We start from the raw sequence: 61559 nt of genomic DNA, 5'->3' as shown, positions 1-61559 counted from the left end.
GAAACAGAATGGGGAACAGCAGGGAAAACAGCAGGTAAACAGCAGGGGAAACAGCAGGGAAACAGCAGGGAAACAGCAGGGGAAACAGCAGGGAAACAGCAGGGGAAACAGCAGGGAAACAGCAGGGGAAACAGCAGGGGAAACAGCAGGTAAACAGCAGGGGAAACAGCAGGGAAACAGCAGGGAAACAGCAGGGGAAACAGCAGGGGAAACAGCAGGGAAACAGCAGGTAAATAGCAGGGGAAACAGCAGGGAAACAGCAGGTAAACAGCAGGGTAAACAGCAGGGGAAACAGCAGGTAAACAGCAGGGGAAACAGTAGGGAAACAGCAGGGAAACAGCAGGGGAAACAGCAGGTAAACAGCAGGGAAACAGCAGGGAAAACAGCAGGGAAACAGCAGGGGAAACAGCAGGGAAACAGCAGGGGAAACAGCAGGGAAACAGCAGGTAAACAGCAGGGGAAACAGCAGGGAAACAGCAGGGAAACAGCAGGGGAAACCGCAGGGAAACAGCAGGGGAAACAGCAGGGGAAACAGCAGGGAAACAGCAGGGGAAACAGCAGGTAAACAGCAGGGGAAACAGCAGGGGAACAGCAGGGGAAACAGCAGGGAAACAGCAGGTAAATAGCAGGGGAAACAGCAGGTAAACAGCAGGGTAAACAGCAGGGGAAACAGCAGGTAAACAGCAGGGGAAACAGTAGGGAAACAGCAGGGAAACAGCAGGGGAAACAGCAGGTAAACAGCAGGGAAACAGCAGGGGAAACAGCAGTGGAAACAGCAGAGGAAACAGCAAGTAAACAGCAGGGGAACAGCAGGGAAACAGCAGGGAAACAGCAGGGAAACAGCAGGGAAACAGCAGGGGAAACAGTAGGGAAACAGCAGGGGAAACAGCAGGGGAAACAGCAGGGAAACAGCAGGGAAACAGTAGGGGAAACAGCAGGGAAACAGCAAGTAAACAGCAGGGGAAACAGCAGGGAAACAGTAGGGAAACAGCAGGGGAAACAGCAGGGAAACAGCAAGTAAACAGCAGGGGAAACAGCAGGGAAACAGCAGGGAAACAGCAGGGAAACAGCAGGGGGACAGCAGGGAAAACAGCAGGGAAACAGCAGGGGAAACAGTAGGGAAACAGCAGGGGAAACAGCAGGTAAACAGCAGGGGAAACAGCAGGTAAACAGCAGGGGAAACAGCAGGGGAAACAGCAGGGAAACAGCAGGGGAAACAGCAGGGAAACAGCAAGTGAACAGCAGGGGAACAGCAGGGAAAACAGCAGGGAAACAGCAGGGGAAACAGCAGGGAAACAGCAGGGAAACAGCAGGTAAACAGCAGGGGAAACAGCAGGGGAAACAGCAGGGAAACAGCAGGGGAAACAGCCGGGAAACAGCAGGGGAAACAGCAGGGAAACAGCAGGGAAACAGCTGGGAAACAGCAGGGAAAACAGCAGGGAAACAGCAGGGGAAACAGTAGGGAAACAGCAGGGAAACAGCAGGGAAACAGCAAGTAAACAGCAGGGGAACAGCAGGGAAAACAGCAGGGAAACAGCAGGGGAAACAGTAGGGAAACAGCAGGGGAAACAGCAGGGAAACAGCAAGTAAACAGCAGGGGAAACAGCAGGGGAACAGCAGGGAAAACAGCAGGGAAACAGCAAGTAAACAGCATGTAAACAGCAGGGGAAACAGCAGGGAAACAGCAAGTGAACAGCAGGGGAACAGCAGGGAAAACAGCAGGTAAACAGCAGGGGAAACAGCAGGTAAACAGCAGGGAAACAGTAGGGGAAACAGCGGGGAAACAGCAGGGAAACAGCAAGTGAACAGCAGGGGAACAGCAGGGAAAACAGTAGGGAAACAGCAGGGGAAACAGCAGGGAAACAGCAGGGGAAACAGCAGGGAAACCGCAGGGGAAACAGTAGGGAAACAGCTGGGAAACAGCAGGGGAAACAGCAGGGAAAACAGCAGGGAAACAGCAGGGGAAACAGTAGGGAAACAGCAGGGGAAACAGCAGGGAAACAGCAGGGGAGACAGCAGGGAAACAGCAGGGGAAACAGCAGGTAAACAGCAGGGAAACAGCAGGTAAACAGCAGGTAAACAGCAGGGGAAACAGCAGAGGAAACAGCAGGTAAACAGCAGGGGAAACAGTAGGGAAACAGCAGGGAAACAGCAGGGGAAACAGCATGGGGAACAGCAGGGAAAACAGCAGGGAAACAGCAGGGGAAACAGCAGGGAAACAGCAGGTAAACAGCAGGTAAACAGCAGGGGAAACAGCAGGGGAAACAGTAGGGAAAACAGCAGGTAAACAGCAGGGGAAACAGCAGGGAAACAGCAGGTAAACAGCAGGTAAACAGCAGGGGAAACAGCAGGGGAAACAGCAGGGAAACAGCAGGGGAAACAGCAGGGAAACAGCAGGTAAACAGCAGGTAAACAGCAGGGGAAACAGCAGGGGAAACAGTAGGGAAACAGCAGGGGAAACAGCAGGGAAACAGCAGGGGAAACAGAATGGGGAACAGCAGGGAAAACAGCAGGGAAACAGCAGGGGAACAGCAGGGGAAACAGCAGGGAAACAGCAGGTAAATAGCAGGGGAAACAGCAGGTAAACAGCAGGGTAAACAGCAGGGGAAACAGCAGGTAAACAGCAGGGGAAACAGTAGGGAAACAGCAGGGAAACAGCAGGGGAAACAGCAGGTAAACAGCAGGGAAACAGCAGGGGAAACAGCAGTGGAAACAGCAGAGGAAACAGCAAGTAAACAGCAGGGGAACAGCAGGGAAACAGCAGGGAAACAGCAGGGAAACAGCAGGGAAACAGCAGGGGAAACAGTAGGGAAACAGCAGGGGAAACAGCAGGGGAAACAGCAGGGAAACAGCAGGGAAACAGTAGGGGAAACAGCAGGGAAACAGCAAGTAAACAGCAGGGGAAACAGCAGGGAAACAGTAGGGAAACAGCAGGGGAAACAGCAGGGAAACAGCAAGTAAACAGCAGGGGAAACAGCAGGGAAACAGCAGGGAAACAGCAGGGAAACAGCAGGGGGACAGCAGGGAAAACAGCAGGGAAACAGCAGGGGAAACAGTAGGGAAACAGCAGGGGAAACAGCAGGTAAACAGCAGGGGAAACAGCAGGTAAACAGCAGGGGAAACAGCAGGGGAAACAGCAGGGAAACAGCAGGGGAAACAGCAGGGAAACAGCAAGTGAACAGCAGGGGAACAGCAGGGAAAACAGCAGGGAAACAGCAGGGGAAACAGCAGGGAAACAGCAGGGAAACAGCAGGTAAACAGCAGGGGAAACAGCAGGGGAAACAGCAGGGAAACAGCAGGGGAAACAGCCGGGAAACAGCAGGGGAAACAGCAGGGAAACAGCAGGGAAACAGCTGGGAAACAGCAGGGAAAACAGCAGGGAAACAGCAGGGGAAACAGTAGGGAAACAGCAGGGAAACAGCAGGGAAACAGCAAGTAAACAGCAGGGGAACAGCAGGGAAAACAGCAGGGAAACAGCAGGGGAAACAGTAGGGAAACAGCAGGGGAAACAGCAGGGAAACAGCAAGTAAACAGCAGGGGAAACAGCAGGGGAACAGCAGGGAAAACAGCAGGGAAACAGCAAGTAAACAGCATGTAAACAGCAGGGGAAACAGCAGGGAAACAGCAAGTGAACAGCATGGGAACAGCAGGGAAAACAGCAGGTAAACAGCAGGGGAAACAGCAGGTAAACAGCAGGGAAACAGTAGGGGAAACAGCGGGGAAACAGCAGGGAAACAGCAAGTGAACAGCAGGGGAACAGCAGGGAAAACAGTAGGGAAACAGCAGGGGAAACAGCAGGGAAACAGCAGGGGAAACAGCAGGGAAACCGCAGGGGAAACAGTAGGGAAACAGCTGGGAAACAGCAGGGGAAACAGCAGGGAAAACAGCAGGGAAACAGCAGGGGAAACAGTAGGGAAACAGCAGGGGAAACAGCAGGGAAACAGCAGGGGAGACAGCAGGGAAACAGCAGGGGAAACAGCAGGTAAACAGCAGGGAAACAGCAGGTAAACAGCAGGTAAACAGCAGGGGAAACAGCAGAGGAAACAGCAGGTAAACAGCAGGGGAAACAGTAGGGAAACAGCAGGGAAACAGCAGGGGAAACAGCATGGGGAACAGCAGGGAAAACAGCAGGGAAACAGCAGGGGAAACAGCAGGGAAACAGCAGGTAAACAGCAGGTAAACAGCAGGGGAAACAGCAGGGGAAACAGTAGGGAAAACAGCAGGTAAACAGCAGGGGAAACAGCAGGGAAACAGCAGGTAAACAGCAGGTAAACAGCAGGGGAAACAGCAGGGGAAACAGCAGGTAAACAGCAGGGGAAACAGCAGGGAAACAGCAGGTAAACAGCAGGTAAACAGCAGGGGAAACAGCAGGGGAAACAGTAGGGAAACAGCAGGGGAAACAGCAGGGAAACAGCAGGGGAAACAGAATGGGGAACAGCAGGGAAAACAGCAGGGAAACAGCAGGGAAACAGCAAGTAAACAGCAGGTAAACAGCAGGGGAAACAGCAGGGGAAACAGTAGGGAAAACAGCAGGTAAACAGCAGGGGAAACAGCAGGGAAACAGCAGGTAAACAGCAGGTAAACAGCAGGGGAAACAGCAGGGGAAACAGAATGGGGAACAGCAGGGAAAACAGCAGGTAAACAGCAGGGTAAACAGCAGGGAAACAGCAGGTAAACAGCAGGTAAACAGCAGGGGAAACAGCAGGGGAAACAGTAGGGAAACAGCAGGGGAAACAGCAGGGAAACAGCAGGGGAAACAGCAGGTAAACAGCAGGGAAACAGCAGGGGAAACAGAATGGGGAACAGCAAGTGAACAGCAGGGAAACAGCAGGGGAAACAGCAGGGAAACAGCAGGGAAACAGCAGGGAAACAGCAGGGAAACAGCAGGGGAAACAGCAGGGAAACAGCAGGAAAACAGCAGGGAAACAGCAGGGAAACAGCAGGGAAACAGCAGGGAAACAGCAGGGGAAACAGCAGGTAAACAGCAGGGGAAACAGCAGGGAAACAGCAGGGGAAACAGCAGGGGAAACAGCAGGGGAAACAGCAGGGAAACAGCAGGTAAATAGCAGGGGAAACAGCAGGGAAACAGCAGGTAAACAGCAGGGGAAACAGCAGGGGAAACAGCAGGTAAACAGCAGGGGAAACAGTAGGGAAACAGCAGGGAAACAGCAGGGGAAACAGCAGGTAAACAGCAGGGAAACAGCAGGGAAAACAGCAGGGAAACAGCAGGGGAAACAGCAGGGAAACAGCAGGGGAAACAGCAGGGAAACAGCAAGTAAACAGCAGGGGAAACAGCAGGGAAACAGCAGGGAAACAGCAGGGGAAACAGCAGGGAAACAGCAGGGGAAACAGCAGGGGAAACAGCAGGGAAACAGCAGGGGAAACAGCAGGGGAAACAGCAGGGGAAACAGCAGGGGAACAGCAGGGGAAACAGCAGGGAAACAGCAGGTAAATAGCAGGGGAAACAGCAGGTAAACAGCAGGGTAAACAGCAGGGGAAACAGCAGGTAAACAGCAGGGGAAACAGTAGGGAAACAGCAGGGAAACAGCAGGGGAAACAGCAGGTAAACAGCAGGGAAACAGCAGGGGAAACAGCAGTGGAAACAGCAGAGGAAACAGCAAGTAAACAGCAGGGGAACAGCAGGGAAACAGCAGGGAAACAGCAGGGAAACAGCAGGGGAAACAGTAGGGAAACAGCAGGGGAAACAGCAGGGGAAACAGCAGGGGAAACAGCAGGGAAACAGCAGGGAAACAGTAGGGGAAACAGCAGGGAAACAGCAAGTAAACAGCAGGGGAAACAGCAGGGAAACAGTAGGGAAACAGCAGGGGAAACAGCAGGGAAACAGCAAGTAAACAGCAGGGGAAACAGCAGGGAAACAGCAGGGAAACAGCAGGGAAACAGCAGGGGGAACAGCAGGGAAAACAGCAGGGAAACAGCAGGGAAAACAGTAGGGAAACAGCAGGGGAAACAGCAGGGGAAACAGCAGGTAAACAGCAGGGGAAACAGCAGGTAAACAGCAGGGGAAACAGCAGGTAAACAGCAGGGGAAACAGCAGGGGAAACAGCAGGTAAACAGCAGGGGAAACAGCAGGGAAACAGCAAGTGAACAGCAGGGGAACAGCAGGGAAAACAGCAGGGAAACAGCAGGGGAAACAGTAGGGAAACAGCAGGGAAACAGCAGGTAAACAGCAGGGGAAACAGCAGGGGAAACAGCAGGGAAACAGCAGGGGAAACAGCCGGGAAACAGCAGGGGAAACAGCAGGGAAACAGCAGGGAAACAGCTGGGAAACAGCAGGGAAAACAGCAGGGAAACAGCAGGGAAACAGCTGGGAAACAGCAGGGAAAACAGCAGGGAAACAGCAGGGGAAACAGTAGGGAAACAGCAGGGGAAACAGCAGGGAAACAGCAAGTAAACAGCAGGGGAACAGCAGGGAAAACAGCAGGGAAACAGCAGGGGAAACAGTAGGGAAACAGCAGGGGAAACAGCAGGGAAACAGCAAGTAAACAGCAGGGGAAACAGCAGGGGAACAGCAGGGAAAACAGCAGGGAAACAGCAAGTAAACAGCAGGTAAACAGCAGGGGAAACAGCAGGGAAACAGCAAGTGAACAGCAGGGGAACAGCAGGGAAAACAGCAGGGAAACAGCAGGGGAAACAGTAGGGAAACCGCAGGGGAAACAGCAGGGAAACAGCAGGGGAAACAGCAGGGGAAACAGCAGGGAAACAGCAAGTGAACAGCAGGGGAACAGCAGGGGAAACAGCAGGGAAACAGCAGGGGAAACAGTAGGGAAACAGCAGGGGAAACAGCAGGGGAAACAGCAGGGAAACAGCAGGGGAAACAGCAGGGGAAACAGCAGGGGAAACAGCAGGGAAACAGCAAGTGAACAGCAGGGGAACAGCAGGGGAAACAGCAGGGAAACAGCAGGGGAAACAGTAGGGAAACAGCAGGGGAAACAGCAGGGGAAACAGCAGGGGAAACAGCAGGGAAACAGCAGGGAAACAGCAGGGGAAACAGCAGGGGAAACCGCAGGTAAACAGCAGGGGAAACAGCAGGGGAAACAGCAGGGAAACAGCAGGGGAAACAGCAGGGGAAACAGCAGGGAAACAGCAGCTAAATAGCAGGGGAAACAGCAGGGAAACAGCAGGGAAACAGCAGGTAAACAGCAGGGGAAACAGCAGGTAAACAGCAGGGAAAACAACAGGGAAACAGCAGGGGAAACAGTAGGGAAACAGCAGGGGAAACAGCAGGGAAACAGCAAGTGAACAGCAGGGGAACAGCAGGGAAACAGCAGGGAAACAGCAGTGGAAACAGCAGAGGAAACAGCAAGTAAACAGCAGGGGAAACAGCAGGGGAAACAGCAGGGGAAACAGCAGGGGAAACAGCAGGTAAACAGCAGGGAAACAGCAGGTAAACAGCAGGGGAAACAGCAGGTAAACAGCAGGGAAACAGCAGGGAAACAGCAGGGGAAACAGTAGGGAAACAGCAGGGGAAACAGCAGGGAAACAGCAGGGGAAACAGCAGGGAAACAGCAAGTAAACAGCAGGGGAAACATTAGGGGAACAGCAGGGAAAACAGCAGGGAAACAGCAAGTAAACAGCAGGTAAACAGCAGGGGAAACAGCAGGGAAACAGCAAGTGAACAGCAGGGGAACAGCAGGGAAAACAGCAGGGAAACAGCAGGGGAAACAGTAGGGAAACAGCAGGGGAAACAGCAGGGAAACAGCAGGGGAAACAGCAGGGGAAACAGCAGGGAAACAGCAAGTGAACAGCAGGGGAACAGCAGGGGAAACAGCAGGGAAACAGCAGGGGAAACAGCAGGGGAAACCGCAGGTAAACAGCAGGGGAAACAGCAGGGGAAACAGCAGGGAAACAGCAGGGGAAACAGCAGGGGAAACAGCAGGGAAACAGCAGCTAAATAGCAGGGGAAACAGCAGGGAAACAGCAGGTAAACAGCAGGTAAACAGCAGGGGAAACAGCAGGTAAACAGCAGGGGAAACAGCAGGGAAACAGCAGGGGAAACAGCAGAGGAAACAGCAAGTAAACAGCAGGGGAACAGCAGGGAAACAGCAGGGAAACAGCAGAGGAAACAGCAAGTAAACAGCAGGGGAACAGCAGGGAAACAGTAGGGAAACAGCAGGGAAACAGCAGGGGAAACAGCAGGGAAACAGCAGGTAAACAGCAGGGGAAACAGCAGGTAAACAGCAGGGGAAACAGCAGGGGAAACAGCAGGTAAACAGCAGGGGAAACAGCAGGGAAACAGCAAGTGAACAGCAGGGGAACAGCAGGGGAAACAGCAGGGAAACAGCAGGTAAACAGCAGGGAAACATCAGGGGAAACAGCAGGTAAACCGCAGGGGAAACAGCAGGGAAAACAGCAGGGAAACAGCAGGGGAAACAGTAGGGAAACAGCAGGGGAAACAGCAGGGAAACAGCAGGGGAAACAGCAGGTAAACAGCAGGGGAAACAGCAGGGAAACAGCAGGGAAACAGCAGGGGAAACAGCAGGGAAACAGCAGGGAAACAGCAGGGGAAACAGCAGGGAAACAGCAGGGGAAACAGCAGGTAAACAGCAGGGGAAACAGCAGGGAAACAGCAGGTAAACAGCAGGGGAAACAGTAGGGAAACAGCAGGGGAAACAGCAGGGAAACAGCAAGTGAACAGCAGGGGAACAGCAGGGGAAACAGCAGGGAAACAGCAGGTAAACAGCAGGGAAACATCAGGGGAAACAGCAGGTAAACCGCAGGGGAAACAGCAGGGAAAACAGCAGGGAAACAGCAGGGGAAACAGTAGGGAAACAGCAGGGGAAACAGCAGGGAAACAGCAGGGGAAACAGCAGGTAAACAGCAGGGGAAACAGCAGGGAAACAGCAGGGAAACAGCAGGGGAAACAGCAGGGAAACAGCAGGGAAACAGCAGGGGAAACAGCAGGGAAACAGCAGGGGAAACAGCAGGGAAACAGCAGGGGAAACAGCAGGTAAACATCAGGGGAAACAGCAGGGAAACAGCAGGGGAACAGCAGGGGAACAGTAGGGAAACAGCAGGGAAACAGCAGGGGAAACAGTAGGGAAACAGCAGGGGAAACAGCAGGGAAACAGCAGGGGAGACAGCAGGGAAACAGCAGGGGAAACAGCAGGGGAACAGCAGGGGAGACAGCAGGGAAACAGCAGGGGAAACAGCAGGGGAACAGCAGGGGAGACAGCAGGGAAACAGCAGGGGAAACAGCAGGGGAACAGCAGGGGATGGGTGCAACTGAATGGGGCTATGTAGCCTACAGTGTCATCGGCCGTGTTAGGCCCCAGGGTTATGTAGCCTACAGTATAATGGGTGATGTTAGGCCCAGGGTTATGTAGCCTACAGTATCATGGGTGATGTTAGGCCCAATGTTATGTAGCCTACGGTATCATGGGTGATGTTAGGCCCAGGGTTATGTAGCCTACAGTATCATGGGTGATGTTAGGCCCAATGTTATGTAGCCTACGGTATCATGGGTGATGTTAGGCCCAGGGTTATGTAGCCTACAGTATAATGGGTCATGTTAGGCCCAGGGTTATGTAGCCTACAGTATCATGGGTGATGTTAGGCCCAGGGTTATGTAGCCTACAGTATCATGGGTGATGTTAGGCCCAGGGTTATGTAGCCTACAGTATCATGGGTGATGTTAGGCCCAGGGTTATGTAGCCTACAGTATCATGGGTGATGTTAGGCCCAGGGTTATGTAGCCTACAGTATCATGGGTGATGTTAGGCCCAGGGTTATGTAGCCTACAGTATCATGGGTGATGTACATGAATAAATACAGTAGCCTTCTTACAGTTTCTGTCTCTATTGATGTGTGTGTGTGTGTGTGTGTGTGTGTGTGTGTGTGTGTGTGTGTGTGTGTGTGTGTGTGTGTGTGTGTGTGTGTGTGTGTGTGTGTGTGTGTGTGCGTGAGAGAGAGAGCCGTTCTTTGTTTATGTCTGTCTGATCTGTGTGTGTCTGTATCATTGTGTTTGTGTGAAATAGCGTGCAAAATCATTTCTAAAGCAACAGTGTGTGTGTGTCTGAACCTGTGTGTGTGTGTGTGTCTGAACCATTGTGTGTGTGTGTCTGAACCAGTGTGTGTGTGTGTGTGTGTCTGAACCATTGTGTGTGTGTGTGTGTGTGTGTGTGTGTCTGAACCTGTGTGTGTGTGTGTGTGTGTGTGTGTGTGTGTGTGTGTGTGTGTGTGTGTGTGTGTGTGTGTGTGTGTGTGTGTGTGTGTGTGTGTCTGAACCATTGTGTGTGTGTGTCTGAACCAGTGTGTGTGTATTAAAGCCTAAGAACTCAGAGAGAGGAGCTATGCACCCAAACAGACCCCTCCACGCCCCCTGCACCCACCCCCAGTTCCCATGGCTCTGATCCCTCTCCCGGTGACTTCCCTCCGGGCCTCGCTCACTGCTGTATTAACCTAATCCCGCTGGGCTTTCACCCGGTCCAGCACAGAGACTTACACAAAGCAGCAGCCAGGCCCTTTTTCCAGCCCACAGACTCACCCGCCAAGACCAACCGGCCTCGGCCAGGGCCGAGCGCTTAGGGGACATTGTAGGGCTGGATGGAGGCCAGAGGGGGGATGGGGGTGCCGGACGCAGCGGGGGTTGTGGCTTGTTACAGCCCTGTCAGCAGGTTTAGGGGCAGAGAGGGTTTTATCAATGGGTCAGACAATGGAAGCCCTGGTCTGTGTATATCCTTCAGTACGCTAGACAGGTCAGGCTGTTCATCGTCAGCTCTGGTTGGAACATCGGTGTGTAACCTAACCTGGGGCTAACCTGAGGGTGTTGGGGATATTGATTATTGTACTGGAATGTTGAGGGAACTAGCACACAAGCATTTCACTGCACCTTTAATACATGCCGACTGTGTACGCTACCAATACAGTCTGATTTGTATTCCTTCCTTTAGGTGATCACAAAATGATAGTGAGTAGGGAAATAGGAAAGGAAGGAAATGTGGTAGACAAGGTTTGAATCCAGGTCTCCTGTGCACAACAAGACTGTTTTAGCACTCTGAGCTAAATTGGGGGTTTGGGCCTCTGGAAAGGTTACTCACCACACAAGTGTGATTCACTGAACCACCATTACTGAAGGATGGAAGGAAAGATGGGAGGGAAGAAGGAAGGATGGAAGGCTGGATAGATATAAGGAAAGAAGGAAGCCTTTAGAGGCCTTGCGTAGTGTGCTTGCTCTAGCTCAGGGGCAGGCAACCCTGTTCCTGGAGGCTGCAGGTACTGCAGGATGGTGTTCCAGCTTGACACCACACCTGGCCAACTGAGCTAATTGGTCAGTTCAGTGATGGCCTAACTTCAATACACCTGATCTTCCAGGCTGGTTAAATCAAAAATATAAAGTGGCACTGCAGGAGCAGTGTTGCCTACCCTACTCTACCTAGTTGTACAGTGGCTAAAATACTTCAGGAATTGACTAGTTTAGGCATTAATAAGTCACTGTTATTCAAAACTCAAGGAGCGGTCTATATTTCAATGGTTGAAATGATCATTGAGTTTATATGTTCCATTGATATTTGAAGTGTGATTTGGATTGGTCATAATGTGTTAACATGTAATAACTAAACAGCTTTCTGTCTGCGAGAGATGCTGTTTTCATGGTGGAAGGAAATTTCTAGCCTACAAGACTGACAATTATGCGAGGACTCACCATCCATGATATCAATATTATGGTTTTAACCGTGTTTGGATGATATATGACCCTCAAACTCAACTCTGGACCTCAAAGCTGGTTCCACTGCATTGTTTCCTTGTTTCCCTCTAATGAGGGACTGATTTAGACCGGGGACACCAGGTGTGTGCAATTAATTATCAGGTAGAAAAGAGAACCTGCAGGCTCCGGACCTCGTAGGGTCAGAGTTGAGTACCCCTGGTAGAGTGTCAGTTGAACTAAGCTCATGGGGCATTTATAAGTTGTATTCAAGAAATGTAACTAATTAAAAGTCCAAAAATGGATGTACCCTTTAAAACCCTAAACAGTACATTAAATAATGAATTGTTGCAAGCCCAAGCAGACTCAAGAGCAGTCATACATGGAACGTTAGACCAACCAAATCTATGCTCTTCCACTGCCACCTAGTGGTAGGGTGGTATAACTGCTGATACTGTTATTCATATGCACAGCTCGGCTATACATTTTATCACAGAAGGTTCGGTTGTTTAGCTATCAAGAAGAGATGTCCAGAGAATTCGGCCACGCAGCCACTTTGTACATTTTAAACAGGTAATGGCTTAAGGTCAACATAATTAGAGTACCATTTATCTTAATCACAATGGAATCTCAAACTACTATTAAAAGCTCATGCATTTTCACTATACACATTATACAAACAAATAAAATGATTGCATAGCAAATATAAATTCAGAGATGTTTTAACAACTTTATTTTTTCATAAGATTATAAAGTGATTTTATAGTACACAAATCCCGATAAGACTTTTTACTCTGATACATCCAAAGTGAAAAGCATAAACAACCGTACAAATACATTGTTGGCACACCAAATTATCTCTGACCTTGTATTATACTGGCATATGAATCATACTATTTAATTTCATATGATCTTGTAAAAAATGATATTTTGGTAGCTACTAGCTAGACATATTTGACCATTCCAGAAACAAAACTTCAGATTTTTCATTAAGTATGACGTTGAAAAGTACAGTACAATTAATATGTTCTACATCTGCATTGCTTGCTCTTTGAGTTTTTTGTGTAAGAACTTTGTGACATCTGCAGATATAAAAAGAGCTTTATAAATACATTAGATTGACTGAAAAAGTATGCACTCATTACTGTAAATCACTCTGGATAGGAGCGTCTGCTAAATAACTCAAATGTAAATTGCTAAAATTCTGATGCCCTTTTAGTGTCAGAGCTGTTTGAAAAGGCCGCCTGAAATTCCAGCCTGTTTTGGTGCAACAGCATGTAAACACAGGAAAAACACTGTCTGAAAATGCAGTTTTTCCTGTGATTTATATCATACATGATGAAACTGACACTGTAAAAATGTGAAGACATTTTATTAGTGTTATTTCCTGATAGTTGCTGGTTGAAAATGTAATCTACACAGGACCTTCTAATCAGCAGGTTAGCATGGGCGGGAGTTTCGACTTTCCATGGTGACATCGTCATGCGCTACATTTTTAAATAGACCAACAGCAAAATGTTCCAAATCTCTCTTCCAACAACAGCTAGTTTTGAGTTTTCCCCTCCCCACTCAGACCACTCCCAAACTGTCCTAGCTAAAGTCAAATCTCTCTTCCAACAACAGCTAGTTTTGAGTTTTCCCCTCCCCACTCAGACCACTCCCAAACTGTCCTAGCTAAAGTCTTGCTTGAGAAATTGCTCTTTGCTAAGAAGCTACTTGTTTCAATTGAATACAATCACAGTAAAATACTTATTTGTTACCCAGAAATGATTTGATATCCAGATAAAAACAGCTGCATTGGACCTTTAAAAATACATCTACATACAGGTCTGTTTCCCAAACCTTTTTGTAATTGTGCAGTGTTACGTCATTATGCATAGCGTTAAAATGAGTTGATTGATTGATCACAATTAAAACCGTTTTTTCCCCCAGTAAAGATTGGCTTCACAATTATTGATTCAGTACATGGGAAGAGGTACAGTCTGATCATTTAAATAAACACTACAGAGCAACATGGCAATTCCCTCTGTAGGCAGTGTCTACATTCTATGATCAAGCTAGAAAAATATAGCAAAGATTTAAGACTTTCATATGAATGCATTTTGCTTGCAACGCTAGGGTTGTGGGTTGGATTCCCACGGGGGACCAGCTGGGGGGAAACAGTATGAAAATGTATGTACTCACTATCTGTAAGTCGCTCTGGATAAGAGCATCTGCTAAATGACTCACATGTCATGAGAAAGCAGCAACAACAGTTTGTCCACCAATCAAGTTCATACGACCTCATGTTCTTTATATTGTCATTAATGTCACAGTGTGTTTGTGTATGGTTGTGAGCTGTATGTTTAATTAATGTGTTCCAAGTGTGTGTACACGAGGTGTGTGTACACGAGGTGTTTGTGCGCACATGACCCAGCCGTCACGGGGACACGGTCACAGGTCACTGCACTCAGAGAAGGACCTCTCCCTCTTCTCCCTGGCCGTGACGAAGTTGAGCAAGTCGATGGCCGTCACCACACCAAACACCATCTGCTTCAGGCTGGGGGAGCCGTCCGTCAAGTCTGAGAGTAGGAGAGAGGGAAGGATAGAGAGGGTGGAATTAGCTCCCTCCTACAGCCATCATTGGACCAGGGGAGGGTGGGGTTATGGTTGGTTGCAGGCCCAAATCAATTTTGGGACCAAACAACTGAGGACTTTGAGACTGGCACATACAGTACATTCGTAAAGTACTCAGACCCCTTGACTTTTTCCACATTTTGTTACGTTACAGCCTTATTCTAAAATGTATTAAATCGTTTCCCCCCCCTCATCAATCTACACACAATACCCCATAATGACATCACAATACCCCATAATGACAAAGCAAAAACAGGGTTTTAATAAATGTTTGCTAAGAATGTTTGTTTTTTAAAATCACATTTACATAAATATTCAGACCCTTTACTCAGTACTTTGTTGAAGCACTTTTGGCAGTGATTACAGCCTTGAGTCTTCTTGGGTGTGACGCTACAAGCTTGGCACACCTGTATTTTGGGAGTTTCTCCCATTATTCTCTACAGATCCTCTCAAGCTCTGTCAGGTTCGATGGGGAGCTTCGCTGCACAGCTATTTTCAGGTCTCTCCAGAGATGTTTGCTCGGGTTCAAGTCTGGGCTCTGGCTGGGCCACTTGAGGACATTCTTAGACTTGTCCGGAAGCCACTCCTGCGCTGTCTTGGCTGTGTGCTTAGGGTCGTTGTCCTGTTGGAAGGTGAACCGTCGCCCCAGTTTGAGGTCCTGAACGCTCTGGAGCAGGTTTTCATCAAGGATCTCTGTGTACTTTGCGCCGTTCATCTTTCTCTCGATCCCAGTCCCTACCGCTGAAAAACATCCCTACAGCATGATGCTGCCACCACCATGCTTCACCTTAGGGATGGTGCCAGGTTTCCTCCAGACGTGACACTTGGCATTCAGGCCAAAGAGTTCAACCTTGGTTTCATCAGACCAGAGAATCTTGTTTCGCAAACTCCAAGCGGGCTGTCACGTGCCTATTACTGAAGAGTGGCTTCCGTCTGGCCACTCTACCATAAAGGCCTGATTGGTGGAGTGCTGCAGAGATAGTTGTCCTTCTGGAAGGTTCTCCCATTTCCAGAGAGGAACTCTGGAGCTCTGTCAGAGTGACCATCAGGTTCTCAGTTTAGCCGTGCAGCCAGCTCTAGGAAGAGTCTTGGTGGTTCCAAACTTCTTCCATTTAAGAATGGTGCAGACATTTTTTGGTAGCCTTACCCAGATCTGTGCCTCGACACAATCCTGTCTCGGAGCTCTACGGACAATTCCTTCAACCTCATGGCTTGGTTTTTGCTCTGATGTGCACTGTCAACTGTGGGACCTTACATAGAGACAGGTGTGTGTCATTCCAGATCTGGTGGACTCCAATCAAGTTGTAGAACATCTCAAGGATGATCAATGGAAACAGGATGGACCTGTGCTCAATTTCGAGTCTCATAGCAAAGGCTCTGAATACTTATGTAAATAAGGTATTTGTTTTTTGTTATAAATGTGCTAAAAATTCTTGAAACCGGTTTTCAGTTATTATGAGATAGTGTGTAGATTGATGAGAACTTTTATTTATTTAATCCATTTTAGAATAAGGTTGTAACGTAACAAAATGTGGGAAAAGTCAAGAGGTCTGAATACTTTGCACTGTATACCAGTCACATGCACACAGCAGACATTACACCGGGCTGGTTTAAAATGGGTTCAGACCAGCCACCTTGCCACCTTGTTACTGCCTTCAGAAAAGGTCAATGAACCTTCACTCCTCTTATCGCAACATGTTCTCCACCATTACAGCAGGCAGAAAGACTTACATTGGATCTGTTCGTGTACCACCAGGGCAAAATGGTCCGTCTCCAGGATGCGAGAGAGCTTCCCCAGGTTATCAGTCAAACGGATCTGAGAATAGGATGAGACGTGAGGTTATCAGTCAGACGTATGACAGAGAGGACCGTTTCATCATATAAACAAACATGGGTGATTTCAGTGTGTGTGACACCTATTTGCACTACTTCCAGAAAGAGTGTGTGCTTGCGAACACGTGTGTGTGACTGACCTGTTTGAACTGGTTGTAGATCACCTTGTTGACTGGGTCTGAGGGTTTGATCTTCCCAGCCAGCACAGAGGCCAGCATGTTCCCCAAAGTAACCATTCCTAGGATCAGCCTACGCAGGGACACACACACACGCACGCACGGACACACGGACACACACACACAGTTATTTTAGCAGCAGAACAACACTAACCCATGGATTATGTCACCAGAACAGTTGAAGGACTTGAATCAGATGGTCAGTGTCCAGAAGTGAAACATGGGTTTACAACATTTACAAATCAACAATACTAATGAATTGAATTCCAGGGTTATTTCTATGGAAGTTATCTTCAGATTCTCTACAATAATTTCATTTCTTCACCATGAACTAGTAAACGACACAAAGATAATGGACGCGTCCCAAATGGCACCTTATTCCCTACATGGTCAACAGTAGTGCCCTATGAAGGGAATAGGGTGCCATTTGGGATACAGCCTCTGGTTAATGAAAGAGGCAGGAGATGAGACAGTGAAGGAGGACACCCACCCAGCCTCGTCCACTACAGGGGCCTGGTCAAAGCCTTTCTCCTTCAGGATCTTGATGGTCTTCTGACAGCTGACCGTGGGCAGGACGGTCAGAGGGGCAGAGAGGTTCAACCCCTGCAGCTTCAGGTTCCACCACCTGGGGAGGGAGAGAGAGAGAGAGAAATAGACAACCAATTAAATAAATAAAAACAAAATACAACCTTTAAAAAGGCACACTATACAGAAATCACCACACAATTGCCTGGTTGCTAAAATTCTACAATTTACGCCTGATAACAGTTTGTGACAAAACAAGCAATGTGCAAAATCATTGTACCATCTAAACCGCTGTGAAACATATTTTCATTTAACAAAAGATATAGTATTTAACTGTTTAAAGCTGGTGTACCAAACCGAAAGTAAAAAGACGCAAAACTACACTTAAGGACAGGAAGCACAGAAATAGCACATAGACTGGATCTACTGCTTCTTAGACTTTCTTCCAATTAGAATGACAGATCTATAACTCACATTTCTATGTGAGTTCGGTCAGGTAGCCCATAGAGCTACATATTGCACCTTTAAGAGAAAACTACAAACAAATAGACAATGGAGCACTAGATGAAGACATGCTCAGAGACACAGACCCACCAGGGTTTATTCAGACCCACCAGGGTTTATTCAGACCCACAGACCCACCAGGGTTTATTCAGACCCACAGACCACCAGGGTTTATTCAGACCCACCAGGGTTTATTCAGACCCACAGACCCACCAGGGTTTATTCAGACCCACAGACCCACCAGGGTTTATTCAGACCCACAGACCTACCAGGATTTATTTAGACACAGACCCACCAGGGTTTGTTCAGAGACACAGGCCCACCAGGGTTTATTCAGACCCACCAAGGATTGTTCAGACCCACCAGGGTTTGTTCAGAGACACATACCTACCAGGGTTTATTCAGACCCACCAGGGTTTATTTAGAGACACAGACCCACCAGGGTTTGTCCAGAGACACAGACCCACCAGGGTTTGTTCAGAGACACAGACCCACCAGGGTTTATTCAGAGACACAGACCCACCAGGGTTTGTTCAGAGACACAGACCCACCAGGGTTTATTTAGAGACACAGACCCACCAGAGTTTGTTCAGAGACACAGACCCACCAGGGTTTGTTCAGAGACACAGACCCACCAGGGTTTGTTCAGAGACACAGACCCACCAGGGTTTGTTCAGAGACACAGACCCACCAGGGTTTATTCACAGACACAGACCCACCAGGGTTTGTTCAGAGACACAGACCCACCAGGGTTTATCAGAGACACAGACCCACCAGGGTTTATTCAGAGACACAGACCCACCAGGGTTTGTTCAGAGACACAGACCTACCAGGGTTTATTCAGAGACACAGACCCACCAGGGTTTGTTCAGAGACACAGACCCACCAGGGTTTATTCACAGACACAGACCCACCAGGGTTTGTTCAGAGACACAGACCCACCAGGGTTTATCAGAGACACAGACCCACCAGGGTTTATTCAGAGACACAGACCCACCAGGGTTTATTCAGAGACACAGACCCACCAGGGTTTATTCAGAGACACAGACCCACCAGGGTTTGTTCAGAGACACAGACCCACCAGGGTTTGTTCAGAGACACAGACCCACCAGGGTTTATTCAGAGACACAGACCCAGCAGGGTTTGTTCAGAGACACAGACCCAGCAGGGTTTGTTCAGAGACACAGACCCACCAGGGTTTATTCAGAGACACAGACCCAGCAGGGTTTATTCAGAGACACAGACCCAGCAGGGTTTATTCAGAGACACAGACCCAGCAGGGTTTGTTCAGAGACACAGATCCAGCAGGGTTTGTTCAGACCTACCAGGGTTTGTTTACCATGATGTCTGACTCCTTCAGGAAGCCTTTCTGGAACATCCACTTGTCACTCAGGAACTTGGTCCTGAAAAAAAGAGATCGTTGTTAGTTACTTCATCCACTAGGAACAGCTGTTATAGGTTCAGATTAAAGAGAAGGGTTGTTAGTTACTTCATCCACTGGGAACAGCTGTTAATGGTTCAGATTAAAGAGAAGGGTTGTTAGTTACTTCATCCACTGGGAACAGCTGTTATAGGTTCAGATTAAAGAGAAGGGTTGTTAGTTACTTCATCCACTAGGAACAGCTGTTATAGGTTCAGATTAAAGAGAAGGGTTGTTAGTTACTTCATCCACTAGGAACAGCTGTTATAGGTTCAGATTAAAGAGAAGGGTTGTTAGTTACTTCATCCACTGGGAACAGCTGTTATAGGTTCAGATTAAAGAGAAGGGTTGTTAGTTACTTCATCCACTGGGAACAGCTGTTAATGGTTCAGATTAAAGAGATCGTTGTTAGTTACTTCATCCACTGGGAACAGCTGTTATAGGTTCAGATTAAAGAGAAGGGTTGTTAGTTACTTCATCCACTAGGAACAGCTGTTATAGGTTCAGATTAAAGAGAAGGGTTGTTAGTTACTTCATCCACTGGGAACAGCTGTTATAGGTTCAGATTAAAGAGAAGGGTTGTTAGTTACTTCATCCACTGGGAACAGCTGTTATAGGTTCAGATTAAAGAGATCGTTGTTAGTTACTTCATCCACTGGGAACAGCTGTTATAGGTTCAGATTAAAGAGAAGGGTTGTTAGTTACTTCATCCACTAGGAACAGCTGTTATAGGTTCAGATTAAAGAGAAGGGTTGTTAGTTACTTCATCCACTAGGAACAGCTGTTATAGGTTCAGATTAAAGAGAAGGGTTGTTAGTTACTTCATCCACTGGGAACAGCTGTTATAGGTTCAGATTAAAGAGAAGGGTTGTTAGTTACTTCATCCACTAGGAACAGCTGTTATAGGTTCAGATTAAAGAGAAGGGTTGTTAGTTACTTCATCCACTGGGAACAGCTGTTAATGGTTCAGATTAAAGAGAAGGGTTGTTAGTTACTTCATCCACTGGGAACAGCTGTTATAGGTTCAGATTAAAGAGAAGGGTTGTTAGTTACTTCATCCACTAGGAACAGCTGTTATAGGTTCAGATTAAAGAGAAGGGTTGTTAGTTACTTCATCCACTGGGAACAGCTGTTATAGGTTCAGATTAAAGAGAAGGGTTGTTAGTTACTTCATCCACTGGGAACAGCTGTTAATGGTTCAGATTAAAGAGATCGTTGTTAGTTACTTCATCCACTGGGAACAGCTGTTATAGGTTCAGATTAAAGAGAAGGGTTGTTAGTTACTTCATCCACTAGGAACAGCTGTTATAGGTTCAGATTAAAGAGAAGGGTTGTTAGTTACTTCATCCACTGGGAACAGCTGTTATAGGTTCAGATTAAAGAGAAGGGTTGTTAGTTACTTCATCCACTGGGAACAGCTGTTATAGGTTCAGATTAAAGAGATCGTTGTTAGTTACTTCATCCACTGGGAACAGCTGTTATAGGTTCAGATTAAAGAGAAGGGTTGTTAGTTACTTCATCCACTAGGAACAGCTGTTATAGGTTCAGATTAAAGAGAAGGGTTGTTAGTTACTTCATCCACTAGGAACAGCTGTTATAGGTTCAGATTAAAGAGAAGGGTTGTTAGTTACTTCATCCACTGGGAACAGCTGTTATAGGTTCAGATTAAAGAGAAGGGTTGTTAGTTACTTCATCCACTAGGAACAGCTGTTATAGGTTCAGATTAAAGAGAAGGGTTGTTAGTTACTTCATCCACTAGGAACAGCTGTTATAGGTTCAGATTAAAGAGAAGGGTTGTTAGTTACTTCATCCACTGGGAACAGCTGTTATAGGTTCAGATTAAAGAGGGGATCATGAATCAGTGATACCCACATGAGGCAACAGCTGCAATATTCAGACATGGCCACAAGGGGTCAGGCTAAGCTAAACGCTGACAGATCATTAGATTCACTATAGGACTACAGTATATTGTAGTCATAATATAACAGTATATTCTAGACCCTGGTTCCTCACATGTAGTTGCGGATGGAGTCTGGCAGGATGACCACACACCGCTGGCCCTCCTTCAGGTCCTTGGCCACCCTCACCGCCGCTGCCATGGCCGTGCCTGAGCTGCCACCTGGCACAGGGGACAAGAGACGGGCACACTGGTTGGCATGATGACCCGTGGCCAGGTCAACCCACAAATCAGAACATGACATAGGTGGCGTTCTAGGTGGTCTTCATTGAAGTGGGAATGTGCAGATATCCCAGCGTCCCTGGAGAACACGGCCATAGAGTCCACACTGGTGACAGTGAGATGAATGACAAAGACAGAACGGTGACAAACGTACCACACAGCAAGCCCTCGTCTCTGATCAGCATACGGGACATGTTGAAGGACTCCTCATCGTTAGACTTGTACCAGCTATCCACCACCTACAGGTAGACACACACTGGTGAGGTAGTGTGTGTGTGTGTGTGTGTGTGTGTGTGTGTGTGTGTGTGTGTGTGTGTGTGTGTGTGTGTGTGTGTGTGTGTCCATCTGACTCACTGATCTGTCCAGTACAGTGGGGATGAAGTCGTATCCGATGCCCTCCACCTCGTACTGGGTCTTGTCTGTCTTGTTCAGCTCCTCTGGTTCAGCCAGGATGGAGCCTTCAGGGTCCACACCGATGATCTGACCACACACACAGACAGAACCACACCAGACCAGACAGAACCACACCAGAACAGACAGAACCACACCAGACAGAACCACACCAGACAGAACCACACCAGACCAGACAGAACCACACCAGACCAGACAGAACCACACCGAACCACACCAGACCAGACAGAACCACACCACACAGAACCACACCAGATACAAGTAAACACCCAGTAAGGACAGCCATAGCCTCTGATCAGAACCAGAACCGTTTCTATTCAGTCATGTTGAAGTAGTGAATGTGAAGATCCAACTTGAGACTGATTCTATTTGTATGGATCTTTCCATACTTGAATAGGAATTTCAATTGAACTGTCCCCAACCCTAGTCAGATGGCACCTGGGGATGGGAATTGATTCCAGGTGGACACCCAGAGCTCACTCACCTTGATGTTGGGGCACCTCTCCTTCAGTTTGCGGGCAATGCCAGTGATGGTGCCGCCTGTGCCAGCGCCTGCCACCAGCATGTCCACTTTCCCTGCCAGGTCACAGATGTGGAGGGGGTCAGGTTAGGTCATATGTGAGGGCTACAAGCCCACACAACTGCTCAGACAATGTTTTGCTGTTGACCAAAACCATGAGTTAAACCTTATTCAGACACACACGCTTGTATAACAGCGATTCTCAGCTAGTGGATGATGACGAGGTTGAGTGAGTGAGTGAGTGAGTGAGTGAGTGAGTGAGTGAGTGAGTGAGTGAGTGAGTGAGTGAGTGAGTGAGTGAGTGAGAGAGAGAGAGAGAGAGAGAGAGAGAGAGAGAGAGAGAATGCCAGCAAGACAAGAGAGAAGGAAAGAGAGAACAAGAGAGGGAGGAATAGAGGGAGGGAGCCGAGAGGAAGTCTGTCTCACCATCACACTGCTCCAGTATCTCCTCTGCTGTGGTGTCATAGTGGGCCAGGGGGTTACTAGGGTTACGGTACTGGTCCAGGATGTGAGAGTTGGGGATCTCGTTCTTCAGACGCCAAGCCACGCCCACGTGAGACTCTGGTGAATCGAAACGAGCGCTGGTGGGCGTACGGACGATCTCTGCGCCCAGGGCTCTCAAAACATCCACCTGGGTGCATGCAAACACACAGACAGGCAGCGTTTTCATGATCATTTGTGCAGACTTCACAATCAAATAGGTCCTGTCAAATTCCCAGAGGGAAGATTGATGAGGCAGGCATACAGCAGTCTTACCTTCTCCATGCTCATCTTCTCAGGCATGACAATGATACAGCGGTAACCCTTCACAGCTGCAGCCAGGGCCAGACCGATACCTGTCACACACACACACACACACACGTATTAATCAGTAAATCTACTACTAGTGAGACATTCCTATTCATTTACTGCGGTAACACACACACAGTTACCTGTATTCCCTGAGGTGGGCTCTATGATGGTGTCTCCTGGTTTGAGATGTCCTGCCCTCTCTGCATCCTCCACCATACGCAGACTGATCCTATCCTTCACACTGCCGCCCGCGTTGAAGTACTCACACTTGGCCACTGCACAGAGACAAAACAGAATGGTACACACTGGATTATCACACTGGATCACACACACACATAGATTAAAATGTTTTTAATTCTGAATTAAAATACCACCTTGTCTGAAAACTGATAATGTAACCAGACCTGGGTCAAACATGTTCATTTCATTTAGTTTAGAGTTTGCACTTTTGGAGCTATTCCATTGGTTCCATTGTACCATCAAATGTATGAAGCACAAGTGGGGTCATTTGCTGTGCAAAAGCCCTAAGCCAACAATATAATTAGACTGTTACATTGGATACAATATAACTGTCAATAAATCCTAAATGGGATCATGGAGTCAAGCATGAAGAATTCTACAAAGACATCAGCTGAAAACAGACGCCCCAAAGTAAATCCAATTCACATGACTTCTTAAACCGACCAATGAAAAAGGTTTTGACTGCCTGTGTTCTATGTCTGCCTCAACAGAAGGAGACGTGGAGGGGAAGACAGCCTTGAATACTGTCTGAACAGTGTTCTCTGGACTACGGCTAACTGGCAGATAATGCAAGGTTCAAGGATAGGTTATATCATGGTGGCAGGAATAAATGGGTGAAGGAAAGGTTTTATCATGGTGGCACTAATAAATGGGTGAAGGAAAGGTTTTATCATGGTGGCAGGAATAAATGGGTGAAGGAAAGGTTTTATCATGCTGGCACGAATAAATGGGTGAAGGAAAGGTTTTATCATGCTGGCACGAATAAATGGGTGAAGGAAAGGTTTTATCATGGTGGCAGGAATAAATGGGTGAAGGAAAGGTTTTATCATGGTGGCACTAATAAATGGGTGAAGGAAAGGTTTTATCATGGTGGCACAAATAAATGGGTGAAGGAAAGGTTTTATCATGGTGGCAGGAATAAATGGGTGAAGGAAAGGTTTTATCATGGTGGCAGGAATAAATGGGTGAAGGGAAGGTTTTATCATGGTGGCACAAATAAATGGGTGAAGGAAAGGTTTTATCATGGTGGCACTAATAAATGGGTGAAGGAAAGGTTTTATCATGGTGGCACAAATAAATGGGTGAAGGAAAGGTTTTATCATGGTGGCACTAATAAATGGGTGAAGGAAAGGTTTTATCATGGTGGCAGGAATAAATGGGTGAAGGAAAGGTTTTATCATGCTGGCACAAATAAATGGGTGAAGGAAAGGTTTTATCATGGTGGCACTAATAAATGGGTGAAGGAAAGGTTTTATCATGGTGGCAGGAATAAATGGGTGAAGGAAAGGTTTTATCATGCTGGCAGGAATAAATGGGTGAAGGAAAGGTTTTATCATGCTGGCAGGAATAAATGGGTGAAGGAAAGGTTTTATCATGGTGGCAGGAATAAATGGGTGAAGGAAAGGTTTTATCATGGTGGCAGGAATAAATGGGTGAAGGAAAGGTTTTATCATGCTGGCACAAATAAATGGGTGAAGGAAAGGTTTTATCATGGTGGCAGGAATAAATGGGTGAAGGAAAGGTTTTATCATGGTGGCAGGAATAAATGGGTGAAGGAAAGGTTTTATCATGGTGGCAGGAATAAATGGGTGAAGGAAAGGTTTTATCATGGTGGCAGGAATAAATGGGTGAAGGAAAGGTTTTATCATGGTGGCAGGAATAAATGGGTGAAGGAAAGGTTTTATCATGGTGGCAGGAATAAATGGGTGAAGGAAAGGTTTTATCATGGTGGCAGGAATAAATGGGTGAAGGAAAGGTTTTATCATGGTGGCAGGAATAAATGGGTGAAGGAAAGGTTTTATCATGGTGGCACGAATAAATGGGTGAAGGAAAGGTTTTATCATGGTGGCAGGAATAAATGGGTGAAGGAAAGGTTTTATCATGCTGGCAGGAATAAATGGGTGAAGGAAAGGTTTTATCATGGTGGCAGGAATAAATGGGTGAAGGAAAGGTTTTATCATGGTGGCAGGAATAAATGGGTGAAGGAAAGGTTTTATCATGCTGGCACAAATAAATGGGTGAAGGAAAGGTTTTATCATGGTGGCAGGAATAAATGGGTGAAGGAAAGGTTTTATCATGGTGGCAGGAATAAATGGGTGAAGGAAAGGTTTTATCATGGTGGCAGGAATAAATGGGTGAAGGAAAGGTTTTATCATGGTGGCAGGAATAAATGGGTGAAGGAAAGGTTTTATCATGGTGGCAGGAATAAATGGGTGAAGGAAAGGTTTTATCATGGTGGCAGGAATAAATGGGTGAAGGAAAGGTTTTATCATGGTGGCAGGAATAAATGGGTGAAGGAAAGGTTTTATCATGGTGGCACTAATAAATGGGTGAAGGAAAGGTTTTATCATGCTGGCACGAATAAATGGGTGAAGGAAAGGTTTTATCATGGTGGCACGAATAAATGGGTGAAGGAAAGGTTTTATCATGGTGGCAGGAATAAATGGGTGAAGGAAAGGTTTTATCATGGTGGCACGAATAAATGGGTGAAGGAAAGGTTTTATCATGGTGGCACGAATAAATGGGTGAAGGAAAGTTTTTATCATGGTGGCAAGAATAAATGGGTGAAGGAAAGGTTTTATCATGGTGGCACGAATAAATGGGTGAAGGAAAGGTTTTATCATGGTGGCACGAATAAATGGGTGAAGGAAAGGTTTTATCATGGTGGCAGGAATAAATGGGTGAAGGAAAGGTTTTATCATGGTGGCAACAGATAAATTGGTAACTCTCCGTGAGAAAAGTGCACAAACAAGGCTGAAACATTGAGTGGGAAACATTTGCACCCATGTAGCAAGTTAGGGTTTCTCCATTCATCTCAAAAGGGTTCTGAGAAAAGACTCCCTGATAAACTCACAGATTTCACACTTGAGGCCGAAGGTCTTGGGGATCTTGTTCATGCGCACCAGCGGGGTGTCACCGATCCTCCGGAGGATGTTGGTGAGGATTTTAGGAGCTTTGGTCCTGGAAGAAGGGAGTTTAGATGTCACTGACTAACTCATTGACGTTGATGAATGCTCATACCACATTGACATGAATCTGACTCCAATATGGATAATAGAACAAAGTGGAAATGAGTAGAGAAGGAGGAGACAGGTGGAAGGAATAACATAAAAGGTTACCAGTCTTACTGTTGAGGGTTACCAGTCTTACTGTTGAGGGTTACCAGTCTTACTGTTGAGGGTTACCAGTCTTACTGTTGAGGGTTACCAGTATTACTGTTGAGGGTTACCTGTATTACTGTTGAGGGTTACCTGTATTACTGTTGAGGGTTAGGGTTACCAGTCTTACTGTTGAGGGTTACCAGTGTTACCAGTGTTACTGTTGAGTGTTACCAGTGTTACTGTTGAGGGTTACCAGTGTTACTGTTGATGGTTACCAGTCTTACTGTTGAGGGTTACCAGTGTTACCAGTGTTACTGTTGAGTGTTACCAGTGTTACTGTTGAGGGTTACCAGTGTTACTGTTGAGGGTTACCAGTGTTACTGTTGAGGGTTAGGGTTACCAGTGTTACTGTTGAGGGTTACCAGTCTTACTGTTGAGGGTTACCTGTCTTACTGTTGAGGGTTACCAGTATTACTGTTGAGGGTTACCTTTATTACTGTTGAGGGTTACCTGTATTACTGTTGAGGGTTACCAGTGTTACTGTTGAGGGTTACCAGTATTACTGTTGAGGGTTACCAGTGTTACCAGTGTTACTGTTGAGTGTTACCAGTGTTACTGTTGAGGGTTACCAGTGTTACTGTTGATGGTTACCAGTCTTACTGTTGAGGGTTACTAGTTTTGCTGTTGAACGTTACCAGTCTTACTGTTGAGGGTTACCAATCTTACTGTTGAGGGTTACCTGTCTTACTGTTGAGGGTTAGGGTTACCAGTCTTACTGTTGAGGGTTAGGGTTACCAGTCTTACTGTTGAGGGTTACCAGTCTTACTGTTGAGGGTTACCAGTCTTACTGTTGAGGGTTAGGGTTACCAATCTTACTGTTGAGGGTTAGGGTTACCAGTCTTACTGTTGAGGGTTACGGTTACCAGTCTTACTGTTGAGGGTTACCAGTCTTACTGTTGAGGGTTACCAGTCTTACTGTTGAGGGTTACCAATCTTACTGTTGAGGGTTACCAGTCTTACTGTTGAGGGTTACGGTTAGGGTTACCAGTCTTACTGTTGAGGGTTACGGTTACCAGTCTTACTGTTGAGGGTTAGGGTTACCAGTCTTACTGTTGAGGGTTACGGTTACCAGTCTTACTGTTGAGGGTTACCAGTCTTACTGTTGAGGGTTACCAGTCTTACTGTTGAGGGTTACCAGTCTTACTGTTGAGGGTTACCAGTCTTACTGTTGAGGGTTACGGTTACCAGTCTTACTGTTGAGGGTTACCAGTCTTACTGTTGAGGGTTACCAGTCTTACTGTTGAGGGTTACCAGTCTTACTGTTGAGGGTTACGGTTACCAGTCTTACTGTTGAGGATGGGTGTGGGGGGAGTCGGCGTGGCTGCCCCCCAGCCTCCAGGTGCACCGGCTGGGCAGGTCGGGACGGATCCACTTCCTCTCCCCCACCGCCTGGATGGTTTCAGTCACGTCCTCCACCTCTAGCTTGTCTCTGACGCCCCCCTTGGTTGGGAGTTGTAACGGCCCTTCCTGGATCTTGGAGGATCCGTTGGCATCCCCATTGCCATTGGTGACACGTAGCCTGGCAGCGTGCGGGCACACAGGGCCGATAGGGCCCAGAACACTGCTGTCTTTAAGGGAGGGGATCGCAGGCATGTCTCACCTAAGAAGGTAAATGGCACATGGGCTAGTAAATGGTACATAGCCTCTGTCCTGCTCTTTAGCACAGATCTAGGATCAGATTCCCCTGACCCCAGTCCTAATTGTAACCGTTAGCGGGACAATAAGTGATCTGACCCTGTATCAGTGGTTTGGGGCTACTTAAGAGTCCAACGTTCAGACGTCAACACCACCTAGCGGTCTGAGGAACAGGAGCAGCAGAAGGCCACTCTTCAGAATGTTTGAGGGATTCGAGGAGCTGCAGGCTGTTGTCTGTTTTATACTACACACTGCTGGACAGACTGAAGACTTCAAACTAATTACAGCCAGGAAGCCATTAAGAACATTCCTGACAAAAATGACACAATAAATCTAAAACGTTTGACCCCAAGAGGCCTAGTGAGGTGCATATTAACATGCACACCTGACACCCCCATGCTATGCTGTATGTCCCTCTGAAGAGTGGTACTGGGAGCCCCACAGTTCAGTTACAAATTACTCAGGCAGACGCACTACCTCATCACGTTTGATGTTTAAGTCAGTGAACTTGTGTGCCCAGCTAATTTGTCTTGCCTAAAGACCCAAGGTTATAGAAGACAATGTCCTGTCCTTAACGTATTAACAAGACAATGTCCTGTCCTTAATGTATTAACAAGACAACCTACTGTCCCAAATGTATTAACAAGACAACATACTGTCCCTAACGTATTAACAAGACAACATACTGTCCCTAATGTATTAACAAGACAACATACTGTCCCTAATGTATTAACAAGACAACATACTGTCCCTAACGTATTAACAAGACAATGTCCTGTCCTTAATGTATTAACAAGACAACATACTGTCCCTAATGTATTAACAAGACAACATACTGTCCCTAACGTATTAACAAGACAACATACTGTCCCTAATGTATTAACAAGACAACATACTGTCCCTAATGTATTAACAAGACAACATACTGTCCCTAATGTATTAACAAGACAACATACAGTCCCTAACGTATTAACAAGACAATGTCCTGTCCTTAATGTATTAACAAGACAACGTACTGTCCCTAATGTATTAACAAGACAACGTACTGTCCCTAACGTATTAACAAGACAACATACTGTCCCTAACGTATTAACAAGACAACATACTGTCCCTAACGTATTAACAAGACAACATACTGTCCCTAACGTATTAACAAGACAACATACTGTCCCTAACGTATTAACAAGACAACATACTGTCCCTAATGTATTAACAAGACAACATACTGTCCCTAATGTATTAACAAGACAACATACTGTCCCTAATGTATTAACAAGACAACATACTGTCCCTAATGTATTAACAAGACAACATACTGTCCCTAACGTATTAACAAGACAACATACTGTCCCTAATGTATTAACAAGACAACATACTGTCCCTAATGTATTAACAAGACAACACACTGTCCCTAATGTATTAACAAGACAACATACTGTCCCTAACGTATTAACAAGACAACATACTGTCCCTAACGTATTAACAAGACAACATACTGTCCCTAATGTATTAACAAGACAACATACTGTCCCTAACGTATTAACAAGACAACATACTGTCCCTAACGTATTAACAAGACAACATACTGTCCCTAATGTATTAACAAGACAACATACAGTCCCTAACGTATTAACAAGACAACATACTGTCCCTAATGTATTAACAAGACAACATACTGTCCCTAATGTATTAACAAGACAACATACTGTCCCTAACGTATTAACAAGACAACATACTGTCCCTAATGTATTAACAAGACAACATACTGTCCCTAACGTATTAACAAGACAACATACTGTCCCTAATGTATTAACAAGACAACATACTGTCCCTAATGTATTAACAAGACAACATACTGTCCCTAACGTATTAACAAGACAACGTCCTGTCCTTAATGTATTAACAAGACAACATACTGTCCCTAATGTATTAACAAGACAACATACTGTCCCTAATGTATTAACAAGACAACATACTGTCCCTAACGTATTAACAAGACAACATACTGTCCCTAATGTATTAACAAGACAACATACTGTCCCTAATGTATTAACAAGACAACATACAGTCCCTAACGTATTAACAAGACAATGTCCTGTCCTTAATGTATTAACAAGACAACGTACTGTCCCTAATGTATTAACAAGACAACGTACTGTCCCTAATGTATTAACAAGACAACATACTGTCCCTAACGTATTAACAAGACAACATACTGTCCCTAATGTATTAACAAGACAACATACTGTCCCTAATGTATTAACAAGACAACATACTGTCCCTAACGTATTAACAAGACAACATACTGTCCCTAATGTATTAACAAGACAACACACTGTCCCTAATGTATTAACAAGACAACACACTGTCCCTAATGTATTAACAAGACAACATACTGTCCCTAACGTATTAACAAGACAACATACTGTCCCTAACGTATTAACAAGACAACATACTGTCCCTAATGTATTAACAAGACAACATACTGTCCCTAACGTATTAACAAGACAACATACTGTCCCTAACGTATTAACAAGACAACATACTGTCCCTAATGTATTAACAAGACAACATACTGTCCCTAATGTATTAACAAGACAACATACTGTCCCTAATGTATTAACAAGACAACATACAGTCCCTAACGTATTAACAAGACAATGTCCTGTCCTTAATGTATTAACAAGACAACGTACTGTCCCTAATGTATTAACAAGACAACGTACTGTCCCTAATGTATTAACAAGACAACATACTGTCCCTAACGTATTAACAAGACAACATACTGTCCCTAATGTATTAACAAGACAACATACTGTCCCTAACGTATTAACAAGACAACATACTGTCCCTAATGTATTAACAAGACAACATACTGTCCCTAATGTATTAACAAGACAACACACTGTCCCTAATGTATTAACAAGACAACATACTGTCCCTAACGTATTAACAAGACAACATACTGTCCCTAACGTATTAACAAGACAACATACTGTCCCTAATGTATTAACAAGACAACATACTGTCCCTAACGTATTAACAAGACAACATACTGTCCCTAACGTATTAACAAGACAACATACTGTCCCTAATGTATTAACAAGACAACATACAGTCCCTAACGTATTAACAAGACAACATACTGTCCCTAATGTATTAACAAGACAACATACTGTCCCTAATGTATTAACAAGACAACATACTGTCCCTAACGTATTAACAAGACAACATACTGTCCCTAATGTATTAACAAGACAACATACTGTCCCTAACGTATTAACAAGACAACATACTGTCCCTAATGTATTAACAAGACAACATACTGTCCCTAATGTATTAACAAGACAACATACTGTCCCTAACGTATTAACAAGACAATGTCCTGTCCTTAATGTATTAACAAGACAACATACTGTCCCTAATGTATTAACAAGACAACATACTGTCCCTAATGTATTAAGACAACATACTGTCCCTAATGTATTAACAAGACAACATACTGTCCCTAACGTATTAACAAGACAACATACTGTCCCTAATGTATTAACAAGACAACATACTGTCCCTAATGTATTAACAAGACAACATACTGTCCCTAATGTATTAACAAGACAACATACTGTCCCTAATGTATTAACAAGACAACATACAGTCCCTAACGTATTAACAAGACAATGTCCTGTCCTTAATGTATTAACAAGACAACGTACTGTCCCTAATGTATTAACAAGACAACGTACTGTCCCTAATGTATTAACAAGACAACGTACTGTCCCTAATGTATTAACAAGACAACATACTGTCCCTAACGTATTAACAAGACAACATACTGTCCCTAACGTATTAACAAGACAACATACTGTCCCTAATGTATTAACAAGACAACATACTGTCCCTAACGTATTAACAAGACAACATACTGTCCCTAATGTATTAACAAGACAACATACTGTCCCTAATGTATTAACAAGACAACATACTGTCCCTAATGTATTAACAAGACAACATACTGTCCCTAATGTATTAACAAGACAACATACTGTCCCTAACGTATTAACAAGACAACATACTGTCCCTAATGTATTAACAAGACAACACACTGTCCCTAATGTATTAACAAGACAACATACTGTCCCTAACGTATTAACAAGACAACATACTGTCCCTAACGTATTAACAAGACAACATACTGTCCCTAACGTATTAACAAGACAACGTCCTATCCCTAATGTATTAACAAGACAACATACTGTCCATAACGTATTAACAAGACAACGTCCTATCCCTAATGTATTAACAAGACAACGTCCTGTCCCCCATTATTTGGATTCCCAGACAGAGAGTTCAGTCCGTTTGGTTGCCCCTGTCTAATACTAATAGACAGTGTACACTTCCAAGCAGCTGTTCAAATGGACCTCTTTCTGAACTGCACTGAAGACACAAACCTCGCCTGAGTGGCTTGACACCAAATGACCAGCACACAATAAACCCACCGGAGAGCATTGTGTCCTTAGGAAAACAACGTACGGTTGGAGACAGAGACCAAAGGAAACGTTCCCTTCTGAGCCAGCGCATTTCGTAATGGAACTACTACTGCTGGTCATGCTACTGCTGTTACAGCGTCTGTCTAACTACTGCTGGTCATGCTACTTCTGTTACAGCGTCTGTCTAACTACTGCTGTTACAGCGTCTGTCTAACTACTGCTGTTACAGCGTCTGTCTAACTACTGCTGTTACAGCGTCTGTCTAACTACTGCTGTTACAGCGTCTGTCTAACTACTGCTGTTACAGCGTCTGTCTAACTACTGCTATGGCAGATATGGGAGCAGATGTTTGACTGTTCCTTGGGTGAGTTCATTTGCAATCTGATCCCACTTGCAGACAGGTTCACTGAGTGGCAATGAGGCTGAGTTGAGGCTGAAATGTTCAGAGTGTTGAGTTACGTCACAGCTGGCCTTGGGTGTGTAACCAAACCAGTTGAGCAGACACCCTCCAGACCCAACCCACCGGTTGTAACAGTTACTACATGAGATAAACTGCCTTTGGCGCTTCTCTCAACAGATATTCTCAATACCTTCTACCAAAAAGTATGTTATTTCCCAAAAGTTATGGAATTAAAAGATAGTGTGTGATGACATTTAGCCTGGCTAAAAACACTGGTAAAATAACAAAAAGGTCAATATTTACAACCCTATAATAATACTTAAAACTGCCCTAAAAAGACAGTGTCTAATAACGCCTGTCATAACTATTCAGAGCCATCAAGCCCATAGCGGACTAAACTCCATGGTGAAGGAGGTTCCTGATGATTCCACCAGAGTGGAGCAGAGATCGGACTAAACTCCATGGTGAAGGAGGTTCCTGATGATTCCACCAGAGTGGAGCAGAGATCGGACTAAACTCCATGGTGAAGGAGGTTCCTGATGACTCCACCAGAGTGGAGCAGAGATCGAACTAAACTCCATGGTGAAGGAGGTTCCTGATGATTCCACCAGAGTGGAGCAGAGATCAGGCTTTGTGGAATTAGCTCTGACTAGATTGGCTCTGCCTCTGAATAGTTATGACAGACATTGGGCAATGTCTTTTTTGGGCCATACTAGAAACATGTTTGGTTTAGTCAGCTCTCAGGGCCATACTAGAAACATGTTTGGTTTAGTCAGCTCTCAGGGCCATACTAGAAACATATGTTTGGTTTAGTCAGCTCTCAGGGCCATACTAGAAACATATGTTTGGTTTAGTCAGCTCTCAGGGCCATACTAGAAACATATGTTTGGTTTAGTCAGCTCTCATGGCCATACTAGAAACATATGTTTGGTTTAGTCAGCTCTCAGGGCCATGGCACAAGCGTGCACTCGACTATGGCAAATTGTGGTGGGCAAAATGAACTAAGGGTGCAGCTCAAATTCATTACCTGCAGCCCTCAGTCACCAGAACAGAAAGAGACAACAAATGTGATGGATGATTCACAGGTAAATTCATTCAATACTGCATATTAGAACTTTATTTCTCATCACAATGCGATCTTGTACTCAGGTAACTGGTAGACAGTAGGACCCAGAGATTTCCATATGGTGAGTCAAAGGCAGATGTTTGTGTGTGCATTTTAACTAACCCAAACCCCTTTCCTAAATGTACCCTAATTCTCCTAACCTACTGTACTACGAAAAGCCACATAACTGACAAACGTTGGATCCCTTCTAGCCATGACCCCATATGGTCGGGGGTTTATGGACCCCCGGAAATAAACCATGTGCTTGTTAAAAACACCAACTGTCATTGTAATACCCACCTCTTACTATTATTTTGATTGCCATGACTCAGTAGGTAGGTACAGCATAATTCTAAAACTATACAAGGACACAGAACTTTATTTCGATGAATGGAACATGGCATAAAATAAATGTGCATAAAAAAAGTAGCACTAACATCATCATGGAAGTGGTCGATCAGTTTCAACTTACCTATGTATCTGATGGCTGGGATCTGGAGAGGTAAAGAATCTTCCTCCGGCGATAGAAAGAGACTTGCACAACAGTGAGATTATTAAGAGGACTATCTGGGCGAGGAGGTTAGCCAATCGTTGGGGAAGAATGCATGTTTATGGCGCACTTTGATAGGCTGCAGCGAGGGAGTTTATTTCAGCTCCTCCTCCAATAAGAGATGGAGAACGTTTAGGGGTTTAACAGGGATCTATTTATATTCACTTTCAAAAAGTAAAAAAACCTTTTCAAATGTTATTTTCAAAAACATCGGAGCCTAAACGCAACTCGCGCATCCCATGTGCCATTCAATGCGTTAACTTGCCTTTCACGCATGGTTTATGGTCGTAAATACGTATTTTTTTTAGGTCAATATTCTTTGTGAGGACTTTGTATTTTTCAAACTGGTGATCTTGGTTGTCCAAGGTAATTTCCATGGAGTTGTTCGTCCATGCGTAACCATTAGACATAATACGGATGGATACTTTTGGGTACACGGTCATAACATTTGCTGAGTTCAAAACAACTAGGTACTCGAAAAATACGAGGTCAAATCATGACGTCAGTGATCTTCAGGTCGGAGTCTAGATAGAGGCTCGAGTTGGATGACCGTTCAAAAGATTTTTCCCAGTCGGAGCTTGTTTTTCCCCCCACCGAGTTCCCAGTTGTTTTGAAAACACTGAAGTAGTTCCCAGTTGTTTTGAATGGGGCAACTGTACAACTCATGACACACTTAACTAATGACGTCATGACTTGACCTCATATTTTTCCAAGTTCAAATGCTCCATTCAAAACTGGGAACTCTGAAAAATACGAGGTCAAATCATGACGTCAGTGAGCTTAAGTTTGGCTCTTACATGCCCAGTAGCTTTACTCTACGTGTCAAACTCATTCCACATTAGGGCCAAGTGTCTGCGGGTTTTCGCTTCTCCTGTGTACTTGATGAATTAAGTCACTAATTAGGAACACCCCTCACCTGGTTGTCTAGGTCTTAATTGAAAGAAAAAACCCAAAACCAGCAGACATTAGGCCCAAACTGTCCAGCTGTGTAGTGCTAGGATAAAAACCCAAAACATGGACCCAGATGGGGCCCCAGGACTGAGTTTGGGAAACCCTGCATACATTACATTCAAACGTGGCAAATGCAGAGGGATTTCTTAAGCTCATTGCCTATGCCAGAGCTCTCCAACCCTGTTCCTAGAGCGCCAACTTCCTCTGGGTTGATAAGCTGTTAGTTACAACTGAGGTTGGAGCGAAAACCTACAGGAGGGTATCGCTCTAGGAACATGGTTGGAGAGCCCTGGCCTACGCAGTAAACCCTTTCACCCAGTCTTATCACTGCTAGATTATAACTCCAACCAGCTACAGCAATGAAAGAGGACACAGCAGAGAATCACTACAAAGTCTGTTTTATTGAGAAAGCAACGGAAGCTTGTATTTGTGTCTTTAAAAAAAGGGATAAAAGAAATGAAATTAACGACGATTCCAACATGTTACACACATTTTTCATCACGGGAGAGAGAGGTAGGAGGAGGGGGACAAGGGGGTGGAAGAGGGGGATAATTAGGTCTTGGCTCATCTTAAAACCTTCCAGAACGTTCCCGGTCCCTGGACCTCCGTTTCTCGCGGTCCCGTCCACCACCTCTTCCGCCTTCGCCACCACGGCCACGGTCTCGGGAGCGAGAACGCCTTTCCCGGGATCGCGAGCGAGAGCGGTGTCCTCCTCCTCCGCCGCCTCCTCCTCCTCCTTTGCTACAAAGGGAGAAATAAAATGCTTGAACCACATAACAGCAGCACATGACTTAACCAGCCTAGAGAATATTCAAAAACCTCAACTAAAAAGGAGGCTTTTACTTTAGTCAACTACACAAGTACCAGTGGTGGAAAAAGTACCCAATTGTCATACTTGAGTAAAAGTAAAAGATACCTTAATAGAAAATGACTCAAGTAAAAGTGAAAGCCACACAGCAAAATCCTACTTGAGTAATAGTCTAAAAGTATTTGGTTTTAAATATACTAAACAAAAGTAAATGTAATTGCTAAGATATACATAAGTATCAAAAGTAAAAGTATAAATCATTTCAAATTCCTTATATTCAGCAAACCAGACAGCACGATTTTCTTGTTTTTTTACATTTACGAATAGCCAGGGGCACGCTCCAACGCTCAGGCATCATTTACAAACAAAGCATCTGTGTTTAGTGAGTCCGCCAGATCAAATGCAGTAGGGATGACCAGGGATGTTCTCTTTGCGTGATTTAGACAACTTTCCTGTTAAGCATTCAAAATGTAATGAGTATCTTTAGGTGTCAAGGAAAATGTACGGAGTAAAAAGTACATTATTTGCTTTAGGAATGTGGTGGGGTTAATTAAAGTAATCAAAAATATAAATAGTAAAATACAGACACCCCAAAAAACAACTTAAGTAGTACTTTAAGTTCTTTACACCACTGCCAAGTACAGTATTGGATGCGTCACCATTAAATCCCTTCAAACAGTCAAAAGTTGACAGTGACACAGAACAAGGTCTTCCTGGAATACAAACATTCCCTAGAATGTGTCCTACCCTTTTCTGCGGCGTCCATACAGGTCCCGGCGAAGTTCCCTGGAGATGGGTTTCAGGTGCATGAAGTTACAGAAGCCTCCTCTGGTGCACTCTCTGTGGATGGTAGGCAAGCAGAGGGTTAATACTGTTAACGTGAGAAAAGCTTCTCCAATCACCACCTGTATCCACTGACTATCACGTTTACCACCCTACACTCCAAAGCAGAGGCCTAGCTAGCTACATGTATCTCTCCTGCTGGAGTTAGCCAAACAGTTCAACTGTAGCCTAAGCAAACAATGGGTAGTTCCAATGGAAAAACACTTGAGATACCATCCCAAATGACACCCTATATAGTGCACTACTTTGACCAGGGCCCATAGGGAATAGGATGCCATTTCCCAACACTGCCTGAGTTATATGCTGCAGGGAAACAAGACTACATTCTTCCCGTCGGATAAGAGGTGGCAACTTAAGCCTTAAGCCAGGTGTGTATTAACTAGGAAAGAAATGGAACAAAACAGAGGATTCTGAATTTGTCCAATACAAACTCTAGTTTTCGGTGTAAAACGTTTTCCGTTTGGTGTAAATGGTTTACGTTGAAAAGAGTTTCAGAACTACTGATTACATGGTGGAACTGTACAAATATGGTGGAATGCAGTGGTGAAACAAGGCGTCTGTTATTGTTGCAGGTACACCGACTGTCACACACAGCAGTGTATAGATATTCATCAGAAAGAGAGATCGACACTGACCCCATCTCATACTGCCGACAGCAGGCTTCCCTGAAGTCAGTGACGGGGGAGAGCTCTGAGTGGACAGGCTGACCGTTGAACCAGCGGTTGTTCAGGTCCATCACCGCTTTCTCCGCATCCTCTTCCCGACGGAACTATACACACAGAGAGAGAAGAAGAGAGGCCATGTTTTAGACAGATTTATGCTCTGATGAAGGTCGATGAACCCAAAGACGAGCGGCTATAAATACAGGACTTTTTCCTGTTTCTCCAGACAGATTAATAACGCAACACACTGAAGATGGATGCAGGGAGAATTTAACATAGCTGACATGGGAGCTCTGACCCTCACCTTCACATAGACGTTGCCGACCAGGTGGTCTCCGAGGTTGTCACACACGTTCATCTCCTCCACCTCTCCGTACTTCTCCTCCATCTCTGTGAAGACTTCCTGTAGGGGTCAGGGCCAGAAGATGGGGTTAGGGTCAGGGCCAGAAGATGGGGTTAGGGTCATGGGTGACAAAACAATCACTGATTGATAAGTAAAGCAGCACCATGGACACCCACTTTAAAGATCCACTAATAACTACACTGAACAAAAATATAGAAACGCAACATGCAACAATTTCAAAGATTTTACCGAGTTACAGTTCACATAAGGAAATCAAATAAATGAATTAAGCCCTAATCTATGGATTTCACACGACTGGGAATACAGATATGCATCTGTTGGTCACAGATCCCTTAAAAAAGGTAGGGCATGGATCAGAAAACCAGTCAGTATATGGTGTGACCGCCATTTTCCCCATGCAGCACGACACATCTCCTTCGCATAGAGTTGATCAGGCTGTTGATTGTGGCCTGAGGAATGTTGTTCCACTCCTCTTCAATGGCTGTGCGAAGTTGCTGGATATTGGCGGGAACTGGAACACGCTGTCGTACACGTCAATCCAGAGCATCCCAAACATGCTGAACAGGTGACATGTATGGTGAGTATGCAGACCATGGAAGAACTAGGACACTGTCAGCTTCGAGGAATTGTGTACAGCTTCTTGTGACATGGGGCAGTGCATTATGCTGAAACACGAGGTGATGGATGGCACGACAATGGGCATCAGGATCTTGTCACGTATTGCTGTGTATTCAAATTGCCAGGGATAAAATGCAATTGTGTTTGTTGTCCATAGCTTATGCCTGCCCATACCATAGGGAACTCTGTTCACAACGCTGACATCAGCAAACCGCTCTCCAACACGATGCCATGCACGTGGTCTGCGATTGGAAGCACTGCCAAGTTCTCTAAAACGACGTTAGTGGTGGCTTATGAGAGATATTAACATTCAATTCTCTGGCAACAGCTCTGGTGGACATTTTCTGCAGTCAGCATGCCAACTGCACACTCCCTCAACTTGAGACATCTGTGGCATTGTGTCGAGTGAAAACAGCACATTTTAGAGTAGCCTTTTGTCACCAGCACAAGGTGCACCTGTGTAATGATCATACCGTTTAATCAGCTTGTTGATATGCCACACCGGTCAGGTGGATGGATTATCTTGGCAAAGGAGAAATGCTCACCAACAGGAATGTAAACAAAATTGTAAAGAAATTTGTGCGTGTGGAACATTTCTGGGATTTTTTATTTCAGCTCATGAAACCAACACTTTATTTAGAGATCCATTAATAACTAGATCCGTTATCACGTCTCGCCTTCAAAGTCAGCTGCAATGTGGAACATACCCATGGTTTCTACACAGCTGACAGACTCACTGAGGGTCTTTTCCATTACCCAACTACATATCCTCTACTGTACAAATACTGCCCCTTTCACATCAGTGAACAGGGACAATATTGGCACAGCAGTATTGATCCTGTTGTGAAAAGTGAATGGGAGAGAGGAAGTTGATACCGTGCACAACAGGCAGGTTCGGCAGAGATAAGGTGAAACATCACAAGTCTCTCATGCCGAGGTCACTCACCTCAAAGAACTCGTCGTAGTGCTCCTGCATCTCCACATCGCTGACGGCACCTAAAACCATGAACAAATAACCAGTCAGAAAGCAGCTAGGCGGAGGCAGAGTCACTAAGCATCTGCATCAGTGCAACTTCACATCCAACGACTTACGAGAATATATAGACAACATACCAAGCTAAACCATGAAACTAACATACAAGTTAACTTTGTGTACGTTTCACATTTGTCCTATAGCCACCATTTTAACTTCCTGTTACTTTATCCCCCTTGGAAATCACCAAATAAACATTACAATGGTGCAACAGCTTAGTAAATCAGGCCAGTAATCTATTAGAATTGTATCAATTAAGCCAAGTTTGTGTATACATTAAGATGACACCACTTTGGAACAACAACCTTAATGACGGTGTCTCAGCACAAGCCAGCTTCAATGACGGTGTTTGAGAACACTGGCAGTGGAGCTGGTTGGTGCTGAAATTGAGTGCTAACGAAGCTAGCATGACAGTGGAGCTGGCTGGTGCTGAAAATGAGTGCCAACTTATGGGATTTTGATGAATAATGACTAAATTATGTATACATTTAGCTTAAAACTATAATTAAACAGAATACTACTATGTTACTGTATGGATGTATGAACATTATTCTAATCATGGTGCTGAATATAATGTGTAATATTAATCAAGAATTAGAACAAGGACTGTCTGTTCCTTGTTAGAAACGAATGGAGTTATCGTCAGACAGGCTGGAATGCTGTGTTCCTTACAGGACATTCTGTCTCTACCCAGGGAGGGGAGAGACCTTGGGCTGGTGGTAGATTGTTTAACAGGTGGCAGACAATGTGAGAAGGCTGGTGAACAATATTACCATGGTATCCGAGAGGAAGGATATTTTAAATCCTATGACGTCATTTTTATTATATAACCTGATGTAAATTGTACTATGATCAGTACTCTCGAGAATAAACGCTATTGATTGATTGATTTTGAGACTGGTTTCTGTCCATTTTATGCAAATAAGTACCTTAATTTTTATGAATGCACATTGAATTCAGGTCCAGGCTCCTAAAAACAAACTAAATGTTTCCCAGGAAAAATATCTAACGAATAGCTACTGTTTCCTGGCAAATGGGAGTGTTGTTGTAGTGTAGGTAGGTAGGTGTACACCAGATTACAGTATAATATAATGGAGGTGTTGTAGTGTAGGTAGGTAGGTGTACACCAGATCACAGTATAATATAATGGAGGTGTTGTAGTGTAGGTAGGTAGGTGTACACCAGATTACAGTATAATATAATGGAGGTGTTGTAGTGTAGGTAGGTGTACACCAGATTACAGTATAATATAATGGAGGTGTTGTAGTGTAGGTAGGTGTACACCAGATTACAGTATAATATAATGGAGGTGTTGTAGTGTAGGTAGGTAGGTGTACACCAGATTACAGTATAATATAATGGAGGTGTTGTAGTGTAGGTAGGTAGGTGTACACCAGATTACAGTATAATATAATGGGAGTGTTGTAGTGTAGGTAGGTAGGTGTACACCAGATAACAGTATAATATAATGGAGGTGTTGTAGTGTAGGTAGGTAGGTGTACACCAGATAACAGTATAATATAATGGGAGTGTTGTAGTGTAGGTAGGTAGGTGTACACCAGATAACAGTATAATATAATGGAGGTGTTGTAGTGTAGGTAGGTGTACACCAGATAACAGTATAATATAATGGAGGTGTTGTAGTGTAGGTAGGTAGGTGTACACCAGATTACAGTATAATATAATGGAGGTGTTGTAGTGTAGGTAGGTAGGTGTACACCAGATTACAGTATAATATAATGGGAGTGTTGTTGTAGTGTAGGTAGGTAGGTGTACACCAGATTACAGTATAATATAATGGAGGTGTTGTAGTGTAGGTAGGTAGGTGTACACCAGATTACAGTATAATATAATGGGAGTGTTGTTGTAGTGTAGGTAGGTAGGTGTACACCAGATTACAGTATAATATAATGGAGGTGTTGTAGTGTAGGTAGGTAGGTGTACACCAGATAACAGTATAATGGGAGTGTTGTAGTGTAGGTAGGTAGGTGTACACCAGATAACAGTATAATATAATGGAGGTGTTGTAGTGTAGGTAGGTAGGTGTACACCAGATTACAGTATAATATAATGGGAGTGTTGTAGTGTAGGTAGGTAGGTGTACACCAGATTACAGTATAATATAATGGGAGTGTTGTAGTGTAGGTAGGTAGGTGTACACCAGATTACAGTATAATATAATGGAGGTGTTGTAGTGTAGGTAGGTAGGTGTACACCAGATTACAGTATAATATAATGGAGGTGTTGTAGTGTAGGTAGGTAGGTGTACACCAGATTACAGTATAATATAATGGGAGTGTTGTTGTAGTGTAGGTAGGTAGGTGTACACCAGATAACAGTATAATATAATGGAGGTGTTGTAGTGTAGGTAGGTAGGTGTACACCAGATTACAGTATAATATAATGGGAGTGTTGTTGTAGTGTAGGTAGGTAGGTGTACACCAGATAACAGTATAATATAATGGAGGTGTTGTAGTGTAGGTAGGTAGGTGTACACCAGATTACAGTATAATATAATGGGGGTGTTGTAGTGTAGGTAGGTAGGTGTACACCAGATTACAGTATAATATAATGGGAGTGTTGTTGTAGTGTAGGTAGGTGTACACCAGATAACAGTATAATATAATGAGTAGTCCATGCCGCAGGGCCTTGCAAATGTAGGGGGAACTTACAGCGTATACCATCGGCAGACTGGGCAGTGTTTTGAGGGTTACGGTAAATGTTCAAGAGGGCAATGGTCTGAAATACAAAACAGACATTTTTGTGATACAGGTCAAGCAGAAATGGGGTTTTGGGGGAAGAAAGTTAAATTAGATACAGTATCATGCTCCTTACAACAGGCCCTGAAGAGAACACACGAGGGTCAGCTAATACTTCCTCAATGGACACATTTGAAGCCATAACTAGCTTCATTCGTCCCCTCTATGGAACTCTGCTCTGAACAAAAGAGTGCATGGTGTGATCTGAAATGCTGAAAGAGAAGGTAACGGTGTGTCTCCTGACCACAGACGTCTCTGCCAGGGCTTCACAGGAGGCTGCAATCACAAGGAACTCTGAACGACTCTAAGTAATGCCAGTTAAAAAGAGACATTACTGACAAGTGTTACTGGAGAAGTAGCAAGGACTCTGGTGTATTCATGTGTTGATCATTCAATCCAACACATTTTCCCAAAGGTAATAGCTGTTTGTGAATAGGTCACAGTACAAAAGCTATCTAAGTAAGCACATGTGAAGCCATCTCTGGGCTATGGAGGGAGGGAGGTGTTTGGCTAGTTATGAGGTCCTTGTTATCAGAAGAGAACAGAACCGTGGCCCAGACAGTCTCCTGTGAGAGTCCACAGCCATACCTACCTGTGTGAGAGGAGAGGCGTCAGCTCTGGTAAGACAGGGCTCAACACTAGGTACTGCTCACACAGTAGAAGTTTACAACTAGGTCTACCCAACTATAGGACTTGTGCTCAAGGTAGTTTGGGATTTAAAAATTGGTCAACATAGCCTATAACAGAACAGAATATGTTTTTGTTTTGAGTGGCTGAGAGATTGTGTATGAGAGGGCAAAGACTGAGGCAGAGGAAACAGAAATATTTGACGATACAAAACAGAGATTGAGGAGCATCCTGTTTATTTATCTGGTAGTAATGGTTTGCCATTTAGGGTGGGGACTGGGAGGAGCAGTTACAGTAGCCGAAGTGTGAGAGGTACTGTAACGTTGGGTTCCCTGCTAACAGTGCTGAGGCAGTCCCTCACAGCTCAGCTGCTACGTGACCTACATATGGGGAGCAGCAGGGGGGAAAAGGAGGGATTTCTGAACCCCTGAGGCTAACAGATCTTTGGACTTACAGCGAGAGGCGTCGGCCGTCTGTGCACTGTTTTGGGGGTTACGGTAGATGTTTTGAATCAAGATGGTCTGCCGGGGATGACAAGAATACAAGAGATAAATCATTCAATTTGTGTAAATCGCCAAATGAGTCTAGGTCCCTGAATATTGACGTAAATACACTGTGTTTACTGACTTAGGAGTTGAATCTCGCTTTTGAATCTATGGGCTGTATTTCAGAGAAGTTGGGGTAGAGGACAGAATGTGAACGGAGCGAGCCCAATTTGACTTGAGTGTGCAGCGAGTTTCCAAAGGCTGGAGCGTCAGCCTTCTCACCCGATTCCAATAGCGCTCACTTCCCGAGCTCAGGGCATGCCCAGCCCAGCATGCATTTGTAGTCTACCTGTGTGCTGCTATAGCCCCTTGCTTAAGCTACTGTCATCAAGTATGCTACATATTTCCAAAAATAAATAAATAATAATAATAATAATAATCAAGGTGACTTACAAAGACAAGGAGGACCAAGAGAGAGTGCAGTGATGTAGTGTCCACAACTAAAGAATCATTTTGGTGGCTTCCCGGGTCTGAGGCACCGCATCGCAGTGTTGCGGAGTCACTACAGCCTGGGGTTCGATCCCAGGCTGTGTCACAACCGGCCGTGTCACAACCGGCCGTGTCTGGGAGTCCCATATGGCAGTGCACAATTGGCCCAGCGTCATCTGGGTTAGGGGAGGGTTTGGCCGGGGGGCTTTACTTGGCTCATCGCGCTCTTGTGACTCGTGGCAGGCCAGGCGCCTGCAGGCTGACTTCAGTCATCAGTTGAACGGGGTTTCCTCCAACAAATTGGTGCGTCTGGCTTCCAGGTTAAGCGAGCGGGTGTTAATTTAAGAAGCGCGGCTTGGCGGGTCATCCTTCGGAGTACGCACGACTCAACCTTCGCCTCTCCCGAGCTCGTTGGGGAGCTGCAGCGACGAGACAAAATGGCGAACACGAAATCAGGGAGAAAAAAGGGGGTAAAAATTACACCAAAAAAATAATCATTGTGGAATCCCGAAAGCACGATGGGGAACTTACTACGTGCACATGCTAACAGAAAGGAACGAGGTGGGTAGCTAGCTAAGAGTGTCATTGTAGCAAAGTATTTATAAACTAAGTTTTGTTCACTTTGGTTCTATTATCTATACAATAGGCCATAATTGATTTTGGCCCAATAGGTCTGGCATATTACCTCTTTCAAGGAGCTTTCCATTTTGATAGGATTATTTGTTAAATTGTGATTTAAACGAATGGAGCGGCTGTCTTTCTTCTTCTGTGTCTGCGAAGCATTTTTTAGAGGAGCAATTGGAAAGGACGTGGATGGCCACGCAAGCACCACTCCGTGAGCGGGATTTCTGACCGGCTCAACTCCGCCCACATGCTCTGGTAGAGGATCATCCAATCAGTCTACTGATAGAAAGCTTTGTTTTGTTTCTCATGGTTCGGCATAGGGCCAAGCACAACTATCCTGAGAAACCTAGGGTTGGGTCAGATTGAGTCTTTCGATATGAAGTGGCTGAGCTGTTTAATGAAGCACAAGGACAGGGGAATTGAGCTGCCATCGTGTCTATCAAATGTCTACCAAAGAGCCAGGCAAGCCGTCACTAAATGAGGGGAGCAGGTTGGCCGCATGTCCTTGTGAGCATAGTCAAAAGACCCAGGTTGGAGGAAAATATATACCATTCAGGATAACACTACTTCATTTCATCAAGGTTGTGCCATCTGCCATTGCATCATGCATTCCATAATCAGCATTAGCCTACCAGTGGCTAGGGTGACCACATATCCCGGATTGTGCAGGACAATCCCACATTTAAATGAAAACACCACTAATTTACAAAAAAGGTACATGTCTGTATTTTAGTCAGATGTCCTATTCATGATGAGAATTGACATTCTTACCCGTCTCTTTTGTAGACATGTTGCACTTTTGACAAGATATATTATAAGGCCGTGGTACTGGTAACGTTGAACACTTCTGCAATCGTTGAGGATCTCTGATATTCTGCACAGCGCAAGACGAGACTTAAGCCAATGTCATATTTTCAACCAAAATCACATTTGCCAAATCCTTTCGGGATTTGCAGCTGACAGTGAGTAAACTACTTACAAAAATGAATAGCTACAAGAGTAAATATTAGACTGACAGTTAAGGTAATTTTGTCACACTTGTAAGGCACTCCATACTCAGTTGCTCATTCAACGTAATTGCTGCTACTTCACTCAATCCCATTTTAAGTCTTCCTTCCTAACTGTATTAAATTCTCTGACAAACCAGAAATGGTTCCTTGGCCAAATATTCCCTGATTTTCATAACAGCCACACATGTGGTCTCTTGTGTGTCACCAACTTTTGTGCGAGCCCGGAAAAAGAGTAGGCTTCATGCGCTTCAATTACCCTGGTGCAGCTGCAAAAAAACATGTATTCATGTATGCTACACTGTCCCACGAACATCTCGCAAAATCATCCTGTTGTCTCGCATTTGGGTATTTAAAGAAATGTGGTCACCCTACCAACAGCAGTTGCTTCTCTTCTGATGATAAATATTGACTGAGAAGCATTGACATGCTGCCAACCCTATTCTCATCAATCATAATGCAGGTTCTCTGAAAGGCAACAGAACACAACGTTATATACACACACACTTCTGTAGGTAAGCCAATCGTGGAATCTGAAATGCAAACGTGCACAGGGTTAGTGGAAACAGATCAGCAAACATTTAGGTCTACTTTACATCTGCTCAGCAACCTGTTCTTCCACATGATGCTATTGCAGTATGTACCTAGGCCCATTGGAACATGGAAGCAACATTGCAAACGTGAATGGAATTAGGGCTAATTGACAACACTGTGTGTTTCAGTACTTCATGAATGATTATTTGATCCTACACAAGGTTAAATCCAATCTCCACACAAACAAGTAAACAATCAAATGTGAGTATAATCAGTAACGCGAGCTAGCTAACAAAGAAACCTAAGGAAGTCCTGATACATTCTAGTGGGCTATATCACAAGCATCGGGCCATTGCTTGCCATAAAACCCTAGCTAGCTAATCATATTCAAGACATAAAAGGTACGCTTACCTGGCTGAAAGTTGGCTTGTTGTGCAACCTAGAGCAGCGGTCCCCATGTCTGCACGCTCCAATTTTAAAGTAGAATGAACAATTGACCCTTGAACATGGACAAGAAAGTAAACAAATTAGATGTTGATAAATGTCTAGGTTAGTGTTTGCTTTGTATAGTTTTGTTTCTGCATCTAGCTAGCTACAATGGAAAACAAAAACACAATTCGGTATGTGCTTGTGCAGTAGCCAACCTAGCCACTGGAGTCGTCTCGAGACAATGCTAAAGAGTTAGCTAGCTACAGTAGCACGCTAGTTAGCTGCAGATTAGCTTAGCAAGCCAAACTTTGAGGTTATACTAACTAGCAAACTATTTACCTACTGACTTGTAAAACATTTGATACTAAATTAATCTAGAAAATAAAGACTGATTTAGCTTAGTCTGGCCGATTTGGAGGGATACTGACGCGACGCAGCACATGCCACATTTTCAAACCAAGCCGCCGCCTCCTCCATTCAAGCAAGTTAACTAGCCTTCTACAGTATAGTCAGGAAGCTACGCTAGCTAGCCACACAAGGCTGAATGAAAAGCAACGGGTGCAGCAGCAGTCGTATTTGTAAGTAAATTGGTAGCTTGTTGGGTTAAAACGTGCACGTTCTACAGAAGAGGCATTTTACTAGCATTATTATTTCAGCAGTTTCACAAAAAGACGAAATAACCTACTTGTCTTTCTCTGTTCCGAAAATGGAGGCCAGGTACTCCGCCATCTTCGGTTTGTCAACTAAACTGTGCTCCACGTCATGTATTCAACACTTGCCGCTTTTTTGATAGAGGCAAAAGTTGTGCTCTTCGTCATTGTCGTTTGCATACGCTCTTATCTTGTCTTTCTATCCCCTTAATACTCTCATGGGGGCGCAATTGCATCCATTTTGGTTTCATGAATAGGGCCAAAGATTATGATAACCGAAGCCCTTTCATCTGTTTTAGGGCCCTGTAGAAAATATCTGCATGTATGCTATGCTGAATGAAGAAGGGGAAGAAGTTTTAAGAAGAAGAAGAAGAAGATGACTTCATTGTCTAACGTCCATTCATAATGTAAATTAGTAGCAAGGGGTTTCAGACTTCCTAGTATCAGTCAATGAGAGGATAGTAAAGCTGACTAAACAACAACAGTATAGATCCTAAAGCCACCACACAATGTTGGCACATGACTCAATATTACCCGCCAACCACACAGAAAAGCCACAGCAGGGTTATATTAGAGACTATGTGTATGTTCACACAGAGAGATCTGACAGATATTGTATGAGATATTAAGCCTACTGTAATGTGTATAACTTTAGCCTACTGTAATGTGTATAACTTTAGCCTACTCTAATGCGTATAACTTTAGCCTACTGTAATGTGTATAACTTTAGCCTACTGTAATGTGTATAACTTTAGCCTACTGTAATGTGTATCACTTTAGCCTACTGTAATGTGTATAACTTTAGCCTACTGAATGTGTATCACTTTAGTGTACTGTAATGCGTATACCTTTAGCCTACTGTAATGTGTATCACTTTAGCCTATTGTAATGTGTATAACTTTAGCCTACTCTAATGCGTATAACTTTAGCCTACTCTAATGCGTATAACTTTAGCCTACTCTAATGTGTATAACTTAAGCCTACTCTAATGTGTATCACTTTAGTGTACTGTAATGTGTATCATTTTAGCCTACTGTAATGTGTAGCATTTTAGCCTACTCTGTAATGTGCTTAACTTTAGCCTACTCTAATGTGTATAATTTTAGCCTACTATAATGTGTATAACATTAGTCTACTGTAATGTACATTTGTTTCATTTAATGTATAACCAGTCACACATTCTGTATCTATCTGTTCATGATCATAGCTGATTTATAGTAACAGGGCCACCGTGGAGGGGGTCAAACAGATTCAGGTTCCTCGGGTACACATCTCAGAGGAACTGAAATGGTCTAACCACACGGACACCCTGGGGAAATCACGACAGAGACTCTTCAACCCACACTGACACCCTGGTGATGAAGACACAACAGAGACTCTTCAACCCACACGGACACCTTGGTGAAGAAGGCACGACAGAGACTCTTCAACCCACACGGACACCTTGGTGAAGAAGGCACGACAGAGACTCTTCAACCCACACTGATACCGTGGTGAAGAAGGCACGACAGAGACTCTTCAACCCACACTGATACCGTGGTGAAGAAGGCACGACAGCGACTCTTCAACCCACACTGACACCCTGGTGAAGAAGGCACGACAGAGACTCTTCAACCCACACTGACACCCTGGTGAAGAAGGCACGACAGAGACTCTTCAACCCACACTGACACCCTGGTGAAGAAGGCACGACAGAGACTCTTCAACCCACACTGACACCCTGGTGAAGAAGGCACGACAGAGACTCTTCAACCCACACTGATACCGTGGTGAAGGCACGACAGAGACTCTTCAACCCACACTGACACCCTGGTGAAGAAGGCACGACAGAGACTCTTCAACCCACACTGACACCCTGGTGAAGAAGGCACGACAGAGACTCTTCAACCCACACTGACACCCTGGTGAAGAAGGCACGACAGCGACTCTTCAACCCACACGGACACCTTGGTAAAGAAGGCACGACAGAGACTCATCAACCCACACTGACACCCTGGTGAAATCACGACAGCGACTCTTCAACCCACACTGACACCCTGGTGATGAAGGCACGACAGAGACTCTTCAACCCACACTGACACCCTGGTGATGAAGGCACGACAGAGACTCTTCAACCCACACTGACACCCTGGTAAAGAAGGCACGACAGAGACTCATCAACCCACACTGACACCGTGGTGAAATCACGACAGCGACTCTTCAAACCACACTGACAGGAGGCTGAAGAAATCCTGCCTGTTCCCGAGGGCCCTCACAGTGTTCTACAGGAGCACCATCGAGAGCATACTGTCGGCTAGATAACAGCCTGCAAGGCTCTACAGAAGGTGGTACGCTCAGCCGAACGCACCATTGGGTGCCTGCCCTCCAGGACACCTACAACACCAGGTGTCGTATGTGATAAGAAGACCTCAGCCACCCGAGCCACGGCCTGCCCTCCAGGACACCTACAACACCAGTTGTCGTATGTGATAAGAAGACCTCAGCCACCCGAGCCACGGCCTGCCCTCCAGGACACCTACAACACCAGGTGTCGTAGGTGATAAGAAGACCTCAGCCACCCGAGCCACGGCCTGCCCTCCAGGACACCTACAACACCAGGTGTCGTATGTGATAAGAAGACCTCAGCCACCCGAGCCACGGCCTGCCCTCCAGGACACCTACAACACCAGGTGTCGTATGTGATAAGAAGACCTCAACCACCCGAGCCACGGCCTGCCCTCCAGGACACCTACAACACCAGGTGTCGTATGTGATAAGAAGACCTCAGCCACCCGAGCCACGGCCTGCCCTCCAGGACACCTACAACACCAGGTGTCGTATGTGATAAGAAGACCTCAGCCACCCGAGCCACGGCCTGCCCTCCAGGACACCTACAACACCAGGTGTCGTATGTGATAAGAAGACCTCAGCCACCCGAGCCACGGCCTGCCCTCCAGGACACCTACAACACCAGGTGTCGTATGTGATAAGAAGACCTCAGCCACCCGAGCCACGGCCTGCCCTCCAGGACACCTACAACACCAGGTGTCGTATGTGATAAGAAGACCTCAGCCACCCGAGCCACGGCCTGCCCTCCAGGACACCTACAACACCAGGTGTCGTATGTGATAAGAAGACCTCAGCCACCCGAGCCACGGCCTGTTCTCCCTGCTTCCATCACTCAGACGTGGGCAGTATAGGTACATCATGGCAAAAACTGTCAGACTTCTACCGCCAGACCATCAGGCTGATGAATAGCCACCACTAGTCAGCTACCTGCTACCCCTGTGTGTCCCCAACTGATGTTTATCCTGCCCCCACCCCCCAATGGACATTTATAATTGTTACAGTTGTAAATATGTATATATTATTATTATTTGTATTATTGTTTCATCCACTTCTCTTTGACCAGCACTGTTGGAGCTCAGAGCTGAAGAATGTCACTGTACCCTGCTATCATATCTGCAACCTTGTGAATATGACTAATAAACCTAATCTAATCTATAGTGATCACCACAGTCAATTTTATGTAGATGAGAGAGGATAAAGCACATGGGGGGAGAGAGAAAGAGTGAAAGAGAGAGTAGGTAAAGGAAGTAAAACGGAAGAAATGTTACCACAAACACTTGTGCAGTGACGGAGAGACTATGATACTGGGGCGTGTTAAGACTGATGTGAGAGACATTTAAAATTGAGGAAGCGAGAGGGAGAGAACAGACAGTGTATTTCACTCACTCTCACACACACACACAAACACACAGAGAGATGATCATCTACCAATGCTGTGGCTGTCTTCCTAAACCACCTCTGGTGTAACCTGTTGATTATAGAAGGCCTGTGGGCTACAAGTCACCATGGGGCCCCGTGACTGCTGGTCCTGGACCTGCCTACCTCTCACCATCCTGGTTGTGCTTCTCTTCCCCCAGGATGCCCATGGTAAGTTAGACCCAGAAAAAAAAACATATTTAGAAACATTTTTATGATTAAAGGACAGCGTATTGTGGTTGGTTCAGTCTCATCACATAGTAAGAGAAGTGTTGCTGGTAAGTAGAAGAACAATTGTGGTTCTCTTTGAGTGAACATTTTGGTAAATATCTGAAATGTCATCCTCATATTCAAGACTTTCAGTTTTTGTCATCCTTGCAAAAAGGTGTGTGTGAGACCTAGATGAAGGTAAAGAGATATCCCGTTGAAGAAAAAAACTAGGGGACAAAAAATAAGAGATTAGCGGGGTAGGAAAATTAGTCGAAAGTCACTTTTTTCTGTCTTAATTTCCGCCCCATCCTCCTACTTATAGATTAATAATTTGTTATTAATGTTCTCGTCCCTGTTTTCCAGTTGTTGTTGTTGAAACAAATCGCTCTAACTTCTGGCTTCCATTTTGTTTCCACTGAATAGCAAATATACATTTCACACTGGCATTTTGAATCCATCAACAACATCAATATTTTTCAATTTACATTACAGAGATACACTACTGTAGCTTACTCATACTGAACGTAATTTTTTGTTGTTGGGTTGCACATCTCAGTTATACTTCTGTCATGTATTGTAATTTATATGATTTCAACAACAGTCATGAGGGCATGTGTGAATTAAAGTTAACTTATCATAACTTGATCATGATGAAAATATGGGCCCGGTTTTTCCTCAGTCAGTCAGTGATTGTTATTAACCAGAGTATGAGTTGTTCAATATCTGTCAGATCTCTCTGTGTGAACACACCCATGGTCTCTATTAATATAACACTGCTGTGGCTTTCCTGTGGTCGGAGGGTATTATTGAGCTGTGTGTGGTAGGCCTACAGTCAAGCTGTATGATGTTATTGTTTTTTCACCTCTACTGTTCTCTCATTGATACTGAGAAGTCTGACACTCCTTGCCACTAATTGACATTCGTAATTCATTGATGGTCAGTTATACTGAGTTAAACTGAGACCTTTGGTATATACAGTACCAGTCAAAAAATTGGACACACCTACTCATTCAAGGGTTTTTCTTTATTTCACTATTTCCTACGTTGTAGAATAACAGTGAAGAAATCAAATCTATGAAATAACACATATGGAATCATGTAGTAACCAAAAAACTGTTAAACAAATCAAAATGTATTTTAGATTTTAGATTCTTCAAAATAGCCACCCTTGGTGTCGTCTCTCAATTTTAAAAAACGTGTCAATACTTTGCCCCTTGATAACCAGCGCACTTCTGTATGTTGTAAAAGCATTACATGGTCGCTGCCCATATCATTGCATAGTGCAGAAAATACACGGGAGTTCAGGGGCCTTGCTTTAACAAAGTTAACCATTTTCACTGTAGTGTCCAAAACGTCTTTCAAGCTGTCAGGCATTCCCTTGGCAGCAAGAGCCTCTCGGTGGATGCTGCAGTGTACCCAAGTGGCGTCGTGAGCAACTGCTTGCACGCGCGTTACCACTCCACTATGTCTCCCTGTCATGGCTTTTGCGCCATCAGTACAGATACCAACACATCTTGACCACCAAAGTCTATTTGATGTCACAAAGCTGTCCAGTACTTAATAAATATCCTCTCCTGTTGTCCTGGTTTACAGTGGTTTACAGAAGAGGATGTCTTCCTTAATTGACCCCCCATAAATGTAACAGACATATACCAGGAGCTGTGCCAGGCCTGCCACATCTGTTGACTCATCCAGCTGTAGTGCATAGAATTCACTGGCTTGTATGCGAAGCAGTAATTGTTTCAAAACATCTCTTGCCATGTCACTGATGCGTGGTGAAACAGTGTTGTTTGAGGAAGACATTGTCTGTATATTTTTTGGGGCCTTTTCTCCCAGCATTGTCCCAGCCATATCCGTGGCAGCAGGAAGAATTAAGTCCTCCACAATAGTATGGGGCTTGCCTGTCCTAGCCACTCGGTAGCTCACCATATAAGATGCTTCTAGCCCCTTCTTATTAATGGTATCTGTTGCTTTTATACATGTATTACTACTCAAAATTTGTCTTAATTATCGGTCAAAAAACTCCCGTGGCTTATTTTTTTAATTGGCATGTTTTGTTTCTAAATGTCTGCGCAAGAGTGAAGGTTTCATCGAGTGAGATAGTACTTTTTCACATTTAACACGCTGTGGCTGAGGAAATGCACTACTCCCAGTATAAGTGAACCCCAAATCAATGTAGTTCTCATCATATTTGTGCCAATAAGCTACGGGAGTTTTTTGATCGATAATTAAGACAACTTTCGAGTAGTAAGACATGTATAAAAGCAACAGATACCATTAATAAGAAGGGTCTATATGGTGAGCTACCGAGTGGCTAGGAAAGGCAAGCCCCATACTATTGTGGAGGACTTAGGTCCAACGTCCCTGTCTGTTGTTCGGTGCTTTCACGGGTAAGGGGGCAGTAGCTCTTCGGCTGCATCAGATTCCCAACTGTCAGTGTCCATGCTAGCTGGGCTAACAACAAATGTAGAATTACTGATGCTAGCATTGGATGTGCTCGTGGAAGCAGAACAACTTGTGTCATCGACAGGTGCAGGTGTAGTACTGCTGGTAGTAGCAGTACTTCCAGTAGAGCTGGTATGTGTCTCTGTGGATGCCGGCCTTACTTTTTTTTAACCATTTTTGAGCAAATGGAATGGACGTTTGGCTACATACGGACCGTTAGTGGAATTCCCACGAGAGAGTAACAGTTAATGTGATTGGATGTTAATTATTTGACTAGGCTACCTGTATTTGACATTGTGTTGTTATCTCGCTGAACACTAGATGGTTTCATTTTATTTTTGGCAGTGAAGTGATTAAAAAAACTCAACCAAATGTATAGCCCCGTTGGAAAATATAAATGGACTGTTTGAAAATGTGATTTATTTATTTAAAAAAAAAAGTGTATCACATTTTTATTTGGCGTACCTCCGACGGCATTGCACGTACTCCAGTTTGGGAATACCTGCTCCAGAGAACGCGTTTCCACTGCTCCAGCGTCCAATGGTATGGAAACCCATTTCATGAAGCTCCCTGCGAACAGTATTTGTGCTGAGTGAGTGTTGCAACCGAGGACAGACGATTTTTACGCGCTACGCGCTTCTGCACTCTGCAGTCCCATTCTGTGAGCTTGTGTACCCTACCACTTCGCAGCTGAGCAGTTGTTGCTCCAAGATGTTTCCACTTCACAATAACAGCACTTACAGTTGACCGGGGCTGCTCTAGCTGGGGAGAAATTTGACAAACTGACTTGTTGGAAAGGTGGCATTCTATGACGGTGCCATGTTGAAAGCTGAGCTCTTCAGTAAGGCCATTCTACTGCCGATAAAATAGCCGAATCCATTAATTTGAAAGAGTGTCCACATACTTTTGTATATACAGTATAGTGTATTTTAGTCTGAGGGAGGATGCAACTCTGAATAAGCACAGGTGGGGTTGAATTTCAGTTCCCTAGAACCTGTATCCCCTCTGTCATATGTTAATTGAGTTCCAACTCTTCAGGATGTGAAATGTTTTTGTCACTTTTTGTGTCTTTCCCTTCTGTTAGTCATCAGAATGATGCAAGGGGGGATTTGATTTTCTCCTGTTAGCCATCACATCCTCTCATCTAGTAAAATGTATTCTCCCACACACAGGATCTGTCTGAGGCTGATCTCATAGCTGTTATTAACGAAAATATGTTTGGTTTTCTGTTTGTGGAAGATTTGATATTCATGGAACGTGAACATATGGGAACCTATTCATCAGTCTGTGATTTGTTTAATGTTCATTCCTTTTCCTTCTCTCCAGGACAAGAGAATGCTACCTGCGCAGAGATTAGATTGAAACGGAACACAGTATGGAGGGCTTCATCTGGAGATCACCTGAAGATTAACTGTTCTGTTGCTTTCTGTACCAACTCACCATCACCTGTCTCGTGGTGTAAATTGGGCCAATCAAATTACGCAAATGACTGCTTTCCTGTCAACACAACTGGCCACATTGAAACACAGTGGAGAGATTCGACAAACAGTAGACGTGACAAAGAGGGGACGTCTTTTCTGATTTTCACAAGCATATCCGTAGATGATGCAGGTCTATATCGGTGTAATTATGGACCCACTGTGAGTCATTCTATCAATGTAACTGTCTCAGGTAAGCAAGTTATTACATTTAGTTTCATTAGATTAGTTAATTTGCAATTGGTATTCATGGAGGCAAAACCTTCCTGCAACTGGGTTCTGGTTTTGTATGTATTTCAGAGAGAGTCAAAGACACCACAGATGTGTATCAGAAGAACGAAACAACCAGTAAGAGGAGATTTTGACTCTTCATAGCTCAGCATGCATTGCACACAGGACATAAAGGTGCTGCAGTATGAATATACATCAAGACACACCACAATGCTATGTCACACCTAGCTCTGATACACTGTGGTAACCAGTAACACCCTAACAGCCAGTTATACTAGCAACCTAGTATCCATGTTGAGACAAACCTCTTCAGGAGTTTAATTTTGATTTGAAATGTGTGTGTGTGTAATTAGGCAGAATTATTTAGCCATTGAAAACAAATTTCCTGCATTTTTATATTTTTGGGACTATAGCTTTTATGAATTCAAATGTGGGGTGGGGGGACATTTCCCCCCCTGTTCATAGTGGAAATTAGGCCTCTTTCTCTTATAGACAGTACACTGAGTCAGAGGGACAGCTTCCTGGAGTGGGTGTGGCCTTATGTTTACTCCTCGGCTGGGATTATGGTGTTTGTCATCGTGGTGATAACCATATCCATGCTCTCAATGCATGGCTGTAAAGGTAAGATGCTCATGATTACCTTAGCATATTAATACAGACTAATGATGACCATAGTACATTAATACAGACTAATGATGACCATAGCACATTAATACAGACTAATGATGAGCATAGTACATTAATAGAGACTAATGATGACCATAGCATATTAATACAGACTAATGATGACCATATCACATTAATACAGACTAATGATGACCATAGCACATTAATACAGACTAATGATGACCATAGCACATTAATACAGACTAATGATGACCATAGCACATTAATACAGACTAATGATGACCATAGCACATTAATACAGACTGATGATGACCATAGCACATTAATACAGACTAATGGTGACCATAGTACATTAATACAGACTAATGATGACCATAGCACATTAATACAGACTAATGATGACCATAGTACATTAATACAGACTAATGATGACCATATCACATTAATACAGACTAATGATGACCATAGTGCATTCATACAGAGTAATGATGACCGTAGTATATTCATACAGACATTTATATCTAGGACATGACATCTAATTTCAATGTTTTGTTCATGATTCCCTTGAAATTGCAGATGCCTGTCCGGCCAGGAAGTCAAGGGAAGAGGACCAAACAGAGAACCAGGTCAAACAGATATACACTACACATCTCCCTTTCATTTAGTCCTGTATTAGTACTATTAGTACAGACTCTGAATGGTCTTTAATGTGTTTACAGTATGTAACATGGTGGAGTATTTTGGTGTGCTCCTTGTCTGTCAGTCCCAGGTGTGGCCCACTATAATCAATGGTGGGGTTAGCAAATACACAGAGTATTAAAGTTGCTTACTTGTTGTTGCAGTATATGGCTATACCGATGACCCAGCAAGCATTCCCACGACCCAACCCCCAACCCCACCACAGACAAAGCATCCGATCCCACCAAGCCCAGGACCAGCCCCAAGCCCAGCCCCGGCCCCAAGCCCAGGCACAAGCCCAGGCACAAGCCCAGCCCACCCCACCACCGGACTGTATCTATGACAACGCACCTACCAGGGGCCCACGTCGCACTCATCCGGCACCTGTCCAAGCTGCAGCCAATCAGGTAGCTGTCTCAGTGGACAGTGACGATACCTATAGCAGCGGGAAGGAGAAAGAGGAAGAGAGTGATATCATGTACGCAGCGCTCAACCATCAGGTAAAGCCTCGAGCCGCGCCGCGCCCGGCACAGCCTCAGGAGGAGGGCTCAGAGTACGCAGCCATACGAGTGTCCTGAGCCCTGGAACCAGGAAGTAAAACTCCTCTTCCCGGAGGGCCACAGTCCTACTGGTCTTTGTTTCTCCCTGATTACAGGAAGGGGGTCGCTGTGTCCCAATATGGCGACCGGAGTATGGGCGAGTGGGTGTGTCGAAAGGGAAGTAGTGGGCGTGTGGAAAGGAGTGGGTGTGTCAAAGCGCTCTGCTATAGGTCAGACGGTTTTGATTGAGCTGTATTTTTCTCTTCCGTTTCTTGCCACTCAACCAGACTGTGACACACAACTAGGTGCTATCTACAACCAAAAAGGGTTTATTTGGCTGTCCTCATAAGAGAACCCTTTGAAGAACCCCCTTTGGTTCCAGGTAGAACCCTTCTGGGTTCCATGAAGAACCCTTTCCACAGAGGGTTCTACATGGAATCCAAAACAGTTCTACCTGGAACCAAAAACGGTTCTCCTATGGGGACAGCCGTAAAACCCTTTTGGAACCCTTTTTTCTACGAGTGTACCTCACATTGAGCTACCATACTGCGAGAGTTGGGACTTCTGTTTTTAAGCCAGAGGATGAGTCTGAGTGTTAGATTTACATAAATAATTGTACATTTTTCAGTTTCAAACTGAAGATTGTTTATTGGGGCGGCAGGGAGCCTTGTGGTTAGAACGTTGGGCCAGTAACCGAAAGGTTGCTAGATCAAATCCCTGAGCTGACAAGGTACAAGTCTGTCGTTCTGCCCCCGAACAACGCAGTTAACCCACTGTAAAAAATGTCAGGTATTGATGGGTGTACTGTTGCTTTATGGGTTGTACACATGTTCTTACTGTGACTGTCACCCTGATATATTACTGTGACTGCCACTCTGATATGTTACTGTGACTGTCACTCTGATATATTACTGTGACTGCCACTCTGATATATTACTGCGACTGTCACCCTGATATATTACTGTGACTGCCACTGATATGTTACTGTGACTGTCACTGATATATTACTGTGACTGCCACTCTGATATTGGCTACTAGGTAGCTACTTCCCATGCCGTTGCCAGACAGTAGTGCCTGTCAAGCGGGAGCGAATGGTACTGTGTCCCGGTGTTGTTGTTTTTCATGCGTGCCCTCCCCATTGAGTAGTAGACTGTATGTACTGTATGTATCAAGGTGACATCTAGATGGTTATCAATACTAGTTACTTCTTCTGTAGGCTGCTATCCTCCTTGAAATAAAATAATTTGAGAGAAAACATTGCCACGTTAGCTGCCGCCTGCGACATGACACCAGTGGTGCCGTTTAAGATTATTTTTATTTAACGAGGCAAGTCAGTTAAGAACAAATTCTTAGTTACAATGACGGCCTACACCGGCCAAACCCAGACGACACTGGGCCAATTGTGCACCGCCCTATGGGACTTCCAATCACCTCCGGTTGTGATACAGCCTGGAATTGAACCAGGATGTCTGTAGTGATGACTCAAGCACGGAGATGCAGTGCCTTAGACTGCTGCGCCACTCGGGAGCCCCGATGAGGGATGAGAATGGCCTTATTTCTGTTACAGCTTATTGGATGACTGTCATTCATATTCTATTCACCCAGCTCAATGTAACATCGATAGGTGTAGGCTACTACATGATACAACATTTTTCCCTATACCCATCATGAGGTTGCTACAACCTATGAATGAAAGCTACACCATGGTGCTGTTTAGGCTACTGTAGACCTACAGTGTGTTTTAATCAATTATTTGGTGACGTGAATACATTTAGTATAGTTTTATCTAAAAAGGCTAACTTCTTAAAAATGTTTTACTATATACATTTTTATGAAATTCACTGAGGAAGATGTTCCTCCCCTTCCTCCTCTGAGGAGCCTCCACTGCATGATACCCAGTAGGAAGCAAGTCGGCAGGCATGTCGATACAACCCCGGTGCACTGGTCCAGCTTCTCGACTCGTCTTGCAGCCCAATCAGCCACGTAAAACGGTATTCAGTGGCAACAAATCTGCCCAATTAGCTGATTCACTTTCCATTCACCCACTCTCCCATACTTCGGTCGCCATATTGGGCTGCAGACACCCATACTTGGTATTACAGAAATCGATCAGCTGACTGCATCTGAACTTTGAACTTCCACCAATGATAACGTCAGTTTTAGCTATGGCCTTTTGGGTAAAACTTTCTGACAGAGGTTGATTCTTGAGGCCCACAACAAATATTCCACTGCACTGTAATCAAGTGAACATCAGTTGACTGTGAATGTAACTGTGATTGATTGTTTTTTTAATGCATTTGTCTGTGATTGCATGTTTCCTATTTAAACAAATAATCAGATTTGATTCACTATAATATAATTTTCACTGCAATGCTACTATTCTCCATTCCTTACTGTAATCAACCAGTTTCAGTGAAATCACTGTGAGTGATGACAATCCCCTGGCCTTGGGTTTAGTTGAGGTGTTACTGTCGTTATGCAGGGTGTTTTGCAGTTTACCTCTTGTGCTGGGATGTGATTAGGAGGTTTCCTGTGCTACACAAACCAAAAACCCCACATGCTGCAGCACACGGTTACATATCCTGTGATGCAGTGAGAAGCTTTCAGTGTGTGTGTGTGTGTGTGTGTGTGTGTGTGTTCATGCCTGATCTACTGTTCCTGCATGTGTGTTTGCATGTGTTATCCCAGCTAGCACATAATGTTCTGAGAACCATATATTTCTTAGACCTTGGTGAGAGTATGTTTGTCCTATGATTATTTTGCACACAGCCTTCCCACAATGTTCTGGGAATGGTGCAGGATACCCAGCTAGCACATAACGTTCTAAGAACCATACTTCAGCATAATGTTTTCTGCAGGTTTCCTCATGGTTCTATTTAAAGGAAAAATCCACCCAAAACCACTCATTCCTATAATTTACAGTGTTGCATAACACTAGTATGTGAGAACAATATTTTTTGTGAACACATTTTTCATTTTGTCGTTATAATAAAGTTGGTAGCAATGTGAAAATCAATGTGGAAATCTGTTGCAGCTCAAAATGACAAAAAAAAACACAATGCAATGTATGGGCTGGCTGGCTAGTAGCTAGCTGAGCAAACGTAGCTACACACAATAATTCCAAAGTCAATATCAGCATGTGAAGTAGGTAGTTAGCTTTAGAATTGCCTAAACAAACTGCAATATCAATTTAGGAGTCTACAATCTCACCATGTTTAACCTGCAGATTGATGTGCCTCACAGAGTGGAGTCTGACATTCGCAACGGCCCCATGCAATGCACCCTGGACTGAAGAGGCAGACAAATAGGAGAAATGTGTTAGACCCTCTGTTAAATTACACATTTCTTGAGGTAGGAATATCATGAAAATATGGTCAATGGCTCATTGGAGAGAAGACATCCTTCCACGTTATGACATCGGCCAGTATTAGAATCTGACATGTATGATAGACGTTTTAAAGATGTAAAAGCCATATTCCTATTAACTTCCAGTGTAGTGAGAGACACTTTAACACAATGCTACATCATACTGGCAGAATTTCTGCCTGCTTGAACGGCAATAACTCAGACACACATGAAATGACCCAGGGAATCGATAGAACATCACTCAGAGATGCACAAAAACATTATAACATTCAAAATGGGTGAATCTTTACTTTAAAGTCATGTTCCCAGAACATTAAGAAAACTTTCCATAAAAAGCACAAGCAAACATTAGTAAAATTCTAAGAATGTTATTTAGAAACATATACATTCCATTCTCAACATCAACAAAACTCTCTCTGTCCTCTATCTCTGTGTTCAGGTGTGTTGATCTTAATGGGTGCTTGTTTCCTTAGAAATGGGGTCTGTTTGAATAGACTAAAATGAACGGCTTTGTGAACGCTAGCTCCATCTTGGTGACGCAGTGGACTAATTCCAAAACGTTCAGGGAACCATGGTAAACGTTCTCAGAACCTCCCTGTAAGCTAAATATCAACATTCCCAGAAAGTTTTCTGTTTTACCGGTCAGGAAACGTATGGCTTCCTTCGCAGAAGCAATGGGAAACCAAAAATGTACGTTCCCCCGACTTCCAAGTAACCACATTTAGTAGATGGGATGTGAGTGTTTATGTGCTTGCATGAGTGTGTGCTTTACTATATGTGATTGTGATCTCCTAACCATCTCAAAGACACAGGGCCTTGAACAGGAAACACAGGGCTGACCACAGTGTTGTGAAGTACACCTGACATGGTGGGATTGAGACTGTGTTGTTTTACAGCACAGGTGTCAAACTCATTCCACGGAGGGCCGAGTGTCTGCGGGTTTTTGTTCCTCCATTCTACTTCACTGTAAAAAAAGAATGTCTCAGAACACCATGCATGATTGTGTAACGAAACCATGGAAAATAGTGCACCTAAACTGAGATTTGGTGTTTGGAAGGTGTTTGAATGTAAACCCAATGAAAGTGTTTTAAATACAGAGAATGTGTTTTAAAACAGAAGTGAAGTACTTTGAAAGACCCAAA

At 44.7% G+C, this 61559-nt stretch overlaps 3 protein-coding genes and 1 long non-coding RNA gene across 5 annotated transcripts; 1 reads left to right on the top strand and 3 right to left on the bottom strand.

Moving 5' to 3' along the window:
* Positions 1-12372: 12372 nt before the first annotated feature.
* LOC120051537 (cystathionine beta-synthase-like) lies at positions 12373-34270 on the bottom strand. Its single transcript, XM_038998474.1, has 15 exons — positions 34139-34270; positions 27328-27639; positions 25733-25839; positions 22779-22913; positions 22603-22682; positions 22273-22477; positions 21811-21902; positions 21270-21395; positions 21070-21154; positions 20750-20855; positions 18642-18719; positions 16778-16912; positions 16252-16360; positions 16010-16094; positions 12373-14223 (listed from the first exon to the last, which is right to left on the bottom strand). Exons 2-15 carry the CDS (start codon positions 27630-27632, stop codon positions 14096-14098), a joined length of 1776 nt encoding a protein of 591 aa, XP_038854402.1. The 5' UTR covers positions 27633-27639; positions 34139-34270; the 3' UTR covers positions 12373-14095.
* LOC120051540 lies at positions 26278-27312 on the bottom strand. Its single transcript, XR_005477275.1, has 2 exons — positions 26969-27312; positions 26278-26423 (listed from the first exon to the last, which is right to left on the bottom strand). It is a non-coding gene; the product is annotated as an uncharacterized LOC120051540 (long non-coding RNA).
* A 1274-nt stretch (positions 34271-35544) lies between the features above and the next one.
* Positions 35545-47216, bottom strand: LOC120051539 (splicing factor U2AF 35 kDa subunit-like). Of its 2 annotated transcripts, XM_038998475.1 has the most exons (8): positions 47135-47216; positions 46432-46519; positions 42168-42234; positions 39409-39458; positions 37785-37883; positions 37454-37587; positions 36723-36815; positions 35545-35908 (listed from the first exon to the last, which is right to left on the bottom strand). In XM_038998475.1, exons 1-8 carry the CDS (start codon positions 47176-47178, stop codon positions 35737-35739), a joined length of 747 nt encoding a protein of 248 aa, XP_038854403.1. In that variant the 5' UTR covers positions 47179-47216; the 3' UTR covers positions 35545-35736. The 2 variants fall into 2 exon arrangements, with proteins under 2 accessions (XP_038854403.1, XP_038854404.1); XM_038998476.1 differs by lacking the exons at positions 46432-46519; positions 47135-47216 and adding an exon at positions 43336-43782.
* Positions 47217-55705: 8489 nt separating this feature from the next.
* LOC120050582 (pleckstrin homology-like domain family A member 1) lies at positions 55706-57280 on the top strand. Its single transcript, XM_038997176.1, has 3 exons — positions 55706-55828; positions 56411-56460; positions 56677-57280. The coding sequence occupies exons 1-3, from the start codon at positions 55771-55773 to the stop codon at positions 57088-57090; spliced, it is 522 nt and encodes a 173-aa protein (XP_038853104.1). The 5' UTR covers positions 55706-55770; the 3' UTR covers positions 57091-57280.
* The last annotated feature ends 4279 nt before the right edge of the window (positions 57281-61559 follow it).

Source organism: Salvelinus namaycush, chromosome 7, assembly GCF_016432855.1.
Source record: "Salvelinus namaycush isolate Seneca chromosome 7, SaNama_1.0, whole genome shotgun sequence".
NCBI classification, from domain to species: Eukaryota; Metazoa; Chordata; class Actinopteri; order Salmoniformes; family Salmonidae; genus Salvelinus; species Salvelinus namaycush.
Note: the sequence above shows the minus strand (reverse complement) of the source record. Positions and strands in the feature narration are given on the sequence as shown.

Coding starts and splice junctions, on each gene's coding strand:
- LOC120051537 (XM_038998474.1), bottom strand. CDS start 27,632: ATGCCTGCGATCCCCTCCCTTAAAGACAGCAGTGTTCTGGGCCCTATC. Junction 21,155..21,269: donor CCACTGTACTGGACAGATCA/GTGAGTCAGATG, acceptor GTCTACCTGTAG/GTGGTGGATAGCTGGTACAA. Junction 20,856..21,069: donor AGACGAGGGCTTGCTGTGTG/GTACGTTTGTCA, acceptor CCCCTGTGCCAG/GTGGCAGCTCAGGCACGGCC.
- LOC120051539 (XM_038998475.1), bottom strand. CDS start 47,178: ATGGCGGAGTACCTGGCCTCCATTTTCGGAACAGAGAAAGACAA. Junction 46,520..47,134: donor TTCGGAACAGAGAAAGACAA/GTAGGTTATTTC, acceptor TCCATGTTCAAG/GGTCAATTGTTCATTCTACT. Junction 42,235..46,431: donor ACAAGCCAACTTTCAGCCAG/GTAAGCGTACCT, acceptor TTTGTATTTCAG/ACCATTGCCCTCTTGAACAT.
- LOC120050582 (XM_038997176.1), top strand. CDS start 55,771: ATGGTGTTTGTCATCGTGGTGATAACCATATCCATGCTCTCAATGCAT. Junction 55,829..56,410: donor CTCAATGCATGGCTGTAAAG/GTAAGATGCTCA, acceptor TTGAAATTGCAG/ATGCCTGTCCGGCCAGGAAG. Junction 56,461..56,676: donor AGGACCAAACAGAGAACCAG/GTCAAACAGATA, acceptor TTGTTGTTGCAG/TATATGGCTATACCGATGAC.